Genomic DNA, 72089 nt, shown 5'->3' on the forward strand with positions numbered 1-72089 from the left:
AGGTGGCTGTGTTGAGGTAAATGCAGAAGCAAGGCAAGTAAGAGCTTCAAATAAAGTGGAAACCAAAATGCTCCCTCTCCATTCAGGGCCTCAGCAAGTGGAACTTGAGGACTTGATGAGGCCTGGCCTAAAACCAGGAGCCCAATACAATATGAAGAAGGAAGAGCCCTGGAGCCTATTCTGAGTCAGGCCAGAGTCAGAAGATTTCCTTCATAGGACAGAGGATGTTTCCCCTTCCTAAATCTCCACAGTGCTTGCCCTAAGTCAACCCTATTGGAATCTTCTCACTTCCATCAGAAACCTATTTCCCCATACTCTATGCCCTCTTAGTTGAAGGAGTTCTCTGTGAGGAAGGCTTCCCAGCATCCAGAGACTAGTCCTCAGAATCCTACCGCCAACTTCCAGGAGACCCTGGATCTAATTTCTGAGTGTTCCTTCCTCAGCTCCTTCCTTTGTCCTTGAACCTCCCCTCCTTGTCTTGAGCCTTGCTAAGAAGCTCATGCTGTATTTTTTTTTTTTCCCCAAGAAAAACCTTGCTTGTTAATGGCTTACTCCTATTCTCATCCTAAAATCTGGAATCTTTTTAGGAATTGGCTTCTGGAAGAAGATATAGGAGAGACTAAAGATGAATAAATGGGAATAAGGAATGGGAGGATGAGTAAGAAATCTGGGGGAAAAATGGACAGCCTTTTTTGTTAATTAAAACTACTACTATTTGTGATAATTTTTATATTCTAATATCTAGTCACATTAGTAGCTGCTTTAAAAAAACCTCATTACCCATTACCATTGAGTCAATACTGACTCATAGCAATCCTATAGGACAGAGTAGAACTGTCCTATAGGGTTTCCAAGGAGCAGCTGGTGGATTCAAACTGCCAATTTTTTGTTTAGCAGCCGAATGCTTTACAATGTGTCATATCTCCTTTCATCCTCATAGTAATCCCATAAGATAGATACAGTTAGTACCCTTATTGTATAGATGGCGAGACTGAGCACAAACGAGTCAAGACCTTTGCCCAAAGTCAAACATAAGAGTTAGTGATAGACCTGGGAGCTGGGTCAACTTTGAAGCCACTGCTCTTAAGCACTGTGCTACATGGCTGAAGAGAATTAGATGAATGATACTGAGGAAGCAGTGGCATTGGGCTGCAGATGAAGGGGACAGAAATGGAAAAGTCTGAGACTGTGACTTTCTAAGAAGGAGTCTCTAAGGGCTCTGACTTCAAGGAGCTTTGACTCAGCAAACTGAAGGTCCCCATAGTGACTTAAAGAGCTGGTGTACATGATGTGGCTATCAGAGGGTGCAGAGAGGGCAGGGTCAATGCTAGCTGCTTGCTATCAGGGCCCAGAGGGCTATAGGCCTGCAGACTATGATAGGTGACCAGATCACTTTGAGGGCATTGGGTGGAGCCCATGACTCTCAGAGAAGATAGACTGTGAATAGGGAAAGGGTATGGGAAAATTTAGGGAGGCATGACATAGCATTTCATACTCTAGTACCACGTGAGACTCCCTATTCCCTCAGCTAGGGGCAAGTGCCTTGACTCCTCTGAGTTCAGTCTTTTTTTCAATAAAATTAGGGTAATAATCATATCCATGTTATGGAGTTACTATGAGGATGGAAGGAGATATGACACACTGTCTGGACCAGAAAAAACCTGTTGCTGTCAAGTCGATTTCAACTCATAGTGACCCTATAGTACAAAGAGGAACTGCCCCATATGGTTTCCAAGGAGCACGTGGTGGATTTGAATTGCTGACCTTTTGGTTAGCAGCTGTAGCTCTTAATCACTACGCCACTGGGGTTTCCTTCTGGACTAAAAAAAGGGACTTAGAAATTCAGGCAAGAGCTATGGGCTGTGTAAGAGCTAAAGGTCTCAAAGCAGAAGGCAGTCTCTCGAAAACAACACCAACCACATTTAAAGACACATGATAGGCTGAGAATTTGGTGTTTAACTTAGCAAGGGCCTGGGACGTGGTCCAAAAGGAGCCCCTTTGTCCCCCAAAAGAACCATCTCCAGAGACAGCAGTCAAAATCCAGGACTTAGCTTTAATGGCTGAAGCAGCTGCTCTGAGGCTCCAGGGCACAGAAGAAAGGCTGAGAGACCCTTTGTTGTCTAAGAAAATCTTATTTCACCTAGAACATGCACAACCCAAGAATCTGAAACAGAAGAGGTCCACTAAGAATCTGCACAAGAGTTGAGCAGGAAGCAGGATGATCAAGTGACTGGAGACCCCATGAAGGACACTTGAAGAAACAGAGGCTATTTACACTAAAAGAAAATGAAAGGGAGGTAAGAATTATTGAAAATTTTCTGTATGTCAGGTACAATTTTAGGATATTTGAATATTCTAGGATAACAGTTTTGTGAGGTGTGTATATTGAACATATTTTAATTAATGCTTATGACCACTGGAAGTCCCTGGATGATGCAAACAGTCAGAGGTACTCTGCTACAACCAAAGTCTCAGAAGAAAAGTCTGGCCACCTACTTCTCAAAAACCAGCCATTAAAAACCCTGTGGAGCATGATTCTGCTTTGACACCCATGGGGTTTCTGTGAGTTGAAACTGACTCCATGGTAACTGGTTTTGGTTAATGATAACTGATACTTCTTGGGTATTACTATATGCTAGGATTGAAGATGAGCCTTCAGTATGTATTACATCTCAACATAAAACAAAAGTCCTTACAACTGGACCAATAAGCAACATCACAATAAATGGAGAAAAGATTGAACTTGTCAAGGAGGATTTCATTTTACTTGGATCCATAATCAATGCCCATGGAAGCAGCAGTCAAGAAATCAAACAAAGCATTGCACTGGGGAAATCTGCTGCAAAAAAAGCTGGACAATGAATAAGGAAGGCCAAAGAAGAATTGATGCCTTTAAATTGTGGTTTTGGTGAAGAATATTGAATATACCATGGACTGCCAGAAGAATGAACAAATCTGTCTTGGGAAAAATATAGCCAGGATGCTCCTTAGAAGCAAAGATGGTGAGATTTCATCTCATATACTTTGGAGAAGGACATCATGCTTGGTAAAGTACAAGATCAGTAGAAAAGAAGACGACCCTGAATGAGATGGATTGACACAGTGGCTGCAACAATGGGCTCAAGCATAACAACGATTGTGAGCATGGCCTAGGACTGGGTAGTATTCAGTTCTATTGTACTTAGGGTCGTTATGAGCCAGAACTGACTCCATAGCACCTAACAACAATCGCAACAAACTTTGGAGATGTTATCAGGAGAGACCAGTCCCTGGAGAAAGACATCATGCTTGGTAGAGGGTCAGTGAAAAAGAGGAAGACCCTCAATAAGATGGATAGATGCAGTGGCTACAGGTATGAGATCAAGCATAACAATGACTGTGAGGATGATGCAGGACTGGGCAGTGTTTCATTCTGTTGTACTTAGGGTTGCTATGAGTCAGAATCGACTCGACAGCACCTAACAACAACAACAACAACAACAAAAGCACATTACACGAACGGGAGCAGATTGCCATATCTTTCTCCCGAGGAGTGGCTGGTGGGTTTGAACAAATGAGCTCTTAACTATTGCGCCACCAGTGTTCCTTCCAAGGCACAGGTAGTATAAGTAAATTTCTTAAGACACATAGCTAATAAGTACTAATTTGTGATTTGAACCCAGGCCGTCTGGGCTCTCATACAGCCTACACTATATTGAACCTGTTGCTATTGAGTCAATTCCAGGGTTTCCAAGGAGTGACTGGTAGGTTTGAACTGCCAACATTTTGGTTAGAAGCCGAGATCTTAACCACTGGGCCACCAGGGATCCACTTATCTATAAATGTAAGGGACCTGTTCAAGCTTACAGAGCTAGTAAGTTGTGAGGTTAGAATGTAGGCCCACTTTCACTGCCACTGATGACTGTGCTCTTTCCACAACAAAACACCCATAGGGACATTCACTGTGGACCCAAAATGTAGAGGCAGACGTCTCTACCTCATGCCCTCACTTTCACCAGTAAGGAGTTGGAGATCAGGGTTCAAGGCACAGTTGCAGGCTACACCTCCTCAACCATAGTTGTGCCTCCTTAGGAGTGTTCAAGAGGTAAACAAATAAAAATTTGGAAATAATTTCAGTATAAAAAGACACTCCAGCTCCGATCCGAGAGATAATCAGAAGATTAGTTATAGGCAGGTTCCCTTAGAAAACTGGAGGCCCACAGCTGCCCAAATAACACCTTAACCCCTTGGTCAAGCTGCAAATTTGGTTATGAAATAAAATGTTTATATATTATATTTTCAATTACTCTTCTGGCCTAACCCTCTGTAAATCATTGCCTCTCTGTTCAGCCTGCTGTAACTTGGAACACCATCCCCCAAGCATACATATATCTGTTCAAGTCCATGTGTCATTTCTTAACTGAGGACCCAAAAAAACCTAGGATCTGTGGAATACAGGAGAAAGAAAAAAAAAAAAAACTCTACACGGGCCCCGTGTCTCCCTTTTCAGGACCTGAGCACTGATTTCCCACAATTTTGCTAGTGGAAACTGCTGCCCTATATGTTCTCTACCCCCAAATCGTTTTGAATGTTACACTCTTCCTCATCTGCAAGCAGAATAGAAGAGCTCAGCATCCATCCTTTAGAAGTGCCTGCGTACTCTGTGTCAAAGAAAACTCTCTAACCTTAGAGGTCTTACATTGTCTGGAGATGCATTTACTGGCTGAAGAAAGCCTAGGAAGATGGGCACTGTGACAGGGACCAAGGGAATATGGAACGGGTGAATGGGAGTGTCAGAGAGAAAAGGTAAATCATAAGTTGCAACACAATTGTCTGTCATCTAAATTTCACCCACGGGATTGCTTTACAAGGCTTGAATAGTAAAAACTAAACTGCATCTGTTGCTGACATTAAAAATCAAGAAATGCATCAAAATATTTGTATTTCCAGTTATCTTTTGAAAATAATACGTGAACCCAATAAGCAGGTATATTTTTATAGTCATTATAACATAATGGATAACATTTAGTGTGCATATGCTGTATCCCAGGCACAGTTCTAAATCCTTCATACAATAAACTAATATAATCTTCATGACAATCTTGTGAGCTAAGTCATGTTACCCAAAAAACCCAGTGCCATCAAGTCGATTCTGACTCATAAGTCATGTTAGCATCTTATATTTCAGAGACATGGAGAAGTTAAGCAATTTGCCCAAGATCGTAAAGGGAGTAGCTGGCATTGCTAGAATCACTGGCCCTCCCCCAGTTCCTTATGGCAACATTTAACGAAAGTTTTGACTGCTCTGTTTTATCAGGGATGGGCTCACTGAAGATCCTACCTGGCACTATATTTATTCCTTTATGTGATCTGCCTGATCCCAGTAGGCTTATGAAACCTCTGAAGTAAAAGAGAAGAGGACAGGAGGGTTTATCGTAAGGAATAATGAAGACCCCTTTTCTACCCACACACCAAAGGGGCACCTCCTCAAGAGTAAAGCACTCTGTCTCACTGTCTCAGCTAGTTCTACTATGCCATGAAGGGAGATAGAGAACAAGTATTTTCTAACAAGGAAATCCATTTTCATCTCTCAAGACACCATTGTTGTCAGCTGCCATCGAATCAGCCCCTGACTCATGGTGATCCCATGCACAACTCAACCGAATGCTGGCTCGTCCTGCACCGTCCCCATGATTAGTTGTGGATTGGACTATTGTGATCCATAGGGTTTTCACTGGCTCATTTTCAGAAGTATATTGCCAAACTTTCTTCCTAGTCTCTTAGTCTATTCAGCATCATAGCAACACGAAAGCCTTCGCTGAAAGACGGGTAGTGCATTAGGTGCATGGACCAGGAATCAAACCCAGGTCTCCTGTATGAAAGGCAAAACTTATATCACTGAGCTACCAGTCCATCCTAAGACTCTGGTAACATTAACTTAATTTTGTGAAATTTTCTGGACCATCCCTCACTCCCTAAAAAGAAACCACACTGAGAGAATCACCCATTCTTCGCCCCCCCCTTGCACCCCATGTATATTAAGTATGAAAAATACCATAGTATTGTGTAACAGTTCACAATTATATTTGGCCAGGACTCCCAGAGTACAGGATGCATGTCTTATTCTTGTTTATGATTCAAGCACTGAAATTAGTGTTGAGCACACAGCAGCACTCTAAAAAATTTACAGAATGTCTCCGGTTCCTGCAAGCACAGGTCCTCTGTCCACTATAGCCTCCTCCTATCTAATTAGATAAGCTCCAGTTTTCCCTTAATCCATGTTCCATTTCAGTCTAGAGCCCCACTGTTGTCTTTCCATAGTCCAGAATGTCAATTCTAACTATGACCCTGTGTGCATCAATGCCCTGCCCCCTTCCATCTAGGTCTGTATGGCCTTCTAGGCCAGGGTCTGGCTCCAGCATCATAATGCCAAATCATGCTAAGTCATGCTGAAGGTTAGGGTGTGTGGCCAGATGTTTTCAGCCCTGAGTGATCACTGCTATCTGAGTGCCCAGATGGAGGCTTATAGGACAGATGACAGGAAAAGGACAAGTTTACTGCCTGACTATAACTCCACCCCAACCAGAATCAGGAAGAGAAAGAGGCTCCTAAGACAGGAATATGACACATCCTAGAAAGTATTCTTTTGTAATTAAAAAAAAAAAAATTCTGGCTGTCCCTAATCAGATGCTGTAGGATGATCTGTCTTGTGCATCAAATATTCATCTTGCAGAGTATCTCTTACGCTTAGAAGCACCAAAAACATCCTTTGTAAGTCCATGTCTATGAAGTTTAATTCATAAAATATGGTCAAAATCAATTTCTATCAGAGTAAATTGAAGCCTAGGACCTATGCTCCTGAGGTCTCTGATGCTTTCTGTATAATGTATAACCAAAGGCTGAATCAAAGTCTCTTTCCCTGTATAAAGATGTGGCAGGATTAATCATCCTTTAGGACTAGTCATCCAGAATCCCACATACTGAACATTTTGAGCTCAGGAGACATGGACTGAGGCAAGGACATGGAAAAGGTGAAAGAAGAAAGAGAACGCTATTCACCATTTTCAGGTACCCCCCAGAGAGTGGGGTGACAAAGAGCCTGTGCTCTTAGGAGCCCTGGATCTGATCTGACTGGAGGAGGCCACCAGGAGCCCTCAATTTAAAGAAATGCCTCAGGCCAGGCTTGGAGCTAACACACTTATTGGGAAGATATAGATAACTTCTAGCCGAATGAGGAAGAAAGTTCCTTTGGAGAGGTCCAACAGGGATCACGCAGGTGTGTAACTTGTCAAGGAGAACAAAAGAATAAAAACCCAAGAAGGACAAAGATAGTACCTGAGGAAATAAAAATCAGAAAGTTAAGGGAACAGAAAAGGGCTCCAGGAGAAATGACTTTGGAGTTATAGGAGTGAATAGTGGCAAAAAGACATTTCAGAAACACAATATGACTTGAAGAATTATGCAAGAGGAAAAAGAAGAGGGGCAGATAGATTAGTTCAATAGATCCATGAGGAATTTTCAGGTAAAGGTTATGATTCATTTACTACATTGAGTTCCTTGAAACCAAAAATTATGTTAGTTGTGGATGCTCAGGGCCCACTATAGATCTAGGTATATACTTGGCTTGTTGTTGTTAGTTGCCATCAAGGCGGCTTCAATTCTTGGTGGCCCTATGTGTAGGAGAACACAACATTCTCTGGTTGTGGACCATCTTCGTAACCGTTGATATGATCCAGTCCATTGTAACAGCCATTGTATATTTTGAGTGCCTCCAATCTAGGAGGCTTATATTCCAGCACTATTTCTAGAAATATTGTGCTGTGATCCATAGGGTTTTCACTGGCTAATTTTCAGAAGTAGATCACCAATCTATCTTAGTATGGAAACTCCACTGAAACCTGTCCACCATGGGTGACCCTGGGAGTATTTGAAATACTGATGGGATATCTTCCAGCATCACAGCAGTAGGCAAGCCACCACAGTACGACAGACTTACTATTTGTTGGTGAATGAGTGACTTCTTTTCAGTCTCCTTGGCTCTGATAGGAACAGACAAGGAATATTTATTGAGCTGTGTTAAAACTTCCTTCTTGGTTCAAATTTTGTCTATTGTAGGAATAGAGGCAAACTATGTGATACATGTCTAATGTAAGTGTAGAAGTTAAGAAATGAATCTATCCGAGTAATTTCATCAGAGGAGCAACTTCATCAGGGGTGTGGGAAAGGCCACAGGGAAGGCAGGCAGTGCTCTGGAGTGCAACTGAATATTTAGAGGAAGAAGGGGGCCGGCTAGCCTTCTTTCCCTAGTGCAGAGTTCACAGCCTAAACACTACTTCCCTCACTGTATGACTGCTTTCCTGTCTGACTATTCTCTGACTTGTTACTCAGTTTGCCTTTCTCAAGGAGAATGTGCACTTTCTCTGGCTAGAGGGTAATTGTTCATAAGCCTCTGGTCAGCACTCAGGAAGTTCTGGTTGGTGTTACTTTGGCTAAAGGTCTGATATATAGCTAAGCTCCCGAGATGGCTTCTGATTTTGCTATCTGACCACCCACCCACCCACTGAGGAAGTTACTGAGATCAACCAAGGCCTTGGCAAGCTCAACATTTATACTCTCTTTGTCCAGCTTGAAAATTCTTATACTGACACATACACCCAGAAATTATCATACATGAACACACACACACGTATACGCATGCAAGCACACACACCACATAGCTCCACATCCAATCTCTTTGGTAAAAGTAGAGGAAACAAACTGTGCCAAAGCAGGTAGCCTGATGTAGTCATGCCACCAAAGTTCTTTTCTCAACAATGGGGTGGGATATGGTTTATTCATCCATCTGCATGGAAGGAAAGCCTTAGGCTGAACGTCAATGTTAAGAGGGGTTCAAAATACTCTGGACACAGAGCCAACAGGGTGACCTTCCTTTTTCTGTGCTTTCATAGTTGACCAACTTCCTAATGATTAACATTTTTCTCTTCATATACAAGAACATTTTGCCTGATTATATTCAAGAACCTGGGAGTCATTCTATGTCTTTATGATGACTTTTTATGACGACTTTTTAATCACTATTCCTTTTTTTTAAATCCCAGTTGAACCTGTAGTAAACTATTTATATCCCTAGCTTCCTAGGACCATCTTCTCACTGTAGCTTTCCCATTTTATGACAATACTCACATATTTATACCCACACATATACATACAATACACAAATAACGTCTGTATCTGGCATTTGTAGACAATTAACCATTCAGAGCCCTCAAGAACTAATCCATACCACCTTCCCTTTATCAGTTTGTGTAGGAATAAGGAAGGGGGATTTAGAAGTCAATAGAAGAAGCAGAGAAACACTCTGGCTTTCACTGTCTTTAGCTACTCCCTTCACCCACATCCCAGCTCTGGGCTGTCCTGAGTACTTATCTATATCAACAGCTTCTGACCTTACTCAGCTATCACCAGCCCAAGTCCACAGAAAGAGAAAAAGGCTGAATCCACCAGTCTGTGTTGATGAAAAACAAAAACAAAATGAAATGAAATAAAATCAAATTCCACAAAACAAATGGACAAACAAAACAGGTGCAGGAAGAGGCTGGTGTTTGACCTGAATGAGGATAGAGTTCGAAGAAGAGATCTAGCACAATGAATGGTTGGTCTGTGGACCTGAGAAAGAGCTGCTCCTTTCCCTGACAGTTATCTCACATTCAGCAAGCTAGATAGAGGAAAGGGAATTTCACTTCCGAAGGAACCATTTTGGAGCTAGAATTTGCAAGGGTTAAAAGGGGTTTTCTAGGGGGAGCAGTCATTAAACCTGACCCCGCCTCACCATGCAAAACAAAGCATCCTGGATTCTCTTAATGCTGGCTGATCTTATTATGGATGGAGTCTAACCATTCATCATTCCTGCTTCCAATTAAAGCCTGCTTACCCGCGGAATCTCAAATTTACCTGTCTCCAGAGTGGTATAAAATTGTTATTTCAGAAACATGCTATGTTATCTTCAATACTGAATACCCAAAGTACTGAAGATAGCATGCCTACGTAAGAAATGGTCATTACAATTTTTTTTTTTTAATTTGAAAATCACCAGCAAGTCAAGGACTTTCCAATCTTTTAGTAGGAAAAGTAGAATCTTAGCATGGAATTGCCTGTTTTCAATCATTTCTAGATACAGAATTCTAAGTCCTACACTAAAAAGAATCTTCTTTGAGTTACTCTAGGCAGAAATGTAAATATTTAATTTATGCATGTTTTAGAGATGAGTCTCACACCTTAGATCTGAGAAAAAGGCTACAGTTCTCACAATGTGGATCTGAAAAGCCTTGGCACCCTGGAGTCCTATTTCTATTGATCAGAAAACTTCCATACTTCCCAGGGATGTTCTGCAATGAGTACTCAGCTACTTCTTGTCTATCCACTAATTTTCTCTCATATCTGTGATCAAATATCTTCTCTGTTGGTTTAGAATTCTGTCTTTTGTAGAAAGTCTTATACAGTTTAGTCTAGAGGTCTTAACCTGGGGTCCACAGAACAGTAAGGGGATGGTGATGTTTCATGGGAAAAAACTTGTCTTTATTTTCACTTTCCTCTAAGTGAAATTTAATCTTTCCTTCAATTTTCCAACAAACTATGGTAACATTAGCAGTACCTCTTACATAGCTGCAGATAGAAATCACAGATTTTTTTGTATCGTTATTATAGTTATTATAGACATCTTTAAACAATATTTACTGTCATCACTATTTTGAAACTATTATAATTATAGACCTACCATCTGATCTGCATACTTAATGTATTCATTAAAAAGGAATATATTAGTACATTGCAATTTTATATTTTAATATTTTGATCCAGTGTAACTAGATAGTGCCCAGCTGCCATCGCTGACTGTTCTGACAGGGATCACAGTAGAGGGTCCTGGACAGAGCTGGAGAAAAATGTAGAACAAAACTCTAACTCACAAAAAAAGACCAGGATTACTGGCCTGATAGAGACTGGAGAAACTCTGAGAGTATGGCCCCTGGACACCCCTTTAGCTCAGTAATGAAATCACTTCTGAGGTTCGCCCTTCAACCAAAGATTAGACAGGTCCATAAAACAAAACTAGACTAAAGGGGCACACCAGCCCAGGGGCAAGGACTAGAAGGCAGGAGAGGACAGGAAAGCTGATAATAGGGAACACAAGTTCAAGAAGGGAGAGTGTCAACAGGTAGTGGGGTTGTTAACCAATGTCACAAAACAGTAAGTATACTACTTCTTTAATGAGAAGATAGTTTGTTCTGTAAACCTTCAACTAAAATACAATAAAAAAAAAAGTTGTTAACTGCATTTCAATATAATTGGTCTCTTTTGCAATCCTATGTGTATTATTTTGGGGCCTGGTGGCACATTACGGCTGCTAACCAAAAGGTCAGCAGTTCAAATCCACCAGCCACTCCTTGGAAACCCTATGAAGCAGTTCTACTGTGTCCTATAGGGTTGCTATGAGTTGAAATTAACTCAACAGCAATGGGTTTGGTTTTGGGTTTTTGGTGTGTTATTTTATACATTTAAAAACAAAACAAAACGTAATTTAGCAGTTGTCAGAAGACTCCTACTAGAATCATAGGAGAAAAGACAAGGGAAACAGTTTCACATGCCAAAAGTGTATGTCATTCCATAAGAAAAAATGAGAAGTGTCAAGGGTGGGTTTGCAGGTAAGAGAAGAGATCCGGGTGAACATGGAATATGGGTGCACTTCAGAGCACTAGACTTGGGAGGAAACGGAAAAGCGTGGGAAAGAGTTGGGGCACCAGACTAAAACTGTAGGAAGAGAAACTTCCGTGTCAACAGAGGCAAAGGGATCAACAGAGGGGGAAAGGTTACAAGCAGAAGGTTATCCAGAGAAAACAGCTAGGCAAGGGCAACTAGAATATGTCAATGAGGGGCCTTTTCTGGAGTTGACAAAGCTGAGTCTGTGCAGCTCTGCTTCTATCAATTCCCCAGTCATCAGTTCTGCTATGTTGGCAAAATTACTTTGCTTCTGTGAGCTTGTTTCTTTGTCAAAAATGTGTATAATTATATTACTACGTGCAGATTAAATTAAACGGCATAGAGAATATCCTTCATGCACATGGCTGTAATTGAATACATGTCAATTCAGACTTCTGGTTTCAGCTCTGACATGCAAAGTGTTCAGCAGCTCTGACATGAAAAAAGTTACTTCACTACTTCCATCCTTACAAAGAGAAATAAGCTTAACAAACTGAGAATCAACACGTTTTCTTGGACCTATCAGAGAATTGGAAACCCTGGTGGAGTAGTGGTTAAGAGCTATGGCTGCTAACCAGAAGGTCAGCTGTTTGAATCCACCAGGCACTCCTTGGAAACTCTATGGGGCAGTTCTACTCTGTCCTATAGGGTCACTAACAGTTGGAATCACCTTGATGGCAATGGGTTGGGGTTATCAGAGAATTAAGGTCACAGGGTAAACTGATAGCCCATAATCTGGAGAGACAGGTGCATCCATAGAGACACAACTAAAGTCTATTTACCTGCAGAGGAAGCTGCATGTGCCACAAACTAGCAGGAACACTTAAATGGTAATTTTGACAAAGTGTTGGAGGCTGAGTGTTAACTAACATGCAAGTGAGAATCTCCTGAAGGCTGCAGTCTTGGGGGGTACCTTCCCAAGACCCTGCCTACAGCCTATTTCGTGTTCATTTTGCCCCACAGACTTGTGAAGGCAGTCTTCTCAGATTTACCTCCAGGAATCCCTCCCAGTTCTCATGGTAGAAAAAAAAAAAAAAAAAAGATCCCCTCAAAACTGTGGTAAACAAACCAAACCAAGCCCATTGTCATCGAGTGGATTCCGACTTATAGCGACCCTATAGGACAGAGTGGAACTCTCCCAGAGGGTTTCCAAGGAGCTGCTGGTGGATTTTAACTGTGGACCTTTTGGTTAGCAGCCAAATGCTTAACCACTGCTCCACCAGGGCTCCCAAAGCTGTGGTAGGGGGAGATGAGAAAAAAATATTTTGAAATAAGACCAGAGCATCCTCCATAACAAAGGCCCACTCTCAGAAGAAAAAAAATGTTACTAGTGCTTTATTCCACCTAGTGGAATTGCATTTACCCAACTCTAGCCCCTCTAGCCTTCCTGTCTCATCCAAGGGAGTAGACAAAGGCTAAAAAAAAAAAAAATTTGTGAACGTCTAAGTCTAGGGATTCAGCCCTACAAAAAGACTGGGATTTAATCACAAGATTATAGAATGCTTTCCTTTCCTACTCTTTACTGCCACATCAACAAGACCCCAGTATAAAAACTGTGGCTTATAGGTGAAAGGGCTGCAAGGTGCAGACTCTGTTTAAGAAGTTCTTTTTTTCCTGTTGCCATCCCTTCGATTCCAGTAATGGCAACCCCATGTGCTACAGAGTAGAACTGCTCCATAGGGTCTTTAGGTTAGAAGTTGAGTATGAACTGCTTCACCACCCAAGGACCTTAAGAAGTTCTTACATAAACCCAAATAAAACAGGGAGACAAAACAGAGTAACAGCTGCTAACCAAAATGTCAGCAGTTTGAACTCACCAGCTGTTCCCTGGAAACCTTATGGGGCAATTCTACTCTGTCCTGTAGGGTCACTATGAGTCAGAATTGGCCTGATGGCAACAGGTTTATAGTTGCAGCCTCGGTGGTGCAGTGGTTAAGTGCTTGGCTGCTACCCGAAAGGTCAGTGGTTTGAACCCGCCAGCTGCTATATGATAGAAAATGTGGCAGCCTGCTTCCATAAAGATCACAGTCTTGGTAACCCTATGGGGCAGCTCTATTCTGTCCTATAGGGTCACTATGAGTCAGAGGCAACTGGACACAAACTGGTTTGGTTTTTTTGGACAGCTACAGCAAACATTAAACACAGTCCCAATTCCTAGGCAGATGAAATTCAGTTTTCTCACCTGTCTGACTGGTGAGAAAATTATAGGTAGGACCTAAAAGCAAGAAAAGAGCCCAGGGAAATCCCCCAAAGTAGCCAATACCCTCTTAGGACACATAGAAAAGGACAGAGAAAGGATTCCAGGAAGCACAGAATGTAATCTTGTTCTCCTTGTCCTTCTTAAAGAATCACTCTCGGATATTGTATTTTGGGGTCGAGGCTTCAGTCCCATTGGGTTTCCCTTGTTAGCCTATTCAACTTCCAAATGTAACCATGTGTGGATCTTGTCTTTCTGGAAAGACTAAGATCCAGAGAACTTGGTTACATTCCACTCATCAAGAGAGCTAGAGCTGGCTTAGATTCTGTCATCAGCTTTTTTTTTTTTTATCTTGACCTGGTTCTTGCCACAGTCACTATCCTTTATATCCAACCATTACACCTGGCTTAACAGAATTCTTTCCCTATCTTGGGCTTAGCTCCTGTCTGTATTTCCTGGAGAAGGGGGATGGGAGAGATGGGCATCATCCTGGAGGATGGCATGGAGAAAGAAAAGGGTGAAAAGAGAGAATGAACAAAGACTTTTATTGAGGAGCCAAAAAAGAAAGGTTGTCTCAGAAGCCTAGGCACACTATCACAAAGTCAGTGGACTGCCTTCACTGCTGACCTTCTGAAGACCTGGCTCCACCCCTAAGAAACACAGCTTATCCTTGACCAATGACCTCAAAGTACTGGGGGTAGGGGAGAGGGTCAGAAGGCCCACAGTGAAGAATAAAAGGTTCCATCTTCCTGTAGCAGCACTGACCTCTTCCTGGCACATCTGTGATCACCAGTAAACTCCCAAATCCTATACCATGGTGCATTTTACTGCTGAGGAGAAGTCTGCTGTCACAAGTCTGTGGGGCAAGGTGAATGTGGAAGAGGCTGGAGGTGAAGCCTTGGGAAGGTAGGCTTTGGGTCTTAATGTAGCAGAGAGAGAAGGGTAAAGATGAGCCTGGCAAGTTGACCAGAAATCTCCTTAAAATTTCTGAGAGTTTCTGATTTTTGTCTGCTATGGTTCCATCTCATAGGCTCCTGGTTGTCTACCCCTGGACCCAGAGGTTTTTTGACAGCTTTGGTAACCTGTCCTCGGCCTCTGCCATCATGGGCAACCCCAAGGTCAAGGCTCATGGAAAGAAGGTGCTGACCTCCTTTGGAGATGCTGTTAAGAACATGGACAACCTCAAAGGCGCCTTTGCTAAGCTGAGCGAACTGCATTGTGACAAGCTGCACGTGGATCCTGAGAACTTCCGGGTGAGTCCAAGGGATATTCATATACTCTTTTTGTTTTTACACTGGACAATATTAGAAGCCAAATCTTTGATTTTAAAGGCCAACAAAGAACTCTAAAATCAGGGGATGAGTTCAGTGCTAGGAGAACAAGCTTCTAGTTGTCATAACCATTAATTTTTTGGATTTAGAAGCAGAGCCAGTAAAGGCTATTAGCAGTCTGCGCTTGATAAAAAATTTTAGAGACTTTTGACAGAATCCCATGTGTTCATCATAAAGAATACTGGACAGTATTTTCCTATCTTAAGGAAGGGAATAAGCCTTATTTTGTGTGAATCTTCACGACTAAAGTATAGCAAAAGATTTTGGAAAAAATAAAGACACATTTTTCTTAAAGAAAAATACAACAAATTGAATATATGTGTATGTGTATATATATATATATATATATATAATTTGTTGTTAGTAATATATCCAGATACAGGCTTGTTTCTGAATTGGTTGTAGATTTAAAAAAAAAAATTGCCTCTGAGAACCTCTGCAGTACTGAAATTCTATGATCGCAAGAGTGAGACAATTTGTAAATGATTAAGGGAGGCAAATGAAATGGTACAATGGGAGAGAGGGTGGGGATATGTGTAAGCATAACATTGACTAAAAGAAGTGTAAAAATGAAACTGAACCTAGATACTATTTTATCTGAGCTTATTGGAGCAGTTTGAGATAGGGAGAGGGCAGAGAGTGTAGGCATTCAGCCATTGTTTTCTGGAAATTCTTTTTAGAAATTTGTACTCAATACATTTCTGTGTCATTTTGTCTTTTACCTGACAGCTCCTGGGCAACGTGCTGGTAATTATTCTGGCTTCTCATTTTGGCAGAGAATTCACCCCCGATATGCAGGCTGCTTGGCAGAAACTGGTGTCTGGTGTTGCCAATGCTCTGTCCCACAAGTACCACTGAGTCCTCTGTCCAGTGTGCAAGTGTCCCTTCCTTTGTCTCCAACACCCTTATTCTTTACATGGGGACTAAGGCTCAGCCTTGAACTCACATATTCTGTTTAATAAAGCACATTCTATTCAGTAATCAGGACTGATATTTTATTTCCTCCGTGTTTTACTCTTGGGTTAAGGGAGGAAGGGCTTATTGGCTGAGGGACATGTTAAAGGAAGATAGAGGTTATGGGAGGATTCTGAAGGGCCAGGGAGGATGCCAAGAAGGATAAGAGATTCTTTGAGGTGGGGAAAGGGCTCTAGTTAAGTGGACAAGAACTTGCAATGAATCGTGGTAAGAACTTAATCTAAAGGGGAGAAGAAGGAACAAGGTGGTAAGCAGTGCCTCAGAAAAAAAGAAAGCTGATTTGGGGTACATACCAGAGTTCAGTTTAAAAAAAAGAAAAAAAGGCTTTGTAGGATCCAACATCTTGGCTAGGACTACTATTCAATTTGCATTAATGCATATTTTTAAGTAGCTAGCATGTGAGGTTGACTTGCAGATAAGAGGTAGAGTTGGGAGATGGCTGGGAGCTTTCCAAGAAAGGCCCCATGAACAAATTGCACCCTACTCTTTCCTGAAAGTTTCCACTGCTTCAGTGGGAAGCCAAAGCTAATACACATGACATTGTACATTATCCTCTGACAGAATGTAACATGCACTAAAATAAGGTCAGAGGTAAAATGTAAGTATGAACTTTTTTGGGGGGATGATGAAAACTTCATGTAGGACATAAGGTACTAACAAAGGCTCAGCGTGTAAAACCAGCGAGCTATGGCTTGGTGATTGGCATGCCACTGGTTCAGTGGAAGTTAATTGTTGTTGTTAAATGTCATCCACTTGATTCCAATTCATAGCGACTCCATGTGACAAGTAGAACTGCTCCATAGGGCTTTCTAGGCTGTGATCTTTTAGGAGAGCAGATTGCCAAGTCTTTCTTCCATGAAGTGGCTGGGTGGATTCAAACACCAACCTCTCAGCAGCCAAGCATGTAATCATTGGGCCACCAGGGCTGGAAGTAGAGGGGAAAGTAAAAAATAAGGTAGAATATCAGCAAAGACCAGATAATGCAGGGCACTGAATATAAAAATGGAAGCTATTACTATGCTATTGACAATAATGAAAACCAAATCCTTTGCTATCTAGTCTATTCCAACCGATAGCCACCCTATAGGAGAGAGTAGATCTGCCCCATAGGGTTTCCAAGGAGTGGCTGGTAGATTCAAACTGCCAACCTTTTGGTTAGTAGCCCAGCTCTTGAAAACTGCACCATCAGCATAATCAATAAATATTCTTAAGATGTTAAGTGACTCAAGGAATAGGATTTTTGGGGAAAGTAGTCTGCTTATGCACACAAAAGAGATTTGAAGTTGCGAGACTAGACATGGGGTAATGTTCTAGGGGAACAGGCACGATGGCCTAAACTAAAGGGGAGTAGTGAAGTCTGCAAAAAAGTGAAGGATGGGCAAAGGACAGGGGATTTGATTGGGTGCAGAAGATCAGAAGAAGGGGGTGGTAGATGATTAAAAGCCCCTAAATCTGTTGCAGTAGCGTCAATCCCGACTCATAGCAACCTAGTCAGGGTGAATATAATAGGAGGGGGCAATGCATTGACATAGGAATTCTATTGTTCCCCTGTGTGGGAGTGGCATTAACTGAATAACTCTTGAGGGAACTATTTCTGCGATGCTCAGAGTGTCTTGACCTTCAGGTTCAGAGTCAACCTCTCATATCAGGGCTTGAGATCTTCATACTTTCCAACTTAGAATTGCAGATCTTGGCAAACCTAACTGTTAGGCATTTCATTGCCCCCATACATTGATCAGATTTTGTCCTGTGGATTACTTTCTAATTTTGTGCTTTATGTCCCCACAATGGTACTGAAAGCCCAATGGTCATTATAGTTATAGGATATTAACAGCACTGGTCTCAGCCTTGCAGTCTTTCATTAATCCCATTAAATAAGAGCCACTCATGGCACCAAAACTTTTTATCTAGTCAGTCAATCAACAAATGATAGTGATGTAGCATTTTTAATCAATCTCCTTTTCTTGTCTCTTAGCTATTAATCTGGCTCTCTAAAGATTGAGAACCATCATCATAAGATTGTTACGAGGTTTAAATAAGGTAAAATTTTATGAAAAGCCCTTCATACATTATAAAGTACTATACTATTCTTAATACATTACCAGGAACTCTTTTATTCATACTAACTGTAAAACTTCACAAAACAGTACATTGTTGAGAAGACTCTAGGCTTTCCTATTTTCAGAATTTCTGAGAAAGTGATGGAACCCTGGTGGCACAGTGGTTAAGAGTTTGGCTGCTAACCAAAAGGTCGACAGTTGAAATTCACCAGCCGCTCCTTGGAAACCGTATGGGGCAGCTCTTCTCTGTCCTATAGGGTCGCTATGAATTGGGATTGACTTGAGGGCAACAGGTTTTTGGGTTTTTTTATGCCTATAAGAACCTCACAGTACCTGAACTTTCCATTCTTGGTCATGCTTCGGCTTTAATCTACAGATATCTCTGGGGTTAGAGACAAGAGAAGTTGGTGAAGAAGCCCTAGAGTTTTGTTTGGCTGAAGGAGAAGGAGAGTAGCTAAAGGAAGAATTTATGAGAAAAAAATTTGAGTAATTGATCTGGAACCAGTAAAGGGGGAAAAAAAAAGAGCACCAGAGTCCTCCTAGGGGGCCTCCAGACACTATCTCAAATGTAAATGTCCATCTTAAAACCCTTCCCTGCCTAAACCCCACCCCTGGGGCGGGAGGGGACAGCTCAGCCTTGACCAATAGCCTCATAGCAACAGGAAGAACAAAGGACCAGTGGTCAGGGATAGAGAATAAAAAGCCATCTGTTCCAGTACCAGCACATACATCGACCTGACACATCTGTGATCACCACGAACTCCCAAGCCCAGACACCATGGTGCATTTTACTGCCGAAGAGAAGGCTGCTATCACAAGCCTATGGGGCCAGGTGAATGTGGAAGAGACCGGAGGCGAGGCCCTGGGCAGGTACATTCTGGGAAGCAGCGGAGGGGAGGGAATAAAGGAAGCTGAGCCTGGCAAGAATGCAGACCAGTTACCAAGTTTTGTGACTAGGTCTGATTTTCCATCTGTTATGGTTCCATCCCATAGGCTTCTGGTTGTCTACCCTTGGACCCAGAGGTTTTTTGACACCTTTGGCAACCTATCCTCTGCCTCTGCCATCATGGGCAACCCCAGGGTCAAGGCCCATGGCAAGAAGGTGCTGACCTCCTTTGGAGATGCTGTTAAGAACCTGGACAACCTCAAGGGCACCTTTGCTAAGCTGAGCGAGCTGCACTGTGACAAGCTGCACGTGGATCCTGAGAACTTCAGGGTGAGTCCAGGATATGTTTGTGCTCTCTTGTGTTTTGTCTCAGGCAACTTGGACAACCAAGCACTGATCTGAGCACAAGTAGGACCATCTATGGGCTGTGAGGTATTTGGAGATCTTGGGTTAGTAATAAAGCAACTCCAGAGAGCTGAATTCAAACTAGGTGTTACAGTAACAAGGCTCAAGAAGTGCTTGTAGAAGTCTACAGTGGTGACTTGTCTAAACTCTGTTGGCTTTTAATGGAGACTTGTGTACAGATGAGAAAAATGTCTTTTGGTAATTGGAATTCCGTGGAAAGGAGAACTTTGCTTTTCTTTCCTCCCTCATCTATCACCGCCTGCCCCTCATATGTTGGAGGTAGAAAAAGAATGTCATGGGTGACGATACATGCAGACATGTATTGGTTAATTATAACAAAGAAACCTGGGTGGTCATGTGTATATTACTAAGGCTATTCCTATACTTGGTGGCCATTTGTACAAAAATAGTAATACCTCCTTTCAAACTTTTTTCCGAAAACTCGAGGAGTAAGACAAAATGTGTCTGAGGGAGGGAAACAACTGGAATATGTGACCAAGGAGGGTATGGAATAGAAAGCTGTGAAGTTTTATTTTTGCTTTTTTCCTCCCAAAAAAGCATATGGAGATGGTGCTGGTAGGAAGATCAAAAAAATGAAACCGTGAGTGTAGGGCAGTACAAAAAGAGAAGCAAATTAGCTATGTTAATAACTGGGCAAGACCATAGCCTTTGAGGAAGCTAACATAGACTTAGTTAGGTCTGAGTGGCAGTTGGGTGGCCAGATACTCGGAGGCCAGACTGGAGCTCTCGGCTCACAACATGAATCCATAGGAATGCATCTGTTGTCTGTTTCTACCTCCACAGCTCCTGGGAAATGTGCTAGTGATTGTCTTGGCAAACCACTTTGGCAAAGAATTCACCCCCCAGGTGCAGGCTGCCTGGCAGAAGATGGTGACGGGCGTGGCCAATGCCCTGGCCTACAAGTATCACTGAGCTCCTCGTAATAGGGAGAAGACTTATTCTTCACATGACAACACAATTAATTAAAAGTATTCTGTTAAGAAATAAGATGTAATGGACTCCTGTTGTTTCTTTTTCATGTAGCCTTAAGTAAACGAATTTCCAGGGATTTTATGTTGGGGTGTGTGTGTGCTCCCTATTCACTTTTGGCAAAAGGTAAGAATTTTGATAATAAAAGAACAAGGCAATAGAGGAACATACACCGGGAGTTCTGAAAGGAAAAGAAAAATCTCTGGGATAGTTTTGGTGGGAGAGAAAGGGCTTTATTGGACAGGGACTCCTCAGAACTAGATTTTGGAGGGATGGGAAAAGACTTCAGGGAAAGTAACAGAGGCAGGATGAAGGCAGAGTAGCAAGGAAAGGACTCATTGGAGAAAATTTAACCCAGCTCTAAAAGGTCAAGGCCCAGGCAGGAACTGTAATTGAATTTCATTTAATGCAATTCATAGTCTAAGAGCACCTGAGAGCTTTTCACAGCCCTTGAACCTAGACTGGGGATGGGAAAGGTTAGACATCAGAGGGTAGTCATTTTTAAAGGCAAGTTCTAAAGAACTGATTATGAACATGTCCAAGTGTGTAGATTAGCTGCAGCATTTCACAGAGGATAGACCACTGTAAGTGGTGAGGAGAGAGGGGATGTAGCTGGGGGAAATGTACCAGGAGAGGCTCAGAAGCCAGCATTAGCACATCACATCTGAGCCAAAGGTCAGCACTGTGACAATGGGACTAAGAGGGAAAGAAATTGCGTAGAAAATTTGGGGAGGCCCAATTCATGGGAGTTAATGTCTGACTGGGAGTTAATACATGTTTACAGGCAAGTGTAATGTGCTACACAAGAAGTTAGGGAGATTAGCCTGGATGTATGTGCCCAATGGATCAGAGATTGTGGTAGTTTCAGACTTACAATGCTCCACTGGTTTTCCAAGTACTTGGAATAAATTCCCCACCTCTTCTGTCACCTTCAATATCCAAATAAAAAGGCATGGACCCATCTCTCCAACTTTGATTCCTCTCAATATTTCCTTAACATATTTTCCTCCAGCCTTGTAGTTTCTTCCTTTAAAATGAAACATCAACATTTTTTTTTTCCTTTCTTCTCTTTGTCCCAGCCTCAGAGTTTTACACTTTGTCATTCCTTTTTCCAAAACTTCTTTGTCCAAATTTCTTGTGCTTGGTTTAATTTTGTCCTTAAGGTCCCACTTCAAAAGTTACCTCCTTTGGGCACCTATCCTGATACTAATTCTCTGTAGTCCCTCATTATCATATTACCATATGCATTTTCTTCCTGTCAGATAACACCCTCTGACATTCTCCTACGTATTAACTTAATCATTTATGCCGGTCTTCTCTGCTCACTTAGAATTTGAGCCTCATGAGAACAAATATTATCTCAGCTAGGGAGCTTCACTGGAGAAAGATGTGGCAGTCTGGTTCTGTAAAGATTACAGCCTTGGAAACTCTATGGGGCAGCTCTACTCTGTCCTGTAGGGTCACTATGAGTCAGAATCTATTCAATGGCAATGGTGTTAGCCAGATAGTGACTTTGGCAGAAAGATTTAAGAGAGTAAAAGACCTAGGTTTGATCCTAAAATCTTTGATATTTCTCTCTAAGCTTTTTACTCCCAACATCCACAGCCTTATCTCTCATTTACTCTGAAACCAGCAGTAATCTGGTTTCCACCGCAACCAACACTGACATTAACCTGTTGCTGTCGAGTCAATTCCAACTCGTAGCGACCCTGTAGGACAAAGCAGAACTGCCACATAGGGTTAAAGACTGTTTCCAAGGCTTTACCAAAGCAGACTGCAACATCTTTCTCCCATGAACTGGCTGATAGGTTCAAACCTCCCACCTTTTATTTAACAAAAGCTCTTAAACTCTGCATCACCAGAATTTCTTACATTGACATTGACATTACTCTAACTAAAATCAATACTGAGTTCCAAAAGTGATGGACGCTTTTTGGACTTCATCTTATTTCACATCTGTTTGTAATTTTGGAAACCCTGGTAGCATAGTGGTTAAGTGCTGTGGTTGCTAACCAAGAGGTCGGCAGTTCGAATCCGCCAGGCGCTCCTTGGAAACTCTATGGGGCAGTTCTAATCAGTCCTATAGGGTCACTATGAGCGGGAATCGACTCGACAGCAGAGGGTCTGGTTTTTGGTCTTTTGTAATTTTACATTTAGTGTTGGTGTTCAATAAAGTTCCCTCCTTGATCCATTTTACTTTGTATTTATCACACTTTTTCTGGGTGCTCTCAATTACACCTATGCTTTTAAGTATAACCTGTACATTCATGATTCCTAAGTCTGAATCTCCCTTACCTGAGCATCAGACCCACAGATCAAACTGTCTACTGGACAGTTTTATATAGTTGTCCCACAGGAACCCCAGGCTCTGCATGACTGTTTCACTTTTTCTACCAAAACTCGTTTCCCTCCATTGTTTTCCAATAAAGGTCATATGCCCATTCACCAAAACCAGGCTTAAAGTCTTCCCTGACTTCTCTTATTTCCTCACCTCTAATCAATAATCCAAGGAGCACTCGTGGCATAAATAGTTAAGCACTCGATGATTAACTGATTGGTGATTATTTGGTGATTTGAAGCCTCCCAGCAGTTCTGTGGGATAAAGATTTGACCACTGGCTGCTGTAAAGATTACAGCCAAGAAAACCCTATGGGCCAGTTCTATTGTGTCACATGGGGTGTCTGTGAGTTAGAATCAACTTGACAGCACATAACAACAAAAACAATCAATAATCCAATTCTGCTTGAATAATCTATCCCTGTCTCTTTATCACCACTCCCACTCCCCAGGTTCAATTCCTCATCATTTCCTAGAAAATGTTGTCATTGTTGTTAGGTGCTGTCAAATCAGTTCTGACTTATAGTGACCCTATGTGCAATAGAATGAAACACTGCCTGGTCCTGCACCATTCCCACAGTCATTGTATGCTTCAGCCCATTGTTGCAGCCACTTTGTCAGTCCATCTCCTTGAAGGCCTTCTTTTTTTTGCTGACCCTCTACTTTACCAAGCATGACGTCCTTCACCAGGGAGTAGTCCCTCCTGATAACATGTCCAGAATATGTGAGACAAAATCTCACCATCCTCACTTCTAAGTAGCATTCTAGCTGTACTTCTTCCAACACAGATTTGTTTGTTCTTCTGGCAGTCCATGATATATCCAATATTCTTTGCCAACACCATAATTCAAAGGCGTCAATTCTTCTTCAGTCTTCCCTAGTCATTGTCCAGTTTTCACATGTATATGAGGCAATTGAAAACACCATGGCTTGGGTCAGGTGCAGCTTAGTCCTCAAAATGACAACTTCGCTTTTCAACACTTTAAAGAGGTCTTTTGCAGCAGATTTGTCCAATGCAATATGTCCTTTGATTTCTTGACTGCTGTTTCCACAGATGTTGATTATGGATCCAAGCAAAATTAAACCCTTGACAACCCCAATCTTTTCTCCATTTTTCATGATGTTTCTTATTGATTCAGTCGTGGGGATTTTTTTTTTTTCTCTATATTGAGGTGTAATCCATACGGAAGTCTATGGTCTTTGAACTTCATTAGTAAGTGTTTCAAGTCCTCTTCACTTTGTGCAAGCAAGGTTGTGTTATCTGCATATTGCAGGTTGTTAATGAGTCTTCCTCCAATCCTAATGCTGCGTTCTTCTACATATAGTGCACCTTCTCAGATTATTTGCTCAGCGTACAAACTGAATAAATGTGGTGAAAAGATACAACTCTGACTTATACCTTTCCCGATTTAAACTACACAGTATCCTCTTGGTCTAAGTACAGGTTTCTCATGAGCACAATTAAGTATTCTGGAATATCCATTCTTTGCAATGTTATCCATGATTTGTTACTATCCACACAGTTGAATGTCTTTGCATAGTCAATAACACACAGATAAACATCTTTCTTCTATTCTTCTATCACTGACAGCATACTATGGTACTTCAGAATAGATCTTGAATTTTTTTTTTTTAAACTATGAAAGTGATACCATTCTTCTTCAATTTGTCATTTCCAGCATAGTAGACCATAGGAATGTCTGATTCAAAATGGCCAATACCAGTCCATTTGAGTTCACTAATGCCTAAGGATGGAAACCCTGGAGGAGGAGTAGTTAAGAGTTTGGCTACTAACCAAAATGTCAGCAGTATGAATTCATCAAGCGCTCCTTGGAAATGCTATGGGACAGTTCTTCTTTGTTCTATAGGGTTGCTATGAGTCAAAATCAACTCAGTGGCAATGGGTTTAATGCCTAGGATATCAATGTTTATGCATTCTATTTCATTTTTGAAGACTTCCAATTTTCCTAGATTCATACTTTGCACAGTCCATGTTCCTATTATTAGTGGAAGTTTATAGCTGTTTCTTCTCATTTTGAGTCATGCCATGTCAGCAAAGGAAAATCCTGAAAGCTTAACTCCGTCCACATCATTAAGATCGACTCTACTTTGAGGTGGGAGCTCTTCCCTGGTCATACTTTGAGTGCCTTCCAACCTGAGGAGCTCACCTTCCACACTATATCAGATAATGTTCTGCTGCTATTCATAAGGTTTTCACTGGCCAATTTTTTTCAGAAGTAGTCTTCTAGGCCCTTCTTCCTAGTCTATCTTAGTCTGGGAGCTCTGCTGAAACCCGCTCATCATAGGTGAACCTTCTGGCATTTGAAATACTGGTGGCATAGCTTCCAGTATCACAGCAACACACAAGCTACCACGGTATGACAAACTGACAGACAAGTGGTGGTCCTAGACAATAACAGGAACTATTCTTTCTATTCATAGACTTCATTGCATTATTCAAATTCTCTCAATGTAATCCATGTAAAAATGTGACCAGATCTCTCTACTGTGTAAAATCATTTGAATTAGGAGACAATCAAGGTTTATAGCCATTATTTTGGAACTAACGAAGGTCAAATTACAGCCCTATGGCTTTGAAAATCTTACTTAACATTTTTTCACAATTAGTTTCCTTATTTGTAAAATGGTGTAACGATCCATACCTTAAATACTTGTTGTAAGGTTCAATAAGATATTTATAAAGGGTTTTACATAGTGGTTGGCTGCTGTGTTAATAAGAACTCATTATGAGGGCATGTTTCTATCTTCAGTCCGGTCTCCCATTACAACACTCTGTTATTTATTTATTTTTAACACATAGTGGTAGTTGTTTCTACAACACATGATGATCTATTCCTTTACGCTCTTATGCATTCTGTATTTTTGACCTGGTTATATTCTTTCAGAGATCCAGATCCATACATCCAACCATTAACATACACTGATACACTCGTATGCTAAAGAGTATGACAAGTACAATCTTGTCCTAACATTATTCCTGCAAACTTGGCCCTCTTCCTGTTTTCCCCATCTCAATGACCAACACCACTAACAACTGGCCAAGCAAAAAATAGGGAGTGACCTCCAGCAGTCTCTACTGAGATAGTATTCTAGCTATTTGTCTGAAAATTAGTCTAGCTCCCTAAAATCTATTCACACACTGAAGCCAGAATTATTAAAAAAAAAAAAAATACAAATCGAATCATGCCAAACACTTCTTTGGATGCTTCGATATCTTTTTGCTTTCAGGGGAAAAAAAAAAAATCTGTAACATGATTTAAAAATCACTCATGGTTAAGCCCCTCTCTAGGGTCATATCATATCACACTTTCTCTTGTGATCTGAATTACAATCATACTGTCCATCTTTCTACATATAAATAGAATCATACAGGTTAAACTTTTTTGTCTTTGGTTACTTATAACTGAAATTTTGTTTGTAAAATTCATATGTATATATGCATACTAAGAAGTAGTTATTTTAATTGTTGTTTAATATTCTATGGCTTATCTATACCAAAATTTATCCATTCTACTGTTGATGCATAGGCGGTGCAAATGGTTAAGCAACTGACTGCAAGCCAAAAGTTTGGCAGGTTTGAATCCACACAGATGTACCTTGAAAGACAGGCCTGGTGATCTGCTTCTGGAAGGTCAGTCGTGAAAACCCTATGGAACAGTTCTACTCTGCATATGTGGGGTCATCATGAATTGGAATTGACTGAACAGCAACTAACAACAACAACAACAGCAACAATTGTTGACGAACGTTTAAGTTGCTACTGGTTTGGGATTCTTATAAATACTGCTGTTATAAGTATACCTATAAATGCCTTTTGATGCACACATGCATACATGTCTGCATATCTAGTGGTGGAATTTCCAGGTCATGAGTTATTCATACATTCAGCTTTAGTAGATGCTACCAAGTGTTTTTCAAAGTGCTTATACTATTTTGCACTCTCACATAGTATGAGAATTCTTGTTGATTCGCATCTATGCAAAAATTTGGAATTGACGTTTTTGTGTTTTCTCTCCTTACGTTCCCTTCCTTTTCCTTTTCTTCCCTCCTTCCCTGTTTCCTCCTGTACCATCTCTCTTCCCCCTCCCTTCCTCTCCTCTTCCTTCATTTTTCCTTCTGTTACCTCCTTCCTTCCTTCTTCCCTCCTTCTCTCACTCCCTTCTTTCCTTCTAGCTATATTGATGGGTTGTCAAAAGAATGAACAAATCTGTCTGGGAAGAAGTGTGGCCAAAATATTCCTTAGAAGCAAGGATGGTGAGACTTTACTTCACATTCTTTGGACAAGTTGTCAGGAGGATTCACATCCTTTAGGAGTATATCATGCTTGGTAAAATAGAGGGTCAGTGAAAAACAGGAGGACCCTCAAGGAAATGGATTGACACAGCGGCTGCAACAATGGGTTCAAGCATAACAAGGATCTTCAGGATGGCCCAAGGCCAGGCAGTGTTTCCTTCTGTTGTACACAGGGTTGGAACTGACTCAAGAGGACCTAAGAACAACAACAACAACATATTGATAGGTGTGTATTTTTATGTCATTGTAGAATTGCTTTGATTTGACTAACAATGTTAGCACCTATTTTTTATAATTTTTATTGTGCTTTAAGTGAAAGATTACAAATCAAGTCAGTCTTTCACACAAAAACCCATATACACCTTGCTAAACACTCCCAATTACTCTCCACCTAATGAGACAGCCTGCTCTCTCCCTCCACTCTCTCTTTTTGTATCCATTTCTCCAGCTTCCAACCCCTTCCACCCTCTCATATCCCCTCCAGGCAGGAGATGCCAACATAGTCTCAAGTGTCCACCTGATCCAAGAAACTCACTCCTCACCAGCATCACTCTCCAACCCATTGTCCAGTCCAATCCCTGTCTGAAGACTTGGCTTTGGGAATGGTTCCTGTCCTAGGCCAACAGAAGGTCTGGGGGCCATGACCACCGGGGTCCTTCTAGTCTCAGTCAGACCATTAAGTCTGGTCTTATGAGAGTTTGGGGTCTGCACCCCACTGCTCTCCTGCTCCCTCAGGGGTTCTCTGTTGTGTTTCCTGTCAGGGCAGTCAACAGTTGTAACTGGTCACCAGCTAGTTCTTCTGGTCTCAGGATGATGTAGTAGCTGGTTCATGTGGCCCTTTCTGTCTCTTGGGCTCGTAATCGCCTTGTGTCCTTGTTGTTCTTCATTCTCCTTTGATCCAGGTGGGTTGAGGCCAATTGATGCATCTTAGATGGCTGCTTGCTGGCATTTAAGACCCCAGACGCCACTCTTCAAAGTGGGATGCAGAGTGTTTTCTTAATAGATTTTATATGCCGATTGACTTAGATGTCCCCTGAAACCATGATCCCCAGACACCAGCCCCTGCTATGCTGGTCTTCGAAGTATTCAGTTTATTGAGGAAACTGCTTTTGGTTTAGTCCAGTTGTGCTGACCTCCCCTGTATTGTGTGTTGTCTTTCCCTTCACCGAAAGTAGTTCTTATCTACTATTTAGTGACTACCCCCTTCCAGTCTCCCTCCCTCCCCCCATCCTAACCACAAAAGAATGTGTTCTTCTCAGTTTAAACTATTTCTCACGTTCTTGTAATAGTGGTCTTATATAATATTTGCCCTTTTGCAACTGACTAATTTCACTCAGCATAATGCCTTCCAGGTTCCCCCATGTTACGCAATGTTTCACAGGGTCCTCACTGTTCTTTATCGATGCATACTATTCAATTGTGTGAATATACCATAATTTATTTATCCATTCATCCGTTGATGGGCACCTTGGTTGCTTCCATGTTTTTGCTATTGTAAACAGTGCTGCAATAAACGTGAATATGCATATATCTGTTCATGTAAAGGCTCTTATTCCTCTAGGTTATATTCCTAGGAGTGGGATGCTGGATCATATGGCAGTTCTATTTCCAGCTTTTTAAGGAAGCGCCAAATTGATTTCCAAAGTGGATGTACCATTTGACATCCCCACGAGCAGTGTATAAATGTTCCAATCTCTCCACAGCCTCTCCAACATTTATTATTTTGTGTTTTTTGGATTAATGCCAGCCTTGTTGGAGTGAGATGAAATCTCATTATAGTTTTGATCTGCATTTCTCTAATTTCTTTCAATTGTTTTTCTGTTTTCTATTTCATTTAGTTCAGCTCTAATTTTTATTGTTTGTTTTCTTCTGGTGCCTAAGGGTTTCCTTTGTTGCTCTCTTTCTGTTTGTTCAAGTTGTAGGGATAATTCTTTGATTTTGGCCCTTTCTTCTTTTTGGATGTGTGTGTTTATTGATATAAGTTGGCCTCTGAGCACCGCTTTTGCTGCGTCCCAAAGGTTCTGATAAGAAGTGTTTTCATTCTCATTAGATTCTCTGAATTTCTTTATTCCATTCCATCCTTAATGTCCTCTAAAATCCAGTCTTTTTTGAGCGGGGTATTTTTTTATTGTTCAGTTTCCAAGTGTTTGATTTCTTTTCCCTCCTTTTCCTGTTATTGATTTCCACTTTTATGGCCTTATGGTCAGAGAAGATGCTTTGGAATATTTCAATGTTTTGGATTCTGCTAAGGTTCGCTTTATGACCTAATGTGTGGTCTATTCTAGGGAATGTTCCATGTGCACTAGAAAAGAGTATACTTGGTTGCTGTTGGGTGGAGTGTTCTGTATATGTCTACAAGGTCAAGTTGGTTGATTGTGGCATTTAGATCTTCTGTGTCTTTATTGAGCTTCTTTCTGGATGTCCTGTCCTTCACCAAAAGTGGTGTTTTGAAGTCTCCTACTATTATTGTGGAGCTGTCTACCTCACTTTTCAATGCCGATAGAGTTTTTTTATGTATCTTGCAGCCCTGTTATTGGGTGCAGAAATATTTAATATGGTTATACCTTCTTGGTATATTGTGCCTTTAATCATTATATAGTGTTCTTCCTTATCCTTTCTGATGGATTTAACTTTAAAATCTATTTTGTCAGAAATTAATATTGCCACTCCTGCTCTTTTTGTTTATTGTTTTTTCGATATATTTTTTTCCATCCTTTTTTAGTTTGTTTGTGTCTCTAAGTCTAAGGTGTGTCTCTTGTAGGCAACATATAGATGGATATTGTTTTTTAATCCATTCTGCCACTCTGTCTCTTTATTGGTGCATTTAGTCCATTTACATTCACGGTAATTATGGATAGGTATGAATTTAGTGCTATCATTTTGATGTCTTTTTTTGTGTGTTGACAGTTTCTTTTTCCCACTTGATTTTATGTGCTGAGTAGATTTTCTTTATATATTGTCCTTTCCTCATATTTGTTGTTGTTGATTTTGTTTCTGCTGAGTCTGTATTTTTCCCTTGTATTTTATTTTGATGAGTAGGATAGTTTGTCTCCTTTGTGGTTACCTTATTATTTACCCCTATTTTTTCTGAATTTAAAACTAACTTTTATTTCTTTATATGGAAAGTGTATGATTACATTTCTTAGTCCCTCTTTATTATTTTAATGTTGTCTTGTTTTAAATAATAACATCGCCGTTACCCTATGTTGGGCTTTTTTTTTTTTTTTTAATCTTACTTTGTTTTTTTCTTTTTGAATTTCCCTGTCTGGGTTGACTTCTGGTCGCTCTGCCCAGTGTTCTAGTCTTGGGTTGATACCTGATATTATTGATTTTCTAACCAGAGAACTCCTTTTAGTATCTCTTGTAGTTTTGGTTTGGTTTTTACGAATTCCCTCACCTGATGTTTATCTGGAAATATCTTAATTTCACCTTCATATTTAAGAGACAGTTTTGATGGATATATGATTCTTGGCAGGCAATTTTTTTCCTTCAATTTTTTAAATATGTCATCCCATTGCCTTCTTGCCTGCAAGGTTTCTGCCGAGTAGTCCGAGCTTATTCTTATTGGCTATCCCTTGTAGGTGACTTTTATCCCTCACTGCTCTTATAATTGTCTCTTTATCTTTGGTTTTGGCAAGCTTGATTATAATATGTCTTGGTGACTTTCTATAAAGATCTCTGTTATGTGGAGTTTGATGAGCATCTTGGATAGATATCTTCACGTCTTTCACAATATCAGGGAATTTTTCTGTCAACAAATCCTCAACGATTTTCTCTGTATTTTCTGTTATCCCTCCCTGTTCTGGTACTCCAATCACTTGTAGGTTATTTCTCTTGATAGAGTCCCACATGATTTTTAAGGTTTCTTCATTTTTTAAATTCTTTTATCTCATTTTTCTTCAGATATATTGCTGCCAAGTGATTTATCTTCGAGTTCAGAAATTCTAGCTTCTACTTGCTCAGTTTTGGTCCTCTGACTTTCTATTGAGTTATCTATTTCTGTTATTTTATTGTTAATCTTCTGAATTTCTGATTACTGCCTGTCTATGGATTTTTCCAGCTTATTAAACTTTTCATTATGTTCCTGAATAATCTTTCTAATTTTTTCAATTGCTTTATCTGTGTGTTCCTTGGCTTGTTCTGCGTATTGTCTCATTTCCTTCCTGATGTCTTGAAGGGTTCTGTATATTAAACTTTTGTATTCTGCATCTGGTAATTCCAGGAATGCACTTTCATCTGAAAGATCCCTGGATTCTTTGTTTTGAGAGCCTGTTGAGGTGATCGTGGTCTCTTTCTTTATGTGACTTGATATTGACTGTTGTCTCCAAACCATCTATAAGTTATTGTATTTAGTTTATGCTTGTTTACTGTGTTGCAGCTGCTCGGTTTGTTTTGTTTTGGTATACCCCTATTGGTTGCTTAAGTGAGCTAGTTTGATTATTTTCACCTTTGGAGTTTTGGTGTCCTGTCCCTAGCTGGCTAGAGCTGTTATCAGATATTTCAGTCTAGAAGTCCATTCAGTTTTCTTTATGAATTCAGATCAGGTTTCTAGGTAGCTAATAACAAGTGTGTGATACAGGCTTTGTCGTACAGTCTTAGAGGGGCAGGGGTGATGGGCTTATATACCAGTACCTGATTGCAGCAGGGGGTCACGCTCTGACCAAGGCAGGGGGCTGAGGACTGACCCATAAGTTTCTCTGAGGAAAACACATCTCTGTTCCCTAGAGCGTGCTGGTGGGTGGTTCTGCAGAAGGACCATGGGCACCCAAAGTTCTTGGTTGTAGGGACTGGGAGGTACCAGTTATCTTTGTTGTAAAGAGGGCTGGACAGAAGCGTGTTTATTCTGCCATCTTGGCTCCACCCTCTTAGCACCTATTTTTAATTGGCGATTGAATATCACATTCTTTTTAGTGAAATAGTGTATTTTGTCCATTTTTTGCCTTTTTAATATGTATTTTTAATAGTCATTTTAAAAAATATTTTGATATATGCCAGGGGTGTACACTGTAACCATCTTATATTTCCATAATACCCCTGGTGGTAAAGTAGTTAAGCACTTAGCTGCTAACTGAAAAGTCAGCTGCTTGAACCCATCAATGCTTTGTAGGACAACGATATGACAGTCTGCTTCTGTGAAGATTTCAGCCTTGGAAACCCTATGGGACAGTTCTACTCTGTCTTACACTGTCACTATGAGTCAGAATTGGCTCTATGGCAATGGGTTTGGGTTTTGGGGGGGGTTTAGTCACATAATGATGTCTTTCAATGTTGTGAAGTCCTTAAGTTTTCATGAAGCCCTATTTAATAATCTTTTTTACTTTTACAGCTAGTGCATTTTGTGTCCTTAACTACACCAATGTCATGAGAATATTATTCTATATTTTTCTTCTTGGAATTTTATAATTTTACTCTTCACATTTAATTTTAAGCTCTCTATATATGATGAGGTTGAGATCAAGATATATATATATGTTATTTATATTTATAAATAGATATCCTACTGATGCATGTATTGAAAACATCAATTTTCTCTACTGTATTGTAATAACATAAAAATATATAAAAAGAGAGCGAGAGTGCCCTGTTTGTGCAATGGTTAAGCACAAGGTTGGTGGTTCAAATCCACCATCAGTTTCACAGGAGAAAAGAGCTGGTGGTCTGTTCCTGTAAAGACTACATGCTAGGAAACCCTATTGGTCAGTTCTACTCTGTCCTATACGGTCACTATGAGTCAGATTATGTGTCTGTTTTCTGTACTGTCTTGGCTTGCATGTTGCTGTGATACTGGAAGTTTTGCTACCAGTATTTCAAATACCAGAAGGGTCACCCTCAGTGGACAGGTTTCAGCTGAGCCTCCAGACTAAGACAGACTAAAAAGAAGGACCTAGGAGTCTACTTCTGAAAAAAATTGGCTAGAGAAACCTTTAAGAATAGCAGCAGAACATTGTCTGATATAGTGTCAGAAGATGAGCTCCTCAGGGTGAAAGGCACTCAAAATACCACTGGGGAAAACTGCCTCCTAAAGTAGAGTTGATCTTAATTTCATCGATGGAGTCAAGCTTTCAGGATCTTCATTTACTATGTGGAACCACTCAAAATGAGAAGAAACAGCTGCAAACATCCATTAATAATAGGAACATGGAACTTACAAAACATGAATCTAGGAAAATAAGAAATTGTCAAAAACAAAATGGGATGCATAAACATCAATATTCTAGGCATTAGTGAGCTGAAATGCCCTAGTATTGGCCTTTTCAAATCACACAGTCATAGGATCTTCTATGCTGGGAATGACAAGCTGAAGAGGCATGGCATCACATTCATGATCAAAAAGAACATTTCAAGATCTACCCTGAAGTACGGTGCTGCCGATGACAGGATAATATCCATACACCTACAAGGAAGACCAGTTAATACTACTATTATTCAAATTTATACACCAAACACGAAAGCAAAAGGTGAAGAAATTGAAGATTTTTACCAACGTCTTCAGTCTGAAATGGGATCGAACGTGCAGTTAAGATGCATTGATGATTACTGGTGATTGAAATGTGAAAGTTCAAAGCAAAAAAGAAGGGTTGAACTAATGGACCACATCTACCATGGCCTCCACCAGGCTGAGTCCAGTACAACTACATGGTAGTCAGCTACCATCACTGACTGCTCTGACAGGGATCACAATAGAGGGTCCGGACAGAGCTGCAGAAAAATGTAGAACAAAATTATAACTCAAAAAGAAAGACCAGGCTTGCTGCTCTTACAGAGACTGCAGAAACCCTGAGAGAATGGCCCCCAGGCACCGTTTCAGCTCAGTAATGAGGTCACTCCTGAGGTTCACCTTCAGCCAAAGATTGACCAGGCCTATGGAACAAAACAAAACTAAAGGGGGGCATCAGCCCTGGGGCAGGGACTAGAAGGCAGAAGGGAACAGGAAAGCTGGTAATAGGAAACCCAGGGTTGAGAAAGGGGAGTGTTGATATGTCATGGGGCTGTAACCAATGTCATAGAGCAATGTGTATACTAACTGTTTAATGAGAAACTAGTTTGTTCTGTAAAACTTCATCTAAAGTACAATAAAAAAAAATGTTGGTAGTTGGAAAATACAGCCTTGGTGAGAGAAATGATGACTAAGATCTCAAGATAGAGTTTTGCAAGACCAATGGCTTTTTCAATCCAAATACCTTTTTTCAGCAATATAAATGGTGAATATAAACATGGGCCTTGCCAGGTGAAATACACAGGAATCAAATCAACTACATCTCTGGAAAGACGCAGTGGAAATGTTCAATACCATCAATCAGAACAAGACCAATGGCCAACGGTGCAACAGACCATCAATTACTCATATGCAAGTTCAAGGTACAGTGGAAGAAATTTAGGACAAGTACATGAGAGCCAAATTATAACCTTGAGTATATCCCATCTGAATTAAGAGGGCATCTAAAGAATAGGCTTGATGCATTGAACACTAATGACTGATGACCCGACGAGTTGTGGAATGACACCAAAGACATCATACCTGAAGCAAAAGAAAAAGGTCATTAAAAAGACAGGGAAGAAAAAAAAGACCAAAATAGATGTCAGAAGAGATTCTTAAAGTTGCTCTTGAAAGTCGAGTAGCTAAAGCAAAAGTAAGAAATAATGAAGTCAAATTGTTGAACAGAAGATTTCAAAGGCTAGCTTGAGAAGACAAAGTAAAGTATTATAATGAAATGTGCAAAGACCTGGAGAGAGAAAGCCAAAAGGGATGAAAACACTTAGCATTTCTCAAGTTGAAACGACTGAGGAAAAAATTCAAGCCTCTAGTTATCATACTGTAGGATTCTATGGGCAAAAATTTGAATGATGCAGGAAGCATCAAAAGAAGATGGAAGGAGTATACAGAGTTACTGTATCAAAAAAAAAAGTGGTCAATGTTCAACCATTTCAGGGGGCAGCATATGATCAAGAACCAATGGTACGGAAAGAAGAGGTCCAAACTTTACTGAAGGCATTTACAAAAAATGAGGTCCTGGGGATTGATGGAATACCAGTTGAGATGTTTCAACAAATCAATGTGGTGCTGGAAGCTGTCACTCGTCTAGGTTAAGAAATTTGTAAGACAGCTACCTGAAAGACTGGAAGAAATCCATACTTGTACCCATTACAAAGAAAGGAGATCCAATAGAATGTGGAAATTATAGAACAATATCATTAATATCCCACACAAGTAAAATTTTGCTGAAGGTCATTCAAAAGCGGCTGCAGCAGTACATTGACAGAGACCTCCCAGAAATTCAGGCCAGGTTCAGAAGATGACTCAGAAGCAGAGATATCATTGCTCATGTCAGATGGATCATGATGAAAGCAGAGAACAGCAGAAAGATCTTTACCTGTGTTTCATTGATTATACAAAGTCATTGTTATGTGTATCATAACAAACTATGGATAACATTGCAATGAATGGGAATTTCGGAACACTTAATTATGCTTTTGAAGAACCTGTACTTAGACGAAGTGGCAGTTCAAACAATATAAGGGGATACTGTGTGATTTAAAGTCAGGAAATTTGTGTGTCAGGGCTGTATCCTTTTACCATACTTATTCAATCTGTATGCTGATCAGATAATCTGAGAAACTGGACTATATGAAGAAGCATGCAGTATCAAGACTGGAAGAAGATTCAATAGCTACCTGCAATATGCAGGTGACACAACCTTGCTTGCTCAAAGTGAAGAGGAATTGAAGCACTTATTGATGAAGATCAAAGACTACAGACTTCATTGTATGTTACATGTCAACATAAAGAAAACAAAAATCTTCACTGCAGGACCAATAAGCAACATCATGATAAATGGAGAAAAGATTCAAGCTGTAAAGGATTTCATTTTACTTGGATCTACAATCAACACCCATGGAAGCAGCAGTGAAGAAGTCAGAGGATGCATTGCATATTGGGCAAATCTGCTGCAAAACACCTCTTTAAAGTGTTAAAAAGCAAAGATGTCACTTTAAGGACTAAGTTGCTCCAACCCAAGCCATGGTGTTTTCAATCACCTCACATACATGTAAGCTGGACAATGAATAAAGAAGACGAAAGAAGATTTGATGCCTTTGAGTTATGGAGTTGGTGAAGAATATTGAACATACCATGGACTGCCAGAAGAATGAACAAATCTGTATTGGAAGAAGTACAGTCAGAATGGTCATTAGAAGCAATGATGATAAGATTTCATCTCACATACTTTGGACATGTTATCAGGAGGGACCAGTCCCTAGAGAAGGACATCATGCTTGGTAGAGGGTTAGAGAAAAAAAGGCCCTCAATGAGATGTAATAACTCAGTGGCTGCAACAATGAGCTCAAACATAGCAACGGTTTTGAGAATGGCACAGAAACAGGCAGTGTTTCATTCTGTTGTGCATAGGGTTGCTATGAGCTGGAATCAACTCAATGGCACCCAACAGCAACAATGAGTTGGATTCAACTTGATGGGCAATGTGTTTGGTTTGGCTTAGTTTGCAATATTTCTTCAATCATACTATGGATGTAGATAATTATGTTACAGGTATTTGATATTTGTTTTTATCACTTATTAAATTTTCCCATTACAATCCATAGTTTTAAAACCTATTCAAGTAGCTAGTACACAGGCAATATTCAATTCATTTTGAAAATTTTTAAATAGATTATTTAATTCAAGGAAGGAAGGAAAAATAGATTTGTGACTGGAAAGATCTACCCAATCACACAAGGAAGAACAAAACAAGTTAAAATTATGGCAAAATATTTATCCACTTCAAATAATTATAAATATTTTATCTCCCTAAAGACAAAGAGGGGTTCAACTAGATTCTTTTTTTTTTTCTTCTCTGTAGGCCTCAATTTCTTATCTATAGAGTGAAAGAAGTTTGATGCATTATATACACAGAGGAAGTGAAGGAAAGAATGTAAACAGAAACCTATACACCAATGTTTGCTGCAGCACTCTTCACAACAACCAAAATGTTGAAACAATGAAAATATCCATCAGCAGATTAATGGAGAAACAAAATTAGTAATACGATAGAATACTACTCAGTAATAAAAACAAATCAAGTCCTCAGTCATGCCACAACATGAAGGAACCTTCAAAAAACCTTGCTGAGTGAAATACGGCAGTCGCAAAAGGACAAATACGGTATGATCTCACTCATATGAAATAAGCAAATATACAAAAAACAAAGATTATTAGTGCTTTTCAGGGATAACAGAGACGGAGGAAAAGAGAGTTTATACTTAGGGGACATTGAGTTTATGTTAACAGTAGTGGAATGATTTGAAAAAGGATGGAGAGAATGGTTGTCCAGTTTGGAGAATGTAATCACTGTCACTGAATTGTACACGTAAAAATTATTGAGATCCTACATGTTTTGTTATGACCATATATGCACACACAAAAGAATTACATGCATTAAACTCTAATATACATTCCAGTATATCTCACTAAAATATTTATGCGTAAGTGAGATTGGGATATATTTATAGAAGCAACTACAAAGGAGATGAGTCCAGAGATAAGCAGTGAGAAAACAGGATTTCTGAGTCAAGACACATAAGACCTAGATCAACCAATCTCAGAGCCAGTTGAAGAGAACTGGAGAATGAGGGTGTACCTTACAGTCTCGCAAACTAATGAACTTGCGCTATGTCCTAGGCCAATAGACTCACAGGAGCAGGGAGAGCAGCAAGAGCAACGGTCAGGACTAGGTGTAAAGAGAAAAACAGGGTTAGCTGCTGATTGTACTTGCTTCTGACACGACAATGTTGACTAGCAACTACACAATCAGACACCATCGTGAATCTGACTGCTTATGATAAGCCTGTGGTCACCTCCATGTGGGGCAAGGTGAACGTGGAAGAATTTGGTGGTGAGACCCTGGGCAGGTTTGTATCGAGGTTGCAAGGTAGGCTTAAGGAGGGTTGAGTGGGGCTGGGCATGTGGAGACAAAACAGTCTCCCAGTTTCTGACAGACACGGACTTCCTCTGCACCCTTTGGTGCTTTCACCTTCAGGATGCTGGTCATCTACCCACGGACCCAGAGGTTCTTTGAACACTTTGGGGGCCTGTCCTCTGCAGACACTGTCATGAACAACCCTAACGTGAAGACCCATGGCAAGAAAGTGTTAGTCTCCTTTGTTGAGGGCCTGAATCACCTGAACAACCTCAAGGGCACCTTTTCCCAGCTGAGTGAGCTGCACTGTAACAAGCTGCACGTGTGTCCTAAGAACTTCAGGGTGAGTCTAGGAGATGCTCTATTCTTTCTTTTCACTTTGTAATCTTTCACTATTATCATTTTACTTACTTGTGTTTCCTATGTAACTCTTTTTAGTTGACTATGTTTCATCATTTAATACTTTTTCAACTTATACCGTTTTGTATTATTTTTCTTTCAATATTCTTCCTTTTTTCTTGACTCACAATCTTGCTTTATATCATGCTCTTTATTTAATTTCCTACCTTTTTGCTCTTGCTCTCCCTTTCTCCTAATTCCCTCCCCCCTAAACAGTACCTCCCCACACATGTGTCTGTCAGTTTGTTGCACTGTGGGTGCTTGTGTGTTGCTGTGATGTTGGAAGCTATGCCACTGGGATTCAGATACCAGCAGGGTCACCTGTGGAGGACAGGTTTCAGCTGAGCTTCCAGGCTAAGACAGACTAGGAAGAAGGACCCAGCAGTTTACTTCTGAAAAGCATTAGCCAGTGAAAACCTTATGAACAGCAGCGGGACATTGTCTGATATAGTGCTAGAAGATGAGCTGCCCAGGTTGGAAGGCACTCACAAGATGACTGGGGAAGAGTTGCCTCCTCAAAGTAGAGTTGACCTTAATGACGTGGATGGAGTAAAGCTTTCGGGACCTTCATTTACTGATGTGGCATGACTCAAAATGAGAAGAAACAGCTGCAAACATCCATTAATAATCAGAACCTGGAATGTACGAAGTATGAATCTAGGAAAATTGGAAATTGTCAAAAATGAAATGGAATGCATAAACATCGATATCTTAGGCATTAGTGAGCTGAAATGGACTGGTATTGGCCATTTTGAATTGGACAATCATATAGTCTACTATGCTGGGAATGACAACTTGAAGAGGAAAGGTGGTGTATTCTCGTCAAAAAGAATGCTTCAAGATCTATCCTGAAGTACAACACTGTCAGTGATAGGATAATATCCATACCCCTATAAGGAAGACCAGTTAATATGACTTATTCAAATATACGCACCAACCGCTAGGGCCAAAGATGAAGAAATAAAAGATTTTTATCAGGTGTTGCAGTCTGAAATTGATCGAACATGCAATCAAGATGTATTGATAATTACTGGTGATTGGAATGCAAAAGTTGGAAACAAAGAAGAGGGATCAGTAGTTGGAAAATATGGCCTTGGTGATAGAAAGAATGCTGGAGATCCAATGATAGAATTTTGCAAGACCAGCGACTTCTTCATTGCAAATACTTCCTTTCATCAACATAAACAGCATCTATACACACAGACCTTGCCAGATGGAACACACAGAAATCAAATTGACTACATCTGTGGAAAGAGACGATGGAAAACTCAATATCATCAGTCAGAACAAGGCCTGGGGCTGACTGTGGAACAGACCATCAATTGCTCATATGCAAGTTCAAGCTGAAACTGAAGAAAAGCAGAGCAAGTCCACAAAAGCCAAAATATGACCTTGAGTATATCCCACCTGAATTTAGAGATCATCTCAAGAAGAGATTCGACGCATTGAACACTAGTGACCGAAGGCCAGACAAGTTGTGGCATGACATCAAGGACATCATCCATGAAGAAAGCAAGAGGTCATTGAAAAGACAGGAAAGAAAGAAAAGACCAAGATGGATGTTAGAGGAGACTCTGAAACTTGCTCTCGAGCAATGAGCAGCTAAAGCAAAAGGAAGAATTGATGAAGTAAAAGAACTGAAGAGAAGATTTCAAAGGGCCTTTCGAGAAGACAAAGTCAAGTATTATAATGACATGTGCAAAGAACTGGAGATAGAAAACCAAAAGGGAAGAACACACTGGGCATTTCTCAAGCTGAAAGAACTGAAGAAAAAATTCAAGCCTTGAATTGCAATAGTGAAGGATTCCATGGGGAAAATATTAAACAAGGCAGGAAGCATCAAAAGAAGATGGAAGGAATACACAGAGTCAATATACCAAAAAGAATTAGTTGATATTCAACCATTTCAAGAGGTGGCATATCATCAGGAACCAATGGTACTGAAGGAATAAGTCCAAGCTGCTCTGAAGGCACTGGAGAAAAACAAGGCTCCAGGAATTGATGGAATATCAATTGAGATGTTTCAACAAACAGATGCAACGCTGGAGGTGCTCACTCGTCTATGCCAAGAAATATGGAAGACAGCTTCCTGGCCAACTGACTGGAAGAGATCCATATTTATGCCTATTCCCAAGAAAGGTGATCCAACCAAACGTGGAAATTATAGAACAATGCCATTAATATCACACACAAGCAAAATTTTGCTGAAGATCATTCAAAAATGGCTGCAGCAGTTTATCGACAGGGAACTGCCAGAAATTCAGGCTGGATTCAGAAGAGGATGTAGAACCGGGGATATCATTTCTGATGTCAGATGGATCCTGGCTGAAAGCAGAGAATACCAGAAGGATGTTTACCTGTGTTTTATCGACTATGCAAAGGCATTCCACTGTGTGGATCATAACAAACTATGGCTAACACTGCAAAGAATGGGAATTCCAGAACACTTAAATTGTGCTCATGAGGAACCTTTACATAGATCAAGAGGCAGTTGTTCAGACAGAACAAGGGGATACTGATTGGTTTAAAGTCAGGAAAGGTGTGCGTCAGGGTCGTATTCTTTCACCACATCTATTTAATCTGTATGCTCAACAAACAACACGAGAACCTGGACTATATGAAGAAGAACAGGGCATCAAGATTGGAGGAAGACTCATTAACAACCTGCGTTATGCAGATGACACAATCTTGCTTGCTGAAAGTGAAGAGGACTTGAAGCACTTACTAATTAAGATCAAAGACCACAGCCTTCAGTATGGATTACGCTTCGACGTAAAGAAAACAAAAATCCTCACAACAGGACCAATGAGCAACATCATGATAAACGGAGAAAAGATTGAAGTTGTCAAGGATTTCATTTTACTTGGATCCACAATCAACATCCATGGAAGCAGCAGTCAAGAAATTAAAAGATGCATTGCATTGGGTAAATCTGCTCTAAAGGACCTCTTCAAAGTGTTGAAGAGCAAAGATGTCACCCTGAAGACTAAGGTGCGCCTGACCCAAGCCATGGTATTTTCTATCACATCATATGCATGTGAAAGCTGGACAATGCATAAGGAAGACCAAAGAAGAGTTGACGCCTTTGAATTGTGGTGTTGGTAAAGAATATTGAATATACCATGGACTGCCAAAAGAACGAGCAAATCTGCCTTGAAAGAAGTGCGGCCAGAATGCTCCTTAGAGAAAAGGATGGCGAGACTGTCTTACATACTTTGGACATGTTGTTAGGAGGGATCGGTCCCTGGAGAAGGACATCATGCTTGGCAGAGTACAGGGTCAGCGGAAAAGAGGAAGACCCTCAACGACGTGGATTGACACAGTGGCTGGAATAATGAGCTCAAGAATAACAAGGATTGTAACGATGGCACAGGACCGTGCAGTGTTTCGTTCTGTTGTGCATAGGGTCGCTATAAGTCAGAACTGACTTGACAGCACCTAACAACATCAAAACAGTACCCAAATTCTGCATACCACCTCTCATCCACTATTTCTGCACTGGGGCAAATCCCACTCCTCCTTCATATGAGGGTTGGAAAGGACTGAATCAAAGAGAAGAGGATCATGGTGCTGTTCTAGAGTCTGTGATTCACTTCAAACTTGAAAGATAATTTGAATAATATAAAATCAGGAATAAAATGGAGAAGAAAGTCAGTATCTGAGAATGAAAGATCAGAAGGCCATAGAGAAGATGGGGAGCAGAAGTTACTAAGAAACTGACCATTAAGACTGTAATTAATCAATTAATTAGTTAATTAATATGTATGCTTATTTATTTCCTTTTTTTTAATTTGGGATAGTGTGTGGGCAACACAATTTGGGATAGTGTGTGGCCTCTCTCAGAGGCCAAGCTGGATTGCTTTGTTAACCATGCCTGTGTAACTACCTCTTCTGGGCAACGTGCTGGTGTGTGTCCCGGCCCATCACTTCAGCAAAGAATTCACCGCAGAGTTTCAGGCTGCCTATCAGAAGGTTGTGGCTGGTATGGCAAATACCCTGGCTCACAAATACCACTGAGATCCTGGCCTGTCTCCTGGTATCCGTTGGAAGCCCTGTTTTCCTAGATGCTATCTCTGAAATAATGCCCGTTCTCCAGGGTATAGCTTCTGCCTAATAAAGAACTTCTAGCTTAACTTTCTGACTCATTTCATTTATTTCATTTCTCACTCACTTTTGAAGTGTGGGTATGTCCCTAGGGATCTATAGATAGGGAGCTCTTGTGTCTCACAGGAAGAGTTCAAGGGAAATTGGAAAATGAAGGGAACCATACACAGCTGCTAATGGAACAATTCTATGTCTAAGGCGTAAAGATTGGGGAGGTTTGGCAAATAGAGAGGATACTGGTACTACAGGGATTCCATGGTTCTCAAACCTAAAACATAGCCCCAGGGCTAACTTTCAGATCCATTTCCAACAATTACTCATAAAATAGTGGGTTCAATTAGAGGAGTTATGATTATTCAACACCCTGTCTTATTTCCTTCCTTCCTACTTCTCTTGCCTGTATATTTTAGCGCACAGTCTATACCCTATCAAGCCTTCCTACTCTAAGGAACCATTCTTCTTTTCTTGCTGGCCCAATAACACCTCCAATATAGTCCTTGCTTCTTGTTTTTTTCTGTTTAAGGGAGAGTTCAAGCTCACATATTACTTGTGACTTTTCTTGACCCCAGTTTCAATGAATCTCTAATACTGTCTAAGAAAATGTTTCCAAACCCTTCCTCTTCACCATTTTTAATATTTCTTCTTGCTTTTTTTAAATGAATAGTTTATTATTTTACATTGATTATGAAGAAGTATATGAGAGAGAAAGAGAGAGAAGCAAAAAAAATTGTGAGTTAGATTCCACAAATATTTTTAAATAATTTAATGTTGAAGGGTTTCAGCATAATAAACTAATGCTTTACACATTTGCAAGGGGCCCAGACTGAAGCCAAGATTCTGCCTCTAAAGATTCAAATTTAACACTATGGAAGTCTGCCCTTTTATGCTCTATAAATGACAAAGCGAATGACAAAGCCACATGGGTGAGTGTCATGAGTCTTCTGGGGCAAGTTCATATTAATTCTGTGACTTACACTCAGAATAGGCTCATCTTACTATATAATGGAAGGAATTAAGGAGCCTTGGTAGGCTGGAGTAAAAGACAAACCTCTGTCTTTCTCTTGGGGACTTGTGATGTGTGTGTATGTGTGTGCACATGTGTGCACATGTTTGTGTGTGTGTGTTTGAAAAGGTCAGGGTGGCTGTGTTCTAAGTAGAGCATATGTGCTGTGGGACTCCTTTACAGGGTAGAAGTAGGCTACAGATTGTGAATACAGCAGTGAGACTAAGAAGCTTTTGGAAACCGTTGAATGCTGACCTGGATTTGGGTCTGCAGCTCTGAATATAACCACATTTATCATTTATTCATTTTTGTAACTTATTTTTGTCTGGTATGCCTGAACTTTCATGTGTAGTTACAACTTGCAGCCTTGACCCCGCAGAGTTGTGAGTTATAGAAGGAGACTCTATTTCACTCTTTAGGAATCTAAGTAGCAATACTGAGAGCAGCAATCCCTTCCTTGAAGGCAGGAAGATGGCAGTTGCAGCAATTGCAAGCACAAAAAAGTGACTCTTAAGTCATTCATGGCAGAAGGAGGCATCAGGAAAAGGACAAAATAGAAGAACTTACAGAACCATTTCTGAGCATAAGATATGATAGGGAAAGTCTTAAGAAGGTGCTAATTCCAGGCAATCATGCTTACAAAGATTGCAGCCTTGATAAGTTTGCACCTCACAGAGAAATATAAAATTATTCTGTATTAATATTTAGTAAGGCTTTGAGTAGATTTTCCATGACACCAGATTTCTGCAAAATAGATGTCCAAACTTGCCCCGAAGTCCTCCTTCTTTCACATATACATGCCCGATCTTTGATATCAGGGGTGTGGAATTGAGTCTTAAACATAGCCAGAATGTGAAGTAATGATAAGGCTAATTCATGTTTCAATTTTATGAAATGAAAATTAAAATTCTAAAGGTCAAAGCAATTTTTTTTTAACATTTAGAGCATTTGAAATATTTCTTTTTCCATAATTCATAATGTGGAATCTAGTCCCGTGATAGATTGTTGATTAGATCCTCATTGCTTCAAGGTTTTAGACAATAAAAATATTTAAATTTTATTCCTTCCTTCCCTCTGATTTTTTATGGGCATGTAATGCTGACCTAACTGCTAAGTATCTAGATACTAATCAAGTCTTTTCAAAACATCTGTACATAATCAGGGTGAGATAGATGAGGCTTGGGACAGGTAAACAGAGTGAGGAATCTATTTTTTTTGTAGTCAGTGATGGAGAAAGCATTTTTGGAGATGGAGCAATGGAAAGGGGAATTTTGCCAATTTCTTTGGAACAATTACAAAAAGAGAAATCTTTCCTTTCTGATTATCCTAAATAATATTTTTGTAGTCAGAGCTTCACAGTGTTAATGCTAGAAGAATGGAAGATACCGGTTAAATATTTGTTGCCAGTGAGGATAAAGGAGAAAGAAAGATAATTCTAGACACTGGAATCAGGAGACCATACCTGAATTAGGAGGTAATTCTGAGGACGGTAAAATATGGTAACTAAAAGAAGTATAATCCTTTCCTTTCTGAAAGGAACTGGGGATTCAGGAAAGAAGTAAACTTCAGAAAGTAAAGATGATGAAATGTGGAGAAAACAACAACCAGGGCCCTTTTGGAACTCTAATATCCTACCCTGAGCTGAGAGATGCTGCTGCTTTTGCTTTTTGTGTTGAATATATAATAGCAAGGAGCAGATCTCTACACTACAGAAGCTTTTCCTAGCCTGAGAAGTTACCATTTATTAAAGGGGGAAAAAATGGAGGTGAGGGGGAATCTATAGAGACAGAACAGTAAATTTAGTAAAAGAGAGTTTAAACACACAAAAATACATAAAGAAAATGAATGAGTGTGAGATTATGAGTAATAAATTTTGAACAAGTAATTATTATAAAAACAGAATTCTTAGTCACCTAGGAGAAAAGGTGATCTGAGCAAAGATTGGAATACTTTTCCACTTTCCTACCTGTCCTGTAAAATTATAAAGAAACTCCTCTGTCCCATCAAATACTTTCCCAGACCAGTCAAGGCAGGAACACTAAAATGGCCCTCTATAGCCTCCCCTTTGAAACAAAAGTGTTACTCACAACTTGTGATTTTAACTGACTTTTACTTGTTCGTATTTCCTACGGCAATGAGAGCTCTCTATGTTTCCATCTTTGGATCCCCAAAGCCTAATACAGTGACTATTGCACAGGGCATTCTTCATTTATATTTATTCTATTTTCAATGATCACGTATTTGGTTAAATGACCAAAGAAAGAAAGAAACAAATAAACAAATGAATGAATATTAATTTTCTTACCAGGAGAATTTAATGCAAATCAGGAGAAGGAAAACATGTTTAGAACTTTCACAGATGTTTCATTCATTCTATCCTTGTAATTATCTTGCATATTCTAGAAACACAGGAATAGCTCCATCCAATTACTCCTAAACTGGACCATAGTGGGTAATTCCTTTCTACTTTCTGGGCCTCAGTTTCCTCATTTGTATAATAACAGAATTGGAGAGTAAATTCTTAAGAGGCTTACCAGGCTGTAATTCTAAAAAAAATGCATAAATAAACGTGCCAAGGCAGATGTTTTTAGCAGCAATTCCTGAAAGAAACGGGACCAGGAGATAAGTAGAGAAAGAGTGAAGGTCTGAAATCAAACTAATAAGACAGTCCCAGACTGTCAAGGAGAGGTATGGCTGTCATCATTCAGGCCTCACCCTGCAGAACCACACCCTGGCCTTGGCCAATCTGCTCACAAGAGCAAAAAGGGCAGGACCAGGGTTGGGCATATAAGGAAGAGTAGTGCCAGCTGCTGTTTACACTCACTTCTGACACAACTGTGTTGACTAGCAACTACCCAATCAGACACCATGGTGAATCTGACTGCTGCTGAGAAGACACAAGTCACCAACCTGTGGGGCAAGGTGAATGTGAAAGAGCTTGGTGGTGAGGCCCTGAGCAGGTTTGTATCTAGGTTGCAAGGTAGACTTAAGGAGGGTTGAGTGGGGCTGGGCATGTGGAGACAGAACAGTCTCCCAGTTTCTGACAGGCACTGACTTCCTCTGCACCCTGTGGTGCTTTCACCTTCAGGCTGCTGGTGGTCTACCCATGGACCCGGAGGTTCTTTGAACACTTTGGGGACCTGTCCACTGCTGAAGCTGTCCTGCACAACGCTAAAGTGCTGGCCCATGGCGAGAAAGTGTTGACCTCCTTTGGTGAGGGCCTGAAGCACCTGGACAACCTCAAGGGCACCTTTGCCGATCTGAGCGAGCTGCACTGTGACAAGCTGCACGTGGATCCTGAGAATTTCAGGGTGAGTCTAGGAGACATTCTATTTTTTCTTTTCGCTTTGTAGTCTTTCACTGTGATTATTTTGCTTATTTGAATTTCCTCTGTATCTCTTTTTACTCGACTATGTTTCATCATTTAGTGCTTTTTCAACTTATACCATTTTGTATTACTTTTCTTTCAATATTCTTCCTTTTTTCCTGACTCACATTCTTGCTTTATATCATGCTCTTTATTTAATTTCCTGCGTTTTTGCTCTTGCTCTCCCTTTCTCCTAATTTCCTTCCCTCTGAACAGTACCCAGATTGTGCATACCACCTCTCATCCACTATTTCTGCACTGGGGCAAATCCCCACCCCTCCTCCATATGAGGGTTGGAAAGGACTGAATCAAAGAGGAGAGGATCATCGTGCTGTTCTAGAGTCTGTGATTCATTTCAGACTTGAAGGATAACTTGAATAATATAAAATCAGGAGTAAATGGAGAGGAAAGTCAGTATCTGAGAATGAAAGATCAGAAGGTCATAGACGAGATGGGGAGCAGAAGTTACTAAGAAACTGACCATTGTGGCTATAATTAATCACTTAATTAGTTAATTAATATGTTTGTTATTTATTCACGTTTTTCATTTTGGTGGGAGTAAATTTGGGCTAGTGTGTGGGCAACATAAATGGGTTTCACCCCATTGTCTCAGAGGCCAAGCTGGATTGCTTTGTTAACCATGTCTGTGTATGTATCTACCTCTTCCCCATAGCTCCTGGGCAATGTGCTGGTGATTGTCCTGGCCCGCCACTTTGGCAAGGAATTCACCCCAGATGTTCAGGCTGCCTATGAGAAGGTTGTGGCTGGTGTGGCGAATGCCCTGGCTCACAAATACCACTGAGATCCTGGCCTGTTCCTGGTATCCATCGGAAGCCCCATTTCCCGAGATGCTATCTCTGAATTTGGGAAAATAATGCCAACTCTCAAGGGCATCTCTTCTGCCTAATAAAGTACTTTCAGCTCAACTTTCTGATTCATTTATTTTATTTCTCAGTCACTCTTGTGGTGGGGGAAGTTCCCAAGGCTCTATGGACAGAGAGCTCTTGTGCCTTATAGGAAAAGTTCAAGGGAAATTGGAAAATAAAGGGAACCATACACAGATATTAATGGGAACAATTCTACTTCAAAGGCATAAAGATTGGGAAGGTTTGGCAAATAGGATACTGGTACTACAGGGATTCCATGGGCCTCAGGCCTAAGACATAGCCCCAGGGCTAACTTTCAGATTCAATTCCAGAAATTACTCACAAAATAATGGATTCATTTAGAGGTGTCACGGTTACAGAAAACATTGTTTTATTTCCTTACTTCCTATTGCTCTTGCCTGTGCATTTTAGCCCACAATCTATACACTTTCAAGTCTTCCTACTCTGAGGAACCATCCTTCTTCTGTTACTGGGCCTATAACACCTCCAAAAATAATCTTTATTTCTCGTTTAGCTCATTTCTGTGGGAGTTCAATGCTCACATATTACTTATGACTTCTCCTGACCCCAGTTTCAATGAACTTTCCAATACTGTTCCAAACCCCTCTCCCCAACATTTTTTTAACATTTTTTCTTGCTTTTTTGTCTTTTTTTTAATAAAATTGTTTATTATTTTTCAATGATTATGAAGATGTGTGTGTGAGCGTGTGTGGATGGGTGGATGTGTGTGTCAGAAAGGTGCAAAAATTATATTTAGTTAGATTCCATAAAAAATTTTAAAAATATTTAATTTAATATTGAGGGATTACAATATAATAAACTAATGCTTTACACATTTGTAAGGGATCCAGACTGAAGCCAAGATTCTGACTCTAAACGTTCAAAAAAATTACTTTTTAGTTTTCATTTATTTATTTTATTGTGCTTCAGGTGAAAGTTGGAACCCTGCTGGCTCAGTGGTTAAGAGCTGGGCTGCTAACCACAGGTCAGCAGTTTGAATCCACCAGCAGCTCCTTAGAAACACTATGCGGCAGTTCAACTCTGTCCTGTAGGATCACTCTAATTCAGAATCCACTCATTGGCAATGGGTTAAGTGAAAGCCTACTGAACAAATTAGTTTCTCATTCAAAATGTATACACAAATTATTTCATGACATTGGTTGCAGTCCACACAATGTGTCAGCATTCTTCCCCTTTCCAGCCCAGTTTCCCATTTCCATCTGTCCAGTTTTCCTGTCCCCTCTTGCTTTCTCGTCTTTGCTTTTGACCAAGTGTTGCCCTTTTGGCCTCATATGCTTGATTGAACTGAGAAGCACGTTACTCACATGTGTTATTGCTTGTTTTATAAAAAAACAAAAAAAAAGGCCTGTCTAATTTTTGGCTGAAAGATGAGCTTCAGGAGTGGCTTGAGTTCTGAGTTAGAAAAGTATCTGGATGCCATGCTCTCCAGGGTTTCTCCAATCTCTGAGAGACCAGTAAGCCTGGTCTTCTTCTTGAATTTGAATTTTGTTCTACGGTTTTCTCCCATTCTACTGTGGCCCCTCTCAGAGCTACCAATGGTTGTAGCCAGGTACATCTAGTTCTTTGGGCTCAGGCTGGTGGAGTCCGTGGGTCATGTAGTCCACTTGTCCTTTGGACTAATATTTTCCTTATATCTTTGGTTTTCTTCATTCTCCTTTGCTCCGGACATGTTGGGACCAATAGATCTATCTTAGACAGCTGCTTACTGGTTTTTAAGACTCCAGATGCTACTCAGCAAAGTAGGATGTGGAACAATTTCTTTATGAATAATGTTATGCCAATTGACATAAATGTCCCTGCAGACCACGGTTCTCAGCCCTCAGCCCCAGTAACTCAGTCCCTCAAGTTGTTCGGATATGTCTAGGAAGCTTCTATGATTATGCCTTTTTGTGCTCTACTATATATATGAATATGCGTGCTGTACATACAAATGTGTGTGTAAAATATCCACAGCCTAACCTATATATGTACATGGGTATGCTCCTATATGTCCTCCTTCCCCTACTCCGTGTATGTATCTGCCTATGTATCTGCTAGTAAGTTATTTGTTTTTACCATTGTTGTAGGTTTGTATATGCTATAATATTTACTGTGGTTCCTCTTTTTTTTTTTCTTATGCTCCTCTAAGTGTATTTCTTTGCCTTCATCAAGTTGTGCTGACTTCCCCTCCATTGTGTATTGTCTTTCCCTTCACCAAAGTTAACACTTGTCTAATATCTAGTTAGTGACTGCCCCCCTCCCAACCATCCCTTAATTCAGGTAATGTCCTGAAGCACCTGGACTACTTCAGGGGCACCTTTGCCCAGCTAAGTAAGCTGCACTGTAACAAGCTGCACATGTATCCTGAGAACTTCAGGGTGAGTCTATGGGAATCAGTGCTCTCCTCCTCCTGTGGTCAAGCTCATGTCATCAGGGGGAGGGCTCAGGTCAGAATGAGAAAGAGGTGTTCTAGTTGTATTATCACAGCCTCATCAGGACCTTTTAGTTTCTTTAACCCTCTTTGCTCACAACCATTGTTCCCTCTTGTCTCATTCTCGTTTTTCTCTTTTTCTTCTCTACAATTTCTCCCCTCTTTATTTTTTAAATTGAACTTTTTTATTTTGAGTTTGTTTTCTTTAAATCCACTTTTTTTTTTAATTTCTATACTTTCTTTAATCTATTCTTTTCAAGACAAGGAGAATTAGAATGAATCATTGTGACTTTACATGGGTCTAAAAAATAACAGCAATAACTTAAGGTCTGGGATAAGATGGGTTGTGAGGAATATTTCTATATATAAATTCAGGGTGATTTGGGAGCATATCAGCAGTAGCAACTAAGATACAATCATCATGCTGCTCATATTTTGTGGGCACAACAGTAGGCATAGCTTGGGATGAGGCAGAAATATTCTTAGTCCAAGCTGGGGTACTCTGCTAATCAAGTTCATGTCTCTTATCTCTTCCCCTCAGCTCCTGGGCAAGGAGCTGGTGTGTGTGATAGCTCACCACCTGGGCAAGGAATTCACCCCACAGGTGCAAGCTGCCTATCAGAAGTTGGTGGCTGGTGTGGCCACTGCCCTGGCTCACAAGTAACACTGAGCTTCCTTTCCTTTTTTTCCAGTTCCTATAAAAGGCTCTATTATCCCCAGTGCCTAACTACTGAACATGGGGAAATTATGAAAGGCCTTGGAAATCTGGCTTCTGCTTAAGAAAGAATACTTATTTTCATTGCACTGGTGCATTTAATTATTTCTGCATCTTTCATTCAGGCAGGCACATGGGAGGGCCAGGCACTGATGACAAAAAGAAATGAGGAACCAGTTAATTAAAATGATGCAGAAGGGGTCTGTGCAGACATTGGAAAGCTGCACGCATGTCTTGGACTCCATGAAGGAAGGAGAGGTTGTAAGCAGCTAATGGTTGTGGGAAGCAGCCTCTGCTTCCTATGCTGTACTTCCAGTCATAAAACTGAAGGCTTGATTTGGGGTTCGATTCCTTCATTTTTTATTTTAAATCACTAATTTTACCTAGCTTTCATCAGAAATGTTCTTCTTTCTCCCCAATTGTTTGGCCAGAACCTCACAGCCCTAACTCTGCTAAGTTCTCCTGTCTAAAGGTAATACTTTTTCTCTAATATTTCCCTTCCATGGCCTTCTGGTCCCATTGCACCTCCTCTTCTGACCAGCCTTAGCCTCAGTTCCCTCTATTATCTTATGGAGATCAGTTTGAAGCCTGGAAAGCAGGGAGAGGTGGTTTTGCTCTCCCTTCCCTGGAGCTCCTGTTCTCTGCCACCACCACAACAGTGACCAAGATGTCTATAGCACTGGGCTCCCTGAGACCTCTCTTGTTTCACAGGCAGCACAGCGAGGAATGGGCTGCTAATGTGCTAAGTGTGGAACTGAGGAGAATGTAAAAAGGAGCTTCTTGTGGCTCAATATTCACTACTGTCTTGTAGCTTTTTCATGAACCCACAGGAAATGGAAGTCCCATTTTCCCTCAGGGTGCTTTAGCATTCCTGTTCGGAAGTCACTGAAGTTCTGCTCTCTCTCTACCGTGTCTCTGTTGGCTTTTCTGACTCTAAAATTATTAGCATAGTGTTGCCATCAGTAACACACCTTAACTTCATTTCCATATTAAATAGCCACTTCTATGGATGCTAGATTCTAAAAATAAAGATATGAATTTTGGGTGGTCCCTGCCACTCACCCCAGTTCTAAGTCTAGTTAGCAAGCATCTGAAGTAATGCATGTGGCAACTGATAAGTGATTACAAAAGACTATACAGGTTTTATAACATCATCGAGCTAAGCCCTCAAGATGAAATGAATTATGAAAATAGATACTTATCAAAAACAGAAGAAATGGAAAAAAAAAAAAAAAACTAGATGGGGAGAATAGCATATCCCAAATCACTGATGGATATGATATTTGGTATTCTGATTTTCAAGTAGGTAAGCAAAACTGCCTGCAAAGGGGTAAAGAAGGGCTGGACTCAAACCACCAACTTGTTGGTTGTCGGTGAATACGTTACCCATTTGCACTACCCAGGGACTCCAAGGACCCCTCCTCAGGGCCTATAAATACATTGGTCTATTTCTGAAGCTTCCATATGTTCCATTTATCTCTTTGTATATTCCTGCATTTTAAATATATGTATATAGATAGATAGATTAGGTAAGATTTTGTCAAATATCTAAATATCGGATATATATATTTTTAATTAGTCTTTCATGTATTATGTTAGAATGGATCTGTCAGTTTCCTTAAACAATCCAGCTGGTGATCTGAGTGACATTTCCTTGAATTTAGAAACATGTTTGAGGAGAATAAAAATCTTTATTGGGTTGTACCATTTTTGAAGATAGACATCTCCATTTATCTAGATTTTCTTTTATGCCATTTTTTGGAGAAGTTTCTCAATTTTTATAAAATATATCACACAAATAAAACTAAAAAAAGAAAAGTGCAACTCAATTACTACAGCTGCATCCTGAACTTATCAGACACGAATTGTCATTTGTCATTTTACCCTTTTTCTAGATAATTCAATTGACTTTGAACACCTTATATCCATTCTACCCTAATCTATCATTGTTATCATGTATTTTAAACATTTTGCATGGATTTACTCCCCATATTTTCTGTTGTTACTACTTTAAACAGTGAGAAATCTTTATAGTTATTTGCCTCTTGCTTTCCATACCCTCCTGCACCTCTAGCTTTCTATCTAAGATCATTCTCCCTCTTCCTGAAGAACTCTTTATTACCTTTTTCTACTGGAAATAAGTTCATTCGTTCTAGTTTGCCTGAAATGTCTTCATTATCTCTATTATTAAAGCACACTTCCAATAGTAACATTTTCATGCAAGTCAGATAAGTTAAATAAATAGCTGAAAAATAGTGAAATATAAGAATTTGGTATATAAATATGTATCCTTTATATTCAGCAAGGAAATTAGAAAGGAATTCTCAACAAATAGTGGTTGAAAAACTGCTTAACTCTTCACAAAATAATAAGTGCAGATACCTGCCTTACTACATGGACCACAATCAATTACAGAGTTAAGTGTTAAAATCACGTCACGAAGAAATTGAATTATATAATCTTAGAGATAAAATTGTGTTGTTGTTGTTGTTGTTGTTAGATGTCATCAAGTCAATTCAGACTCATAGTGACCCTATGCACAACAGAATGAATGGCCCGGTCCTACGCCATCCTTACAATCGTTACGCTTGAGCTCATTGTTGCAGCTACCATGTCAATCCACCTCATTGAGGGTCTTCCTCTTTTCTGCCGACCTTGTACTTTGCCAAGCATGATGTCCTTCTCCAGAGATTGATCCCTCCTAACAACATGTCCAAAGTACGTAAGACGCAGTCTCGCCATCCTTGCTTCTAAGGAGTGTTCTGGTTGTACCTCTTCCAAGACAAATGTCTTCGGTCTTTTGGCAGTCCAGGGTATATTCTTTGCCAACACCACGACTCAAAGGCGTCAGTTCTTCTTTGGTCTTCTTTATTCATCTTCCAGCTTCCACATGCATATGATGCAATTGAAAATCCCATGGCTTGGGTCAGGTGCACTTTAGACTTCAAGGTGACATCTTTGCTTTTCAATACTTTAAAGAGGTCCTTTGCAGCAGATTTACCCAATGCAATGCGTCTTTTGATTTCTTGACTGCTGCTTCCATGGATGTTGATTGTGGATCCAAGTAAAATGAAATTCTTGACAACTTCAATCTTTTCTCTGTTTATCATGATTTTGCTTATTCGACCAGTTGTGAGGATTTTTGTGTTCTTTATGTTGAGGTGTAATCCTTACTGAAGGCTGTGGTCTCTGATCATCAATAATAAGTGCTTCAAGTCCTCTTCACTTTCAGCAAGCAAGGTTGTGTCATGTGCATAACGCAGGTTGTTAATGAGTCTTCCTCCAATTCTGATGCCCCGTTCTTCTTCATATAGTCCAGCTTCTCAGATTATTTGCTCAGCAAACAGATCGAATAGGTATGGTAAAAGAATACAACTCCGACGCACACCTTTCCTGACTTTTAAACCAATCAGCATTCCCTTGTTCTGTCTGAACAATTGCCTCTTGACTTATGTAAATGTTCCTCCTGAGCAAGATTAAGTGTTCCGGAATTCTCATTCTTTGCAATGTTATCCATAATTTGTTATGATCCACACAGTCGAATGACTTTGCATAGTCAGTAAAACACAGGTAAACATCCTTCTGGTATTCTCTGCTTTCAGCCAGGATTCATCTGACATCAGCAATGATATCCCTGGTTCCACGGCTGCTTCTGAAACGAGCCTGAATTTCTGGCAGTTCCCTGTCGATATACTGCTGCAGCCATTTTTGAATGATCTTCAGCAAAATTTTGCTTGCATGTGGTATTAATGATATTGTTCTATAATTTCCTCATTCAGTTGTATTACCTTTCGTGGGAATAGGCATAAATATGGATCTCTTCCAGTCAGTTGGCCGGGAAACTGTCTTCCATATTTCTTGGCACAGATGAGTGAGCACCTCCAGCGCTGCATCCATTTGTTGAAACATCTTAATTGATATTCCGCCAATCCTTGTTTTTGGCAGTGCCTTCAGTGCAGCTTAGAATTTTTCCTTTGGTACCATTGGTTCCTGATCATATACTACCTCTTGAAATGAATTCTTTTGGGTATAAAAAAAAAAATTCTTTTGGGTATAGTGACTGTGTATTCCTTCCATCTTCTTTTGATGCTTCCTGTGTCATTTAATATTTTCCCCATAGACTCCTTCACTATTGCAATTCGAGGCTTGAACTTTTTCCTCAGTTCTTTCAGCTTGAGAAATGCTAAGTGTATTCTTCCCTTTTGGTTTTCTATCTCCAGCTCTTTGCACATGTCATTATAACACTTTACTTTGTCTTCTAGAGCCAGTCTTTGAAATCTGCTGTTCAGTTCTTTTACTTCATCATTTTTTCCTCTTGCTTTAGCTGCTCGATGTTCATGAGCAAGTTTCAGAGTCTCCTCTGACATCCATCTTGGTCTTTTCTTTCTTTCCTGTCTTTTCAATGACCTCTTGCTTTCTTCATGGATGATGTCCTTGATGTCATTCCACAGCTCTTGTGGTCTTTGGTCACTAGTGTTCAATGCATCAAACCTATTCCTGAGATAGTCTCTAAATTCAGGGGAGATATACTCAAGGTCGTATTTTGGATCTCGTGGACTTGCTCTGATATTCTTCAGTTTCAGCTTGAACTTGCACATAAGCAATTGATGGTCTGTTCCACAGTCGGCCACTGGCCTCGTTCTGAATGATAATATTGAGCTTTTCCATCGTCTTTTCCCACAGATGTAGTCAATTTGATCCCTGTGTGTTCCATCTGGTAAGATCCATGTGTATAGCTGCCGTTTATGTTGGTGAAAGAAGGTTTTTACAGTGAAGAAGAGATAAAACAAGGCATTTAATGACCTATCCTGAGGAGAAATCATAAAGAGAGAGAAGCAGATTCGTTTGACCATATAACCTCTTGGAAAGATTTATATGTTAAATATAAAATCCCATGAATAAAACTAAAAAGTAAATGGCACAATCAAGTACACATTTTTAAGATGTGTTACAGAGAAATAGTTAACATCCCAATGCAAAAATCTCTCAAGTAAAATAAATAAATAAGCAGAAAAAAACTAAAAAAAAAAAGTACAAATGTACAAAATATGAAACAAGGATTGCTGGTAAACTTCAAAACTTAACTGTATGAGTTTTTTCAAAATGTACATATATTTTTAAAAAGAATATATGCTCTGCCTTACATTGTCCCAGATTTGTAAAGCTCCATATTGTCAAGATGGTGGTGGGGAGATCAGCCACTCTCTTACTGCTGCTGAGATTCTAAAATAAGTTAATATTTCTTGAGCATAAACAGCAAATGTGGTTAACATTTTCATATCAAGTAATTCCACTTCTAGAAATTTGCCATAAGTTGAAATATTTTAAAAAGTATATATCTAAGTATTATTTAAAATTAATGAACTCTTTAAAACAACTTAAATGTCAAATGACTTTTATAGGAATTTGCACAACTATTAAAAATAACATTCCTGAAGTATATTTTATTTTAGTATATGGGAATATGTTCAAAATAAAATAGGTTAGAAGAACATATACATTATATGTGCATACCTATGTATGTATATATATATATACATACATATTATATAGCCATATAAATACATACATACACATATATATGCACACACAAGCACATAATGTTGTTAAATTTATCTGAAATGTATTATTGTAGTAAATATTATTGTAAAACACTAAAATATTACTAGTTAGGATTTCTAGAAAGGTTGGTATTAGTAATATTTTCTAGGCAAGGCTGAGGAAATAAAGAATCTTACAAAATAGCTCATGTTAATATCAGCACTTGCAATTTGGTTAAAAGAGTTTCATTTGTCTTACCAAATCATGACCCATACATACTAAAGGAGCAACTTGTACATGGGGCTTACCTTTTTGTCCAGCAGAGAGGAAAGAGCAAGAGAACTTGCAGAAACACACAATGACTTTTTTAGCTTAAGCTAGGATATTGTATATATTACATGGAGACATATTTCTCTGGCCAAAGCAAGTCACATGGCAAAGCCCAGATCAAAAGCTGTGGATATATATTTCTTCCATAAGAAACACTCTAAGACACAAGTAAGTGTATAATTCTCTTACAGCAAGGCAAGGGGGAAGAAGGGAAGTGAAAAATTTTGAAAGAGAATAAAATCTACCACAATGTGTGTTTTATTTACTTAAAAATTTCTACATTTTCCAAATTGCATACAACATACATGTATTGATTTTATGACAAAAATAAATGACTCATGCAATATTAATATTTTCCCCTTTTAGCATATAAGGTGCTGTTAAAATAACTTGTACAAAAGATGATGTGTCAGAATTTAGGCTTTGGAATGTGGATGAAGAAGAATGACATAACCATATATTTCGGTTGAGAACTCATCAGGGTATGGGTATAAAATAACAAAAAGGAGTGAGGAGGTGAAAAAGAGAGAAACAATTTTATATTTCTTTCTTGGTGATGGCAGAGTCACTTATAAAACAAGGAAGCAGACAAAGAAGTGTGTTTGGTGGGAAAAGCTTGAGGTCAGTTTTGAATGCTGTGGGTCTGAGAAACCTGTGCAATGTGGGCAGTCAAAAGAGAAAGTGGGAGCCATTCAGATAGATGTGGTGATTGAAATTATGAAAAGGAGTGGAGTTGTCCAGAAAGAGAAAAATAGATGACAAAGCTTCTGAGGAACATTTAAAAAAGCTCAATTAAAAAAAAAAAAAAAAAGATTGTTGATTATAGAGACTTTATATAATGATATAGAATAAGATCTGGGAGGTGGGGGCCAAGATGGCTGACTAGGTATAAGCTACCTCGGATCCGTCTTGCAACAAAGACTCGGAAAAACAAGTGAATCGATCGCATACATGACAGTCTATGAACTCTGACCATAAAACACAGATCTAAAGAGTTGACCTGAGTGACAGAGACTGAGAACAAACAACCATAGGAAAGCAGAGACTGTTTTCGGAGCCTGGAGCCACCGTCCCAGTCAGGAAACCTTGGTGCCAGGCTTTGTACTGGGTGCACGGGAGCTGAGCACGGCATCCTGAGAAGGCGCAAACACGGGAGGCAGCTCTAGCCCCCAGAAGTGACCTCGAGGAAGCCCAGCCAGTGCACGCAGGCAGCCCAGCGACGCGGCTGACAGGAAAATTCACTGGAAGACAGCCACTGATTTTGGAGCCTAGAGTGTAGCGTCCCAGCCGGGGAACCTTGGCACTGGGCTTTGGACTGGGAGTGGAGGAACTGACCACGGCTACTGAGTCAGCGCAAGCATGGGACGTGGGCCTGACCCTTGGGGGCAATCTCTACCCAGCCAGCTCACACAGTCGACTCGCCCCTCGGGATACTCAGATAAAACAGTCATCGCAAGCAAGATAAGTAACTTTGTCTATATTCAGGGGTGCTACTCTCTCCTATTTATCTGAACCCTCCCCTCCCCTTCCCGGGCAGCTTCATTAACATTGGAATTTCCTGAGCCAGAGAGAGAAGTGCACTGTGGTTTTTCTTTCCGTTTTTTTTTTTTTTTTTTTTTATCTTTTCCTAACCCATTCTCCTGACCTGAGAGAAGCAGCTACAAAAAACCCAGTGACCAAAAATCCTTCCCTGATTGGACTAAAAACACAGAACCAGCTTCAGCCAAACATAGGTGATCCACAGTCTTGGGCTTTCATCCCTACAGGGAACAAGGTGGCTATTATAATGCAAAGGCATTTCTGATAGGGATCTGACTGTAATTGTTTTAGCGGATTACTGCAAAGACAAGTTTCCCAGGTCTGATAGCTCTGCGTATTCAACAGAGCCCTCACTGACCCACAACAGGGAACTGGGAGCTGAAGCTCCCCCCAGACCACCTAGCCTCCTGCATTAGGGGTCTAAGGAGGGTGACACCTACCAATCCGTAGAGGTACTTGCATTGGGGGCCTAAGGTACAGCTGCAGAGCCCACCCATCAAAGTGCTTTAGGAATAGAGACACACCTACCTCAATGACACTTGGGGGAAGACTGTCAGCATCCTGTGCCCACTGGAGTGTGAAACCCTGCAGCTACTAGAATCTGGTGCACACACCTATCACCACTACTTCTCTAGGTGGATAGGTGACAGTCTGCTCCAACACTTGATGACCCAAAATCAGATTCTACTCAAGAATAGTGAATGGACTCTTAGGCTTATATATCTTGTAACAAGCCAAACCAGCTGGTAATAGGACATAAGTGATTCAAGGGCTACAACAATCAAGAGAGCGCAATCTAGTAGCCCATCTACGTATACTGAAAGAAAACAAAACAAGATAAGACTCAGTGAGCAAATATAGAACAAATCACTACAATATCTTAGTGATGGCTCGGACACAGCAGTCTATATCAAACCACATAAAGAAGCAGACCATGGTTGCTTCCACAACTCCCCAAACTAAAGAATCAAAATCTTTCCCAAATGAAGATATGATCCTGGAATTGCCAGATGCAGAATATAAAAAACTAATTTACAGAATGCTTCAAGACATCAAGGATGATCTCAGAAATGAAATAAGGCAATCTACAGAAAAAGCCAAGGAACACACCAATAAAACAGTTGAAGAACTCAAAAAGATTATTCAAGAACATAGTGGAAAAATTAATAAATTGCAAGAATCCATAGAGAGACAGCATTCAGAAATCCAAAAGATTAACAATAAAATTACCAAATTAGACAACGCAATAGGAAGTCAGAGGAGCAGACTCGAGCAACTGGAATGCAGGGTGGGGGATCTGGGGGACCAGGGAATTGACACCAATATTGCTGAAAAAAATCAGATAAAAGAATTAAAAAAAATGAAGAAACCCTAAGAATCATGTGGCACTCTATCAAGAAGAATAACTTGCGTGTGATTGGAGTCCCAGAACAGGGAGGGACAACAGAAAATACAGAGAGAATAGCTGAAGATCTGTTGGCAGAAAACTTCCCTGACATCATGAAAGACGAAAGGATATCTATTCAGGATGCTCATCAAATCCGATATAAGATTGATCCAAAAAGAAAATCACCAACACATGTTATCATCAAACTTGCCAAAACCAAAGATAAAGAGAAAATTTTAAAAGCAGCCAGGGATAAAAGAAAGGTCTCCTACAAAGGAGAATCAATAAGTTCAGACTACTCAGCAGAAACCATGCAGTCAAGAAGGCAATGGAATGACATATATAGAGCACTGAAGGAGAAAAACTGCCAGCCAAGGATCATATATCCAGCAAAACTCTCTCTGAAATATGAAGGCGAAATTAAGATATTTACAGATAAACACAAGCTTAGAGAGTTTGCAAAAACCAGGCCAAAGCTACAAGAAATACTAAAGGAAATTGTTTGGTCAGAAAACCAATAATATCAGATACCAGCGCAACACAAGGTCACAGAACACAACATCATGATATCAACTCAAATAGGGAAATCACAAAAACAAATTAATATTAATTAAAAAAAAATAATGCTCAAAACAGGGAATCATTGAAGTCAATATGTAAAAGATCACAATAATCAAAAAGAGGGACTAAATACAGGTGGCATAGAACTGCCATAAGGAGAGGGAAACAAGGTGATATAGGACAATACAAGTTAGGTTTTTACTTAGAAAAATAGGGGTAAATACTAAGGTAACCACAAAGAGGTATAACAACTCCATAACTCAAAATAAAAACCAAGACAAACATAATGACTCAGCAAACATAAAGTCAAATACTATGAAAAGGAGGAACAAACAATTTACAAAGAAAAACATCTCAGCACAAAATAGCAAGTGGAAAAATGAAATTGTCAACAACACACATAAAAAGGCATCAAAATGACAGCACTAAACACATAGTTATCTATAATTACGCTGAATGTAAATGGACTAAATGCACCAATAAAGAGACAGAGAGTCACAGACTGGATAAAGAAACACGATCCGTCTATATGCTGCCTACAAGAGACACACCTTAGACTTAGAGACACAAACAAACTAAAACTCAAAGGATGGAAAAAAATATATCAAGCAAACAATAAGCAAAAAGAAGAGGAGTAGCAATATTAATTTCTGGCAAAATAGACTTTAAAGTTAAGTCCACCACAAAGGATAAAGAAGGACCCTACATAATGATGAAAGGGACAATTGACCAGGAAGACATAACCACATTAAATATTTATGCACCCAATCACAGGGCTGCAAGATACATAAAACAAACTTTAACAGAACTGAAAAGTGAGATAGACACCTCTACATCTGTAGTAGGAGACTTCAACACACCACTTTCGGAGAAAGACAGGAGTTCCAGTAAGAAGCTCAATAGAGACACGGAAGGCCTAATTGCTACAATCAACCAATTTGACCTCATAGACTTATACAGAACACTCCATCCAACTGCTGCAAAAAAAAAAAATTTTTTTTTTTTTTTTTTTTGCTGCAAAGTATACGTTTTTTCCTAGCGCACATGGAACATTCTCTAGGATAGACCACATATTAGGTCATAAAACAAACCTTTGCAGAATCCAAAACATCAAAATATTACAAAGCATCTTCTCAGACCATAAGCCCATAAAAGTGGAAATCAATAACAGAAAAATTAGGGAAAAGAAATCAAATACTTGGAAACTGAACAATACCATGCTGAAAAAAGACTGGGTTATAGAAGACATTAAGGAGGGAATAAAGAAATTCATAGAATGCAACGAGAATGAAAACACTTCCTATCAAAACCTCTGGGACACAGCAAAAGCAGTGCTCAGAGGTCAATTTATATTGATAAATGCACACATACAAAAAGAAGAAAGAGCCAAAATCAGAGAACTGTCCCTACAATTTGAACAAATAGAAAGTGGGAGACAAAAGAATCCACCAGGCACCAGAAGAAAACAAATAATAAAAATTAGAGCTGAACTAAATGAATTAGAGAACAGAAAAACAATTGAAAGAATTAACAAAGTCAAAAGCTGGTTCTTTGAAAAACTTAACAAAATTGATAAACCATTGGCCAGACTGACTAAAGAAATACAGGGAAGGAAACAACCCGAATAAGAAATGAGAAGGACCACATCACAACAGAACCAAATGAAATTAAAAGAATCATTTCAGATTATTATGAAAAATTGTACTCTAATAAATTTGCAAACCTAGAAGAAATGGATGAATTCTACCTACTAAACTAACACAATCAGAAGTAGAACAACTAAATAGACCCATAACAAAAAAAGAGATTGAAATGGTAATCAAAAAACTCCCAACAGAAAAAAAGCCCTGGCCCGTATGGCTTTACTGCAAAGTTCTACCAAACTTTCAGAGAAGACTTAACACCACTATTACTAAAGGTATTTCAAAGCATAGAAAATGACAGAATACTACCTAACTCATTCTATGAAGCCACCATATCCCTGATACCAAAACCAGGTAAAGACATCACAAAAAAAGAAAATTACAGACATATATCCCTCATGAACATAGATGCAAAAATCCTCAACAAAATTCTAGCCAATAGAATTCAACAATATATCAAAAAAATAATCCACCACAACCAAGTGGGATTTATACCAGGTATTTTATGTAAGGCTGGTTTAATATTAGAAAAACCATTCATGTAATCCACCATATAAATAAAACAAAACACAAAAACCACATGATCTTATCAATTGATGCAGAAAAGGCATTTGACAAAGTCTAACACCCATTTATGATAAAAACTCTCAGCGAAATAGGAACTGAAGGAAAATTCCTCAACATAATAAAGGGCATCTATACAAAGCCAACAGCCAACATCACTCTAAATGGAGAGAGCCTGAAAGCATTTCCCCTGAGAACGAGAACCAGACAAGGATGCCCTTTATCACCGCTCTTATTCAACATTGTGCTAGAGGGTCCTAGCCAGAGCAATTAGTCTAGACAAAGAAATAAACGGCATCTGGATTGGCAAGGAAGAAGTAAAATTATCTCTCTTTGCAGATGACATGATCTTATACACAGAAAACCCTAAGGAATCCTCCAGAAAACTACTGAAACTAATAGAAGAGTTTGTCAGAGTCTCAGGTTATAAGATAACTATACAAAAATCACTTGGATTCCTCTACATCAACAAAAAGAACATCGAAGAGGAAATAACCAAGTCAATACCATTCACAGTAGCACCCAAGAAGATAACATACTTAGGAATAAATATTACCAAAGATGTAAAAGACCTATACAAAGAAAACTACAAAGTACTACAGCTAGAAACTAAAAATTACCTACTTAAGTGGAAAAACTTACCTTGCTCATGGATAGGAAGACTTAACGTAGTAAAAATGTCTATTCTACCAAAAGCCATCTATACATACAATGCACTTCCAATCCAAATTCCAATGACATTTTTAATGTTTTGGAGAAACAAATCACCAACTTCATATGGAAGGCAAAGAAGCCTTGGATAAGTAAAGCATGACTGAAAAAGAAGAAGAAAGTGGGAGGCCTCACTCTACCTGATTTCAGAAGCTATTATCCAGCCACAGTAGTCAAAACAAGCCTGGTACTGGTACAACAACAGGCACATAGACCAATGGAACAGAATTGAGAACCCAGATATAAATGCATCCACATACGAGCAGCTGAGATTTGACAAAGGCCCGTGTTAGTTACTTGGGGAGAAGATAGTCTTTTTAACAAATGGTGCTGGCATAACTGGATATCCATTTGCAAAAGAATGAAACAGGACCCATACCTCACACCATGCACAAAAACTAACTCCAAGTGCATCAAAAACCTAAACATAAAGACTAAAATGACAAAGATCATGGAAGAAAAAATAGGGACAACCCTAGGAGCCCTAATACAAGGCATAAACAGAATACAAAACATTACCAAAAATGATGAAGAGAAACCAGATAACTGGGAGCTCCTAAAAATCAAACACCTATGCTCATCTAAAGACTTCACCAAAAGAGTAAAAAGACCACCTACAGATTGGGAAAGAATTTTCAGCTATGACATCTCTGACCAGCACCTGATCTCTAAAATCTATATGATTCTGTCAAAACTCAGCCACAAAAAGACAAACAACCCAATCAAGAAGTGGGCAAAGGATATGAACACTCCCTTCACTAAAGAAGGTATTCAGGCAGCTAACAGATACATGAGAAAATGCTCTTGATCATTAGCCATTAGAGAAGTGCAAATTAAAACTACAATGAGATTCCATCTCACTCCAACAAGGCTGGCATTAATCCAAAAAACACAAAATAATAAATGTTGGAGAGGCTGTGGAGAGATCGGAACTCTTATACACTGCTGGTGGGAATGTAAAATGGTACAACCACTTTGGAAATCTATCTGGTGTTATCTTAAACAGTTAGAAATAGAACTACCATACAACCCAGATATCCCACTCCTCAGAATATACCCTAGAGAAATAAGAGCCTTCACACAAACAGATATATGCACACCCATGTTTATTGCAGCTGTTTACAATAGCAAAAAGCTGGAAGCAACCAAGGTGTCCATCAACGGATGAATAGTTAAATAAATTGTGGTATATTCACACAATGGAATACTACGCATCGATAAAGAACAGTGACGAATCTGTGAAACATTTCATAACATGGAGGAACCTGGAAGGCATTATGCTGAGTGAAATTAGTCAGATGCAAAAGGACAAATATTGTATAAGACCACTATTATAAGATCTTAAGAAATAGTATAAACTGAGAAAAACACATACTTTTGTGGTTACGAGGAGGGGTTGGGAGAGGGTTATTTACTGATTAGTTAGTAGATAAGAACTACTTTAGGTGAAGGGAAGGACAATACTCAATACACGGAAGGTCAGCTCAACTGGCCTGGACCAAAAGCAAAGAAGTTTCCAGGATAAACTGAATGCTTCAAAGGTCAGCGAAGCAAGGACGGAGATTTGGGGACTATGGCTTAAGGGGACTTCTAAGTCAATTCGCAAAATAATTGTATTATGAAAAAGTTCTGCATCCCACTTTGAAATGTGGCGTCTGGAGTCTTAAATGCTAACAAGCGGCCATCTAAGATGCATCGATTGGTCTCAACCCATCTGGATCAAAGGAGAATGAAGAACACCAAGGTCACATGATAACTAAGAGCCTAAGAGACAGAAAGGGCCACATGAACCAGAGGCTTACATCATCCTGAGACCGGGAGAACTAGATGGTGCCTGGCCACAACCGATGACTGCCCTGACAGGGAGCACAACAGAGAACCCCTGAGGGAGCAGGAGATCAGTGGGATGCAGACCCCAAATTCTCATAAAAAGACCAGACTTAATGGTCTGACTGAGACTAGAGGAATCCCGGCGGTAATGGTCCCCAAACCTTCTGTTGGCTCAGGACAGGAACCATTCCCGAAGACAACTCATCAGACATGGAAGGGACTGGACAATGGGTAGGAGAGAGATGCTGATGAAGAGTGAGCTACTTGTATCAGGTGGACACTTGAGACTGTGTTGGCATCTCCTGTCTGGAGGGGAGATAGGAGGGTAGAAAAAAGGGTTAGAAACTGGCAAAATTGTCACAAAAGGAGAGACTGGAAGGAGGGAGCGGGCTGACTAATTGGGGGAGAGTAAGTGGGAGTATGGAGTAAGGTGTATATAAGCTTATATGTGACAGACTGGCTTGATTTGTAAACTTTCACTTAAAGCTCAATAAAAATTATTAAAAAAAAAAAAAACACTAGCTGCAACAGAAACAACACGTGTTTATAGCCTGTGCAGAAAAAAGCACGTGGTTCAAAGTGTCATTGTAATTGGATAATAATGACAGCTCTGACCAGAGCACACTAGAAGGTTCAAAAAGTAAATCAGCATAGTGTTTCAGCCTTCTAGGTATACTGATACAAGTAAGCTGGGATTACAAAATTTTTTTTGTTGTTAATAAGTAACTACAGGGGTATTTCTGTAAAAAAATAATAAATGTCTGCTGAAACACTGCAAAAAAAAAAATAAGATCTGATGTTTATGTAGGTGATCATACCTTGTAAGAAAAAATAATTGAAACTATACTCTTTTCTGACTAAAAATAGTGTTTATCGACTTAAAAAGATAACAAGTTATAATTGTAATGCTATCTAAACGTTATAGTCTTGTGCCTGCAGGAGTTGTAGAGCTGAGGATTGGAGTTTCTTGGGTTTCACAGTAGAATATTTCTTCAGGGACTTGTTGCTTATCTTTTTCTGTATCATTAGGCATTTATGGTATACTGATTCTCAAGGTGGTTATCTTTATTCTTTATTTTCACAAGCTATGTGCAAGTTACCACAGCTCTGTCCTGTGATATTCCTGAACAAAGTCACTGGTAAAATCTAAGCCTGAATTTTACTCCATTGTTTACTACTATTTCTTCCTATGGCCAAAGCTCTATTCAATTTCTGACTAAAAATCAGGGCTACTTCTGGTTGGTTTACTGCTTTGTCCTCTTGTTAATCTTGTTATATCCAGAAGTATATGAATATTACTGCTACCTTACAATTGTTCTGACTAGGCCACAGTCTCTTATTATGAGCTCTCAAAACACTGTTTCCTACTTGTATTCATGTTCAACGAATAATCTACCCTTTAAGAATAATGTCAATATTTAATTGTTATCATTCTGAACATTTTAACCTGGTTCCATGGAATCAATGGAGCCCTGGTGCCACAGTGGTTAACAGCTCAGCTGCTAACCAAGAAGTTTGCAGTTTGAACCCACCAGCCGCTCCTTGGGCTTGCTATGAGTCAAAATTGACCCTATTGCAATGGGTTTGGTTTTTGGTTTTCCAGGGAATCAAAGGGAAAAGAATATTTGAGTAAGGCAATAGTAGTCATCCAGAGTGAGATACAGCAGAAAGGTCAAGTAATATGTATATTAAAATTTGTACATTAGCTTCCACAGTTATAAACTCATTTGTGGCCATAATGAGAACAATTTAAGTAGTAAGATGGAGTCTGAGGTTAATAGATCAAAAAGCAAATTAGAATTGCTGAAGTAGAAATGAATAAGAAATGGTCTATGTTCTTGGGGAAGTTTAACCAAGTGTGACATATATTCTCGGTCTAAAATATAGTTTCAGATTTACTTGGAGAACTAAGATTTAAGAGGATGGCCTAAAATTGGCAACCACACTAACAGAGTTCTGTAAATGATAGCTTCCTTAGTTGAAGGTCTGTGCATGTACAGTGACCCCATCCAGGCATGGCCAGTCAGTTCAAATTTTTATCAGTTCTGCTAGAAGAGACACAGTCAGCATACACAACCAACTGAAGCCTAGTTAATTGTCCAAGAACAGACATGGAAAAATATCTCACCCTTGGTTCAGATCCTAGTGTCCCTAGTGGGAAACCTGAGTGAAAAAATGACTTTAAATATGAAACCAAAAATCAAACTCTATATGCTACTTAGCGTGGATCCCATGACCAAAAATCATCCCTTATCCTTGTGGTTTAGATACCTGAAAAGAAGTGTGGGGAGGGTGAGAGAGTAGATGAAGGTATTAGAAGAACATGTCCTTGCTAAGAAAATGAAGTTACCTTTATGCAATAGAGTTCCCAGGCATCCTTTCCCTACTCTTCACGATATCCACACTAGGAGCACGGAGTTTTCTGCTTTCAAGCAGAGCTGAAGAGCTTTCTGAGTCTACTTATAACTTCATACAATTGAAATTTCTAACTAGTCAGGTAATTGGACAAGTAAACTCTTATCATACAGGCGGCTTCGTTACCTAACCTCCTGGGTTGATGCTACTAATAGTCATCAACTTGTTGAGAAGTGAAAGGTATCACCAAGGGATATACCCATATATTTCACTTAGATAATCAATACAAAGATTGATACATTCTTTTCTTTTTAGAGATTGCTTCTTCTTGGTTCTTGGACTAATTTAGTTGGAACCGCATAACCCTCCTGGGTTAAAACACTGAATTTTTATTCAGCATACTGCAATAAAAAGTGTTAATCTTCCTTGGGTATTACTGGGAACATAGCCAAGTAAACATCATACCAAGATAACCTCTCAGAGAAAAAAGATGGGAAAATTATGGGAATTGTTACTGTGCCACAGATCATGATCCTGAGAGCAAGTCTTAGCAAAAGAGGTGCATATACTCTAGAAGTCAGAATTGCAGGTCCTTCTGAATAATATATATCAAAACAAAACAATGCCCAAAAAAACAATAACAACAACAACAAACTTATGAAAAATATGTAGGACCTTTATACCAAATGCCTAAATCTCTCTAACAGCAAGGCCAAAACCTCAAGGTGGTGATAGTATGAGAGCATTATCTACTGCTGCTCTATCCTGATGAATAGGCCAGAAAGGATGCTTATTCACCAAGCTAGAATATCAAGGGGAAAAAATCTAATTAATTAAGTAATACATAAACAAATGAACTTTATCATTAGATACAAAATGGAAGTGAAAACAAGATATATTTCCAAATACATGAATGAGAGGCCCCCCACATCTCCAGGATCAGTAGAGAGTTAAAAGTGTGGCTGGGTGACAACTTAGTTTATCCTCTGGATGAATCTTTGCATTTGATCTTAATCTGAATATTAAGGAGTTTGCATACAGTGGGAGCATAGAAAAGTAGAGACCCCTGTAAGTCCAGAAGAAGTGAAGATTGGTATTAGCTGATAGATTGAGACATAAGAGTGAAGTGGTAGGAGAGTCTCGCAAGGAGTCTAAGAGAAAACAACCACATATAGATCAAAGGGGGTGGGGGGAGGAGCAGGCAGAAATGCTGGTAGCCCAGGAAGCCAAAAGAAGAGGTTGAGGATGGAGATGAGAAACTAATATTAAATGGTTCATGTTCTGTAATTTTAACACAGTATTCTTTTTAAGCAGAGATACTTTAAACTAAATCCCTTTATTGTGGACATAAACTTTATCATATACTTAATTCCAGTTTTCTCTTGTACCACCAGGTTTGTTTTTTTACCAACCAAATGTTTAACTGTTCTTTTGTAGTTTTTTTGCCTCTTTTTAATGAATAGTATAAAAAAATGTAAAGTCAAGATTGGGAAAGATTCAGCAAACATTAAAAAAAATTTTTTACCAAATCAATAAGCATTACTTATTACCTATTTGACAAGAGATATAGTGTCTCCAAGTGATAAATGCCCAGAGATGGCAAAACTAAGTACCATCAGGGCTGTTGTTTTACTCCTGCACTTACATTACCTGGAGGTAGAAAAGTTTGAAATGAAGAGGCAGGAGTATAATATGTATTTATCATATGTAGAGATCACTATTCTTATTTGAATAAAACAAGTGATACTTGTGTTTATCATGAAAAGGAGTCATTCACTGTAAAAGTCATCTAACAGTATAGAACATTTCCAATTATTCACATTAATAAAACGGGTCAGAGTGGTTGCAAAATTACTTTTGATTCTGCAGTTTGTTTTATGAGGTTACTGATTTTTTGGCTCTGGGTGATATTAAAATGAATGCATTTACTAAGGGTTTACCGCTAAATGAAAAAGGGGACTCCTAGACACATGTGGAGGGACTGAGGCTAGAAACTGAACAAGACCTGAAATTCTGTCACCAAGCAACCTATTCGACTGAAAGGAGTTGAATAGTGGAGGAAACACTAGATTTCTGTCCATTTCAGAGAGAATACCTTGATAATAATGGCTTGGTGGATCTGGTGGATCTTAATGCTATGAACCACTGGGTTCATCAGAGATGGAAAGAGGATGTACACATTGCCCATGATGATATGAATGAGATGGGAAGAGTGTCTTGCAAACCTGTGTGCAATGGAAAGGCCTAGCACAGAGGCATAAAATACTAGGACAGCCAGGATATGAGACACACAGGTGTTAAGAGCTTTGAACTGCTCCCTGCAGGAGGCAATGGTCATAACAGAACTGAAAATCAGAATGTAGGCGAGCAAGATGAAAAGTAAATCTGAGCCCATGGCAAGCAAGATGACTGACAAAGCATACAAGCTGTTGAGCTGTGTGTCAGAGCAGGAGAGTCGGATCATATCCTTGTGTAGGCAGTATAAGTGAGAGAGGACATTGTCACAAGAGTAGGAAAAACCAAGCAGTTGCAGGCCAGGAGGGATGGTGAATGATGCACTCCGAATCCCCAAAACCACCCCACTGTTCAGTACCTGGGAGGTAGTGAAGAAGGAGGGGTATCTGAGAGGATTGGTGATGGCCACAAAACGATCGCATGCCATGGCAAAAAGCGTGGCTGACTCCATGAAAGAAAAGGTATGGACCAAATAAAGCTGGAAGACACAAGCATATAAATGGATGCTTACAAAGTTTAGCCATAGCAGTCCCAGTACAGTGGGCACTGTTGACACACAGGGACCCAGGTCTGTTCCTGTCAGCATGGCCAGGAAATAGTATATGGGCTAGTGCAGGGATGAGTCAGTGTGGACAATATAGATGACGGTGGCATTGCCCAGGACTGCCGCCAGGTACACCAAGAAATTGGGCATGGAGATCCAGCAATGGGCCTATTCAAATCCTGGAGATCCTGTCAGCAGAAACTGGGAAGAGCTAACACTGGAATATGAAAGAGCAGACATGATGCCAGAGATCACTAGACATGGCAGGATTTTAAATAGTTACTTTACTACTTTGGCTGGCAATGAGAATCTATGCCAGGTGAGAATTCACAAAGTGTGAGGACTTATTTAACATTTCTTACCAAATCCTGGAGATCTCAGCCTGGAATGACAATATCGAGCATTAGGAAACTTTTGAAGCCTTATATTAAGGGTCTTGAAAACATTCTGACAGCAATACTAACAGGCGTCAAGTCTACGAGTTGAGTTGCTATATGCTTTTATAATTAGCAAGCTAAAGAAATGTCTTCCATTTTAAGTCAAAGTGTTGAGAACTAGGAGGACAAAACAGAGGCAAAAAATAATTAGAAATAGGGAAGCTCTTGAAAACAAATAGGCCAGTTAAAACAAAACAAAGCAAAAACAAAGAGAAAAAAAACACCAATAGTTACTAACAAACATAAATCAGTTGTATGGTAGTTAGATCACCAAATGTTGTCTTTATATTTTCTGTTGCTGAGTATTTCCAAGAACAAACCACAGATAGTGGATAGAAACACTGCTGTTGGTATCTTAACAAAGGTCTGAAACGTTTGCTGCTTCTAGAGGCAGTCCTCCAGTAGATTCTCAGATCCTTCAAAACTTCTCAGGTTGTGAAATGACACTCATCCAAAGGTCTTACCTATCTTCTTCAGACCTCAGACTTTGGATTAACTTTCTTTTTTGCTAGTAATTCCACAGAGCCAGATATAACTCAATACAAAAGGAAGCAAAGGAGGCACCAGCAGAAGGGACTTTGGAAGACATGGAAGAGTCTGGGAAAAAAAAAAAAAAAGGAGCAGCTGAAAAGGCAAGGGTCAATAGGATTCTGTCTCGAGGGTTCTCAAAAAAAAAAAAAAAAAAAAAAGTATGACTACTCTCTTCTATGCTAAAGTTAATTGGCAGAATTTTTGAAAGGTTCCTCTGGTCTGCTGGTGGGTTAATAAGATATTTCTCCTCAGCCTTTCTCCTGTACCTTTCTCATATCAGGTCACCCGTGGAGAAACACACAACTGCACACCTAATTGTGAGTCTTTAAGAGGCCCTTTGCTCCTCTTTTCTTCTTCCCTGCCCCTATTTTCACTTTCCACCTATACCTCAAACATTTGTGTGTGTGTGTGTGTGTGTGTGTGTGTAGAATAATAATCATTCACTTCTAGATGTATCAAAATGTTGGGATTATATGCATCATGAAAGTAATTTGGTGACTGTCTACACTTCATCCCTTTTTCATTTAGTTTTATTCAATAAGCATTTATAGAGTTCCTATATATACTAAATGCAAATGTCTGTGCTAGCACTGGAGATAAAGAATAATGATAAGATGTAATTCTTACCCTCAAAAAAGTATGAGCAATTTAGTCTGGGGTGCTTCCTCTTCTTTAAAGACCTCCGATTATTTATCTTTCTCAGACGCATATGGCATTAGGAGATGTCTGCACAACTTTAATATTCCCACCCCTCCCTGGTCTTCTTTGCCAACCTGAATCATTAACATTAATTTCTATTCCTGAGAGGAACTCAAATCCTATTTCTGAAACTAA

The 72089-nt window shown here is 39.7% G+C and overlaps 4 protein-coding genes and 1 pseudogene across 4 annotated transcripts; 4 read left to right on the top strand and 1 right to left on the bottom strand.

Annotated features, from left to right (window-relative positions):
* Nucleotides 1-14410: 14410 nt before the first annotated feature.
* LOC100677792 (hemoglobin subunit epsilon-1) lies at nt 14411-16242 on the top strand. Its single transcript, XM_003421556.2, has 3 exons — nt 14411-14836; nt 14961-15183; nt 15991-16242. Exons 1-3 carry the CDS (start codon nt 14745-14747, stop codon nt 16117-16119), a joined length of 444 nt encoding a protein of 147 aa, XP_003421604.1. The 5' UTR covers nt 14411-14744; the 3' UTR covers nt 16120-16242.
* Nucleotides 16243-18467: 2225 nt separating this feature from the next.
* On the top strand, nt 18468-20553 carry LOC100677510 (hemoglobin subunit gamma). Its single transcript, XM_003421555.4, has 3 exons — nt 18468-19166; nt 19290-19512; nt 20392-20553. Exons 1-3 carry the CDS (start codon nt 19075-19077, stop codon nt 20518-20520), a joined length of 444 nt encoding a protein of 147 aa, XP_003421603.1. The 5' UTR covers nt 18468-19074; the 3' UTR covers nt 20521-20553.
* A 14629-nt stretch (nt 20554-35182) lies between these two features.
* Nucleotides 35183-42841, top strand: LOC135232176 (hemoglobin subunit beta-like). The gene is made up of 4 exons (XM_064289498.1): nt 35183-35312; nt 38022-38133; nt 38262-38484; nt 42737-42841. Exons 1-4 carry the CDS (start codon nt 35183-35185, stop codon nt 42839-42841), a joined length of 570 nt encoding a protein of 189 aa, XP_064145568.1.
* A 3648-nt stretch (nt 42842-46489) lies between these two features.
* Nucleotides 46490-47833, top strand: HBB/D (hemoglobin subunit beta/delta hybrid). Its single transcript, NM_001280882.1, is given in 3 exon segments — nt 46490-46607; nt 46736-46958; nt 47688-47833. Coding segments are annotated over 3 exon segments (444 nt in total). The 5' UTR covers nt 46490-46515; the 3' UTR covers nt 47817-47833.
* Nucleotides 47834-69085: 21252 nt separating this feature from the next.
* LOC135232005 (olfactory receptor 51L1-like) lies at nt 69086-71266 on the bottom strand (annotated as a pseudogene).
* Between the last annotated feature and the right edge of the window lie 823 nt (nt 71267-72089).

This window comes from Loxodonta africana, chromosome 7, assembly GCF_030014295.1.
Source record: "Loxodonta africana isolate mLoxAfr1 chromosome 7, mLoxAfr1.hap2, whole genome shotgun sequence".
In the NCBI taxonomy this organism is placed as follows: Eukaryota; Metazoa; Chordata; class Mammalia; order Proboscidea; family Elephantidae; genus Loxodonta; species Loxodonta africana.

What these genes read in the sequence shown, in the direction of transcription:
- LOC100677510 (XM_003421555.4), top strand. Translation starts at nt 19,075, where the DNA reads ATGGTGCATTTTACTGCCGAAGAGAAGGCTGCTATCACAAGCCTATGG. An exon ending in GGAGGCGAGGCCCTGGGCAG is followed by an intron (nt 19,167 to 19,289) that starts GTACATTCTGGG and finishes TCCATCCCATAG; the next exon opens with GCTTCTGGTTGTCTACCCTT. An exon ending in TGGATCCTGAGAACTTCAGG is followed by an intron (nt 19,513 to 20,391) that starts GTGAGTCCAGGA and finishes CTACCTCCACAG; the next exon opens with CTCCTGGGAAATGTGCTAGT.
- LOC100677792 (XM_003421556.2), top strand. Translation starts at nt 14,745, where the DNA reads ATGGTGCATTTTACTGCTGAGGAGAAGTCTGCTGTCACAAGTCTGTGG. An exon ending in GGAGGTGAAGCCTTGGGAAG is followed by an intron (nt 14,837 to 14,960) that starts GTAGGCTTTGGG and finishes TCCATCTCATAG; the next exon opens with GCTCCTGGTTGTCTACCCCT. An exon ending in TGGATCCTGAGAACTTCCGG is followed by an intron (nt 15,184 to 15,990) that starts GTGAGTCCAAGG and finishes TTTACCTGACAG; the next exon opens with CTCCTGGGCAACGTGCTGGT.
- LOC135232176 (XM_064289498.1), top strand. Translation starts at nt 35,183, where the DNA reads ATGGTACGGAAAGAAGAGGTCCAAACTTTACTGAAGGCATTTACAAAA. An exon ending in GGAAGCTGTCACTCGTCTAG is followed by an intron (nt 35,313 to 38,021) that starts GTTAAGAAATTT and finishes AATGTTGACTAG; the next exon opens with CAACTACACAATCAGACACC. An exon ending in GGTGGTGAGACCCTGGGCAG is followed by an intron (nt 38,134 to 38,261) that starts GTTTGTATCGAG and finishes TTTCACCTTCAG; the next exon opens with GATGCTGGTCATCTACCCAC.